This window comes from Elaeis guineensis, chromosome 4 (genome assembly GCF_000442705.2).
Source record: "Elaeis guineensis isolate ETL-2024a chromosome 4, EG11, whole genome shotgun sequence".
Taxonomy (NCBI): Eukaryota; Viridiplantae; Streptophyta; class Magnoliopsida; order Arecales; family Arecaceae; genus Elaeis; species Elaeis guineensis.
In genome coordinates, this window is record NC_025996.2 from 139,668,650 (window position 1) to 139,740,738 (window position 72,089).

The following is a 72,089-nucleotide window of genomic DNA, read 5'->3' on the forward strand; positions in this document are numbered from 1 at the left end:
AGATATATTTATTTTTTTATCAATTCATTTGGGAGTACACACCGGATGTTTTGGCGTGTTTGCCACACATGTGCATTGATGGGCAGGATATTTGGATAACACGGGTGCCTCTTATTTGCTTTGATGTCATAGAGTGGCATTTTTCAGATCATGTATTCAGGTAGTTTGGCCTACGTCAGTCGATACCATAAATGTGCGACACAAGACTTGCTCTTCATGGTATAGACCGATAAGACAGGTCCAACACTGTTTGGGATACTACACATGCTATCTATCTTGATAGATGGCATGATCGCCCGCATTTTATTATTTCTGGTGAGCCAATTCTTGGGGGCATTCCATATGATCAAGAGTTCATAGAGTGATATTGACAGATTACCCATTTAGTGGTGGAAAATTCAAATTATTTAAAGCTCGGATATCAGAGATAGGGAAAGACGATACAGATGATGATAAGTCCATCTTTAATGCAAAATATTTTATGTAGTTCTGTTATATCTTTATTTTATGTTCTATAATATATTGCTAATTTTATTTTTGTTATATAGACTGAATATTTTTTTGATCTTATGTTGGACACTCGTCGTGCTGTATCTGCAACTGATGAAGATGAGCGGATCCAGATACTACGAGAGATGGAGAAATCATGTTTAAGGATATTGATGGCGATTGGCATGAGCATATCACCATACCTTGGCATGGATTATCTGATGTTCCAGATATGAGACATATACCATCACCATATTTCTAGATATGCCACTATCATATATTCCACAGATGTCATTGTTACATGCTCCACATATGCCACCACCTTATGATCCACAGATGCCAGGATCTTCATCTTCCTATGTGCCTCAGATGACATCACTGGATCCTAGTTGGCATCATGAGTCTTCATCTGAGTGGTCAGAGCAGTTGGAGACTATTCCAATCCCTTGTCAATATGACTCTTTTGTTATAGGCCTATCTTTGGATTCAGATGATGGGGTTGAGGGGGTCACTTAGATCGTACATGCTCCGGCAGCATCTATTATTCCTCATATATAAGATCATGAGACGTTTATTGATATAGGGGAGGAGCAATCATTGATAACATAGGAGCAGGAGCGACTGTTGAGGATCTTTCTGAGAAGGTCTAAGCAACCACGGGCACCATGATATCTTTGTGGTACTTAGTATTTTTTAGATTTATCATAATATGGGATTCTTTTTGTAGACTTGATATTTTTATTCTATCTTATATTATTAATTATTATTTCTATCAGAAATTAGTTTAGATATTTTGCTTATTAATTTCTAATGTTAGGATGCTATGAAATTTTTGAATATAGATACAGACAGATTTTCAGATGTGTCTTGAAAGGTTGAGAGAAGAAATGCCACGCTAAAAGGGCCATATAAATCAAATACAAATGATAATAATATGTCGAGTAATTTAATTATATTCCTTGAAATAGTAAGCAACAAGCTTACATAAGTTAGCTCCATTTCTCTAATCCAACAAAAAATATTTATCAAGTTTTTGTAATTATTTTATCCTATATTCACCAAATATCTCCAAATATTTTTAAAACTTGCCATATTTTCTCTATCTCTCATCATCCTGTCCTCAAGAACATTAGAGAGGATTTCAGATCATTTGGAGGAAATTTTAAATTTTTTTGAAATTAAAATTTGATAAAAAATTTAGTTGGGCAAAAAAAGACATGGCACGCTATGTGGGGGGGGGACAGATCTAAATGCGCCATTCAGAGTGGCTTTTTCAAAAGCACCATTCTATATGATGCTTTCAAATTTTTTTTTTTTTGGATTCCACGTGGACTCCGGAGGGATGAGTTGACAAATTTGAAAGAGACATTTAGGACGATATTTTTTTAAATAAAAAATATTATTTTAAATAATATTTTAATTTGTATATTATTCTGATAAATAAATTCAAATCTATATTATTTGAATAAAAAAATTTTATATTTACGTCATTTTGGTAAGGTACCCTGTTAGATTAGATGTTTCATGCGCGGCGTCTTCGGCACGCGTTACGTCGCCGAGGCACCGACTTCGTCGCACCCCATCTAACGCGACGGTGAAAATTGAAAAAAAAAAATGAATCCGGTGTCGGTCACACGGCCACACGTGTGAGGCGTCGTCGCGTTCTCCATGGGACAGCACTCCCACTCCCCCTCTCTCTCTTCCACTGCCCTCCCTTGAGGCCTTGACTCCCTAATCTCGGAAATGTAGGTGCTCGATTGCTTCTCTTCTCTCTTGTCGTCGTCTTCTTGCTTATCTGCTATCAGTTTTTCCGCTCACTGCAAGATCGTGGAACCGTTGAAATAACCTGGTCTTTGGGAGCATTTCATCCTATTGCGTTGATTTCTCGCTCGCATTGTCATTAAAGGTCAGATTCTTTTGCATTTTTTTCTGCTCTTCTCCAGCAATCTCCCAGTCGGGTTACTCCAAGACTATGAAACCGTTGTGAAAATCCAAACAATTTGGTTCTGTCGTTTGCAATTTCCTTCCGTTATGCCTCCAAAAGCTAGGATACTTGCCGCACTCAAGTTCTTTTTATTTGGATTAATTAGTTCTGGAAGCTAGGTTAAATTCCTTCAGAAGCTGTGGATTTTTATAGTGGTAGTTCTTGATTAACGTTATGTTAGGTAGGAAAGAGAATACGGTAGTGGAAGCGGTGTCCGTAGGTTGGGGAAGTGACTAAAATTATCGATAGAAAACCCAAACATTTTAAGCGGATAAGATTTCCAGTGGGGAGGCATCAAGGATCCTCCTATTCTTTCTTTCCATTTGAGTCATGGAAACTCTAATCTCAAATTGGTCCAGCAGGTTTCACAATCAATGACTGCTTGATTGAACTCTTCCCCATTCATATTGGCCGCTTCTGCTTTTCATCTGAGTAGGCTTCTCAAGATAAGCTGAACGATATGTACTAACGGTCTAGCATATTTGCATTCTTGAAATGCATGAGGCATTTATGAAGTAAATTTAGGATGTCATGATCGCGAAGCTTTCCTGAGAACATAAATTGTTTTCCAGTAGATGTTTTCCTCATCTCATTTAAGATTTTTCACTGCTCATTGGTAAATGTTAATTGGTGCGACTATAGTTGTTAAAATACTTAATGCCTTTTTATAGTAGTTGGTTAGAACATTGTAATAATAATACCTCCTTGCCAATTTAAGCCTTTTTCAACATCTAACCTTTATCTGACATTCTTGTGAGTTTTTTAAGCATATTTTCATTTATCATGCATGTGTTTGGCTCGGAAACTTGTAGGCTCTATGGCGACGAAAGTCTGCCTACAGTTGAACTTCATTTTGGACTCCTGAACCAAGCCAATGGATCATGCGACAGATGTCAGATCCTAGTTTTGTTTCTTAGATTAGCAATCAGTACCTACCTTTTTTCTTGTCTGTTGTTCCCAGGAATGTCTAAGTGCCGTATTGATACTCTTGGGAAATATTGCCCCTGTTTGCAGTTAGACCTCTTATATAGGAATAATGTAACTAGCTTAATTAGGTTGGAAAAAGAAGGAACACATGCACCTTTCTTTTCTCCCAGTCCTAGATTAGGAGTCCGCTAGATTCGAACTCATCAGATATTCTAACTTGGTTGCTTTTCCCATCCAGAAGTCTTACTATTAGAGTCTTATGTATGTCATGACTCATCATTGCACCAATGAAGGTTTTGGTGCTGGATTGCTCGATCCTTGCACTCAATGTTGGCTTCACTGTCGGATTATTGGCCCATAACAAAGCCATAGGTAGTCTAGAGATTCATGATGCAGGATGAGAAACAAATGCTATTTTGCTATTCTATTATGAATCACTTGGTCTCCATAATGACCTAACTCGTTCGTAGTAATCAGTTATTGGAGGATCCATTTGTGGATTATTAATTTTTTAATATAAGTATGTATTTGTTTAAAGTGCTTTAGTGCCTGACCTTCCTTATGAAGGTGAAAAAAAGAGTGTGTACCAGCACTTGATCTATCTTAGGTCACATTCAAACTTGTGACAGAGAGAAAGAAAATGTGGAAGATGGAGAGAAAAAGTTGATTTGGCTCTGTCTCTCTCTCCATGGTTGTCTCTATTCCTTTGATATCTGATAAAAAAATAATTAGAAGAAGAATTTTGTTTATTTTTTTTGCTTGTATGGAACTAAGTTAGTGATGCTGAAGAAGATGCAATGTGAAACTCGCTCATTTCTATTTCTCTGCTTTGATTTTTTTTTTTTTTTTTTTAAATATATTGTCTTTCTGTTGGACTTAATTTGATATCCAGATTCAGATTTAATGTCTATATGATGTCTAGTTGCTTTGAAAGTGAACTTTTGATTTCAGTTCTATGTGTACGATGTTTTTCTGAAACCAGTTTTTCAGTTATCCATGCAATTTTTAATCCTTTAGAATGCACTAATAAAACTCCTCATCTGAGATATTCCACAAGAGTAATGCTGTACAGCCATGAATTCACCTCATCTGTTCCTTGTGCTGACATGGCACGAAGAAATTGGTGCACAATTTTTGAGGGATTTGGTCGAACCATGACTAGCCATCCTAGTGGCACATTGGTGGGAGTTATAAGGATACATGAGCAGGTGATCTTGCTTCAGGAGGATCGGCTAGCTATCGTATCAGCATGCAAGCCCAATTCACGGCCGAATTAGAGTAGACTGACTGATTTTCTTCTACTTTGTTGGAGGCACTTGTGCTGCAGAAAGGTGGGTCCTCACAACAGAATTTAAGGGGAGGAGGTAAACTTACCACCCTATATATAGGGTTGCCACCATTAATCAAAAAAATATTTCCTAACTCTATAGTATTAGGAAATAATAAATCATGAGCATGATCAATGCCATTATTGATTAGGCACAATTATTGCCATGATCAGGCTGAATTTTGAATTTGAAATTGTATAATTGTAGATCTGAAATATGGCCTAAAAGGCAGCCTGTAATTATGTAAATTTGCTATATATAATGCAGTTTACAGCCTTTGAAAGGGTACATGATTCTCACACAAACAAATTACCTTTTGTATCATCTTTTTCATGGTATCAGAGCTTTAAAACGCTTATCACCTAGCTTCATCCAAAACCATGGCTGCCTCTTCTTCTTCCTCAAATAAAACTCTTCCTATTACCAATATTGCCAACTTTGCTTCCGTCAAACTTGATGGAAATAACTAGTTGTGGCAAGATCAACTTAAATCCATACTTATCACCACAGATCTGATAGGTTACGTGAATGGATCAATTCCAGCTCCTCCAAAGATGATTTCTTCTACTTCGAATTATGGCATTTCTTCTACTATTCAAGATTTAGCAAATCTTGATTATATTTTATGGAGGAAATATGATCACTTTGTCAAGTCTTGCATAAATGCCGCACTTACAGAATCTATTTCTGCACAAATACTTGGCATGAAGACTTCCAAAGAGGCATGGGATGTGTTGGAAGAGATTTTTCAACAACAATGTACTACAAGAAAAGTCTATTTACGTAGGGAGCTTTAAGAAATTCAAAAAGAAAGCTACACCATCACAAACTATCTTCAGCAAATCAAGATTTTATCAGATTCTTTTACTGCGGTCAAAGAGTATATACTAGATTCGGATGTGGTCCACTTTGCACTCAATGGCCTTGGATCAGAATATGAGCCATACATCACCACCATTGCAAACTGACATCTATCTCTTCACTTCAACGAACTTCGGGGTAGTCTTCTTATTCATGAACAACGTTTATCTCGCAGCTATGGTAATATCACTTTTTTCTCAAACTTGAGTACTCAAATTGCTTTTTACAATAGCCAGCAAGCACACTTCATAAATCACTCAAATCAGCACAATAATAAGCAAGGGCAAAAACAATGCAATGGATCAAAATTCAATCAAGGTTCCCATATGCACAATCATACTCAGTTTTCGAATCAGAATAACAATGGAGCCACTTTTTTTGATTCTTTGCCTCATTCATTTTAAAATCGGCGCAATGTGAAATGCCAAATTTGTCTAAAACAAGGTCATTATGCTGACAAATGCCGATTTTGTTATGCTATAAGGCGTAACGGTGATCCCAAAAGTCTTCATCAATCTTTTGCAGGTCTATAATTAGCACCTCCATCAACTCAAGCACAAGCGAGCATTCCTTCAAATGCACAATGGATTCTAGATTCTGGTGCAACTTCTCACATGACCTTCAACCCGACGATGCTCTACCAATTACTCAATTATTAAGGGTGTTGCGGCCAATCGCCTCGTCGTCCGATCGTCGGGGAGCGTGCACCTGCAAAAACGAGAAGTCTGCACTGACCGGAGGCGGCTCCGGCGGGGACCCTCCGACGGTCAAGTCAGAGAGGTGACTGGGCAACAGTGAAATGAAGACAGAGAGCTCGATCGAGAGAGAGAGGGAGAGGGAGGAGCAAGCCTGTGGTTTCGAAGTCGAGAAGTGGGGAGATCTCCTGCACTGTTGCCTTCCCTGGTTTATATAGTGGAGCACGGTATGGCGCCGTCATTAATGGCACAGACAAGTGAGGAATTGTCAACTCACTGTAGACTGTCAGAGTCGCCGTGAAAACGTCACGTCGCCGTGGGGCTGTCAAATCACCAGGGTTGACAATGCCCTTGGCGGGACAATGCCCCCAGATAGCCGCGCCGCATGTTGCTGTCAGAACTGACAAGGTCTGGCGGCTGTACGGCGATAGGAGGAGTCGACCGACCCTGAGTCGGTGGCCAGCTGAGTGGCGTCGGATCCCTCCGTTAGTCGGGGAGTCTTACGTGAGTCGACCATCAGACCTCTGGGTTCAGTCGGTCGGGGAAGGTGTGCCCGACATATCCTCAGTCGGTCGTGAGCCGATAATTAGCCGGTGATGGCGTCCGTCGGTCAGGGGCTCCGGCCGCCAGTCGGTCGGTCCGGCCGTCGGTCGGTCGGTCGGTCCGCTCGACCGTTGGTCGGTCGGTCGGTCCGCTCGACCGTTGGTCGGTCGGTCGGTCCTTCCGGCAGTCGGTCGGTCGGTTCCTCCGGCCATCGGTCGATCGGTCGGTGGGTATCCCCCAACAGTTGCCCCCCTCCACTCCTGAGTCGGATGGTGAGCTGGCCGATGCTTTCATTCGGGCAGCAATCCTGGGCGACTAGGAGTGGATTTGTCGCATGCACAGATCCGACCGTACCGCCGGTTGATCCGATGTCAGGCGCCTCATAAATGCCAAGCAATTTGGGCGTCTAGTCGGTGTCAGATGTCACGTCGGCGTTAGGTGTCAGATGTCGCGTCTGATGTCAGACGTCGCGTCTTGTCGTCGTCAGACGTTACGTCGGTGTCAGGAGATCGGGCACCGGACGATACGGTGTCAGACGACCGAATATCCGGCGCCGATCGCGGGAGCGTGGGGCGCTGGCAGGCGTCCCATCGGGAACGCGAATCGGCGCGGGCGCATAAATGCGAAACGGCGTCCCCGCATGCCGCGTGTCGAAGGTGGTTGGCCGGCGCCCCCCGCATTTAAATATGGCGGTGCGGCCGTCCCGGGACGGGGCGCGCCGAATCCTCAGCCACCCGGAGGCCGCCGCGTGTCGCGCATCCATGGAGCTTCGGTCGGCGCGGAGTCATCTTGGCCGTCGAACGGGCCTATATATATAGGACGTCTCGGACCCAAGACCCCACCATTGCCATTTTGCTGTCGAAACTCTGTCCGGGCGATTTCTCAGTCGTCGCGGGCAGAGCTTTCTTGCTTCCAGAAGAGCTCCTCCGGTTCGTGGTCTCTCTTCCGTCCTCCTCATCTTCTTCTTCTTCTCTGTTCCTTTCTCATTCGGTTCCGGTACAATGGCCAGGAATCCGACTCAGGGAGCTCGATCGGGGAACCCGACCGACGACTCCCAGTCGACTCCGAAAGATGAGGTTTCCTCGCTTTCGGGGCCGAATGTTGATCGGCTTCGGGAGCAATATTGCATCCCGGAGCAGTTTCAACTGTCCGCCCCAGGGGCCGGCGGTCGGGTTAACAGCCCTCCGCCTGGTCAGCTGGCGCTGTACGTCGAGGACCTTCGCGTGGGTCTTCGGCTCCCGATTCCGGAGTTCGTCCGGAATCTTCTGAACTATTACGGACTTTGTCCGGCACAACTAGCGCCGAACTCTGTCCGTCTCATAATCAGTTTTGCGTTGTTGTGTCAGCTCTTGCCGACCAACCCTCGCATTTCTCTCTTCCGGGCCTTCTTTGTGCTCCGTCCCCACCCTAAAGCCCGAGGGTGGTGGCTCTTCAACCCCCGGAAGGGCCATTCCTTCATCACCGGTCTTCCATCGTCCATTCATGGGTGGAAGAACCAATTCTTCTTTGTTTCTTCTCCATCTTCTTGAGGCTTTCCTTCTCACTGGGGCGTGCCCCGAACCGAAGCCAATGACAACAGTCGGGTGGAAGCGGACGACCGGGAGGACTTCCACCGACTGAAAGATATGTCGGTCCCGAAGCAGAGGGAGCTTGTTACCGAACAAGCTCTCTATGACGCCGGCTTAAGCTTGATCCCCCGACTAGGTATCGTCCGATTTCCCGGTCTCCTTTTCATCCGACCCTTAGTTCGGTTCCTTAGTTAACACCTTTGTCGGTATTGCAGGGACACCTCCAAGAATGCGGCCGACAGACGCGGAGATTCGGCAATTCGCGACAAGGAAGAGGCCAGCATCGGGGGTCGGACCTTCGCGTCCGCCGAAGAAGCCTGCTCCAGCGGCGCCGATCATCGAAGCGTCGGTGACCGATCAATCCGAGCCCGTCATCGCGCTCGCGGCTCCGGCGACGCGTTCGGAGGAGAGGCCGATGGGTGAAGCGGCCGAAGGAACGTCGGCGGCATCACCGGAGGCGGTGGAGCCGGATGTAGTTCGGGAAACCGAACATCATCCGGCGGCGTCTGTGGCCGCAGCGGGGGGTGCTGGTTCTACTTCGAGCATCCCCTCGCTGTCGGTTCCGTCGGTCGGGGCGGCCGATCGAGGGAAAGCCCCGGTGGACCCCGCGGACGAGACAAGGTCGGGGAGCCGCTCTGTGCCACCCAGCGCACAGTTCCCCGAAGGGGCGTCGGCGTTGGCCGACCACAACCTGGCGAGGAGGTTGTGCCAGGGGATCCTTCTTCCGGCCGACGTGGAGTCGCTGAGATCTCGGCAGGTAACCGAGATGCTATCCAAGTTCTACCCGACTATGGTCGAGGTAAGCTTCGCATCACCTTCTCTTTTTCTTAGAAATTTTTCTCGTTATGTGATCCTGACGAAGCATTTGCAATCGGCAGCTGATCTATACAATGTCGGAACTGGAGGCCGGGTACCGGAGGTTCGGTAATGTCCGGGCTGCTTATAAGGAGAGGTCGGCGGCGGCCGAAGCCGAGAAGGCGATGTTGGTCGACCATCTTCAGCAATCGGCCGACCGGGAGGCCAAGTTAGTAGACGAGGTCTCCCGGCTTGGGTCCGAGCTTAGGTCGGCCAAGAAGGAGGCCAGACATAAGGGTCGGGCCGTGCGTCGTCTTCGGCACGAACGGGACGGCGCCACCGCCGAACTCCAAGGCGAGCGCGAGCAGCTTCGGGTGACCCTGGAGAAGCTCGCCAAGGCCGAGGAGGAGCTTTCGATCGCCCAAGCCGACGCCGACATAGCAAAGGCGGAGGCGGAGTCGGCGAAGGAGTCGCTCGGCCGGGCGGAGGAAGAGGCAAGGTCGGCGAGGGAGTCGGCCGACCGGGCGGTTGAAGACTTCCGGGTCTCCGACCAATATCGGGAGGAGATGCTCGAGTCGGGTTTCGCCTCGTACCGGGTGGGGTACGAGGACGGTCGGGAGGCAGTTCGGGCCTTGTATCCGGAGCTTGACCTTAGCAGCATCGTCCCACCGGGGACCGAGGAGGAAGCCACCGAGGAGATGGCCGACCAGCCGTCGGGAGGCGTAGTTGCTGCGGAGGAAGTCATCCCGGAGGAAGCGGCGCCGACTGCCAGTCCCCCGCCGACCGAAGGACCAGCTTCAGCCGTCGACCCGGCTCCACTCGTGGCCGACACTCCAGTCATCCCCGATCTCCCGTCGGTCGAGGAGATCGACTCAGATGGGTGATCGGGCCATGCCGATTTTCCTTTGCTTTTTCTGTTTTTTGAAATACATGTAATCGGGCTTCGACCCGACTTTGTACATTTTGAATGAAAATTTTGAATGAAAATTTCTTCTGCTTTCCCTTTGTCTCCTTCTTCCAAATGTATAGTTGAATGCCTTAGTGAGTCATTAACTTGTGTAAGTTGCTAACTCACATAAGTCGGTAGGACGTTCGGCAACTCGTGCTGCTACGAAGGAGGGGTAAGTCCCGACTTTGGATCGGCTTCTGATAGTCGAGCTCGCCAGTCGGGCGCGTCTTGTTGAGTCGGGAGCCGACCGAACCTGGCAAAGGTTCGGTAGTCGGGCTTCCATGGACGCGTTCAGTCGAATGTCGTCCGGCGCAGTGTCGGGGGAACGACAATAAGTCGGATCCCCATGCTCTTGCGTCGGGTATTCGTTCTGTATCTTTCGATATACGGTAGTAAGCCGAATATCGTCCAGCCGGCCGTAGGTTGGTCGGCAAGTCGTGGATGCGACTAAGGTCGCGTTGTGCGATAGACGGTGGTAAGCCGAATATCCCTCGACCGGTCGTAGCCTGGTCGGAAGTCACGACGTCAGTCGCGTAGGCTTTTCGCCTCTCTTTGGTCGGGGCCCGATCGGCTTGTCAGCCGATGGTTTGGCCCGAAAGTTCGACCGTAGAAGGAGTGTCAACTCCCGACCATGTAGATGAGTCGGTCCTCGCGAGAGTCCGATGGATCACCGGCGATAAGACCGTTGGTTCCAGGAGGACACTAAGTCCACATTGGCATGTCGGGGCTTGACCTTGATGAGCACCGATCATTAGTCGAAGAGTTAAAACTCCGAACTTTCAAACTGAATTTGTATTCCGACTATCGAATTACAAAGTTCATTGGTAATACAGCTTCAAGTTGTCGGCGTTCCAAGTTCGGGGAATGGGTTTCCCCTCAAGGGTCTCCAGTCGGTAGGCTCTCGGACCGTAGGTGTCTGCTACCTTGTAGGGCCCTTCCCATTTTGGAGCCAACTTCCCTTGGTCCAAGGGCTTCGATACTTCTGCCTTCCTTAAGACCAAGTCGCCAGTCCTGAAGAGCTTCGGTCTGACCTTGGCGTTGTAATACCGAGCGACCCTCTGTCGGTACGAAGCCATGCGAATTTGGGCCTCGTCCCGCAGTTCGGGGAGGAGGTCTAGGTCGGCCCTCCGACTCTCGGAGTTGTCCGGCTCTTGATACCGCTCGACCCTTGAAGATGGCAGGCCAATCTCGAGCGGGATCATGGCCTCCGTTCCATAGGCCAAACTGAAAGGCGACTCCCCGGTCGGAACGCGGGGGGTCGTTCGGTAAGCCCACAGAACGGAGCCCAGCTCGTCGACCCAGAGACCTTTGGCTTCGTTTAGTCGGGTCTTGAGTCCGTGGAGCAAGGTTCGGTTGGTCACCTCGACCTCGCCGTTGGACTGGGGGTGCCCGACCGAAGTCAGTCGGTGCCTGATGTGGAACCTGGCGCAGAAGTCTCTGAAGTCCTGGTTGTCGAATTGCCGCCCGTTGTCGGTGATGATGGTGTGCGGCAATCCGAACCTGAAGATGACGGATTTCTGGATAAAGTCCTCCATCTTCCGCTCGGTGATCTGCGCCAATGGTTCGGCCTCCACCCACTTGGTGAAGTAGTCGATGGCGACAACGATGAACTTCCTCTGGCCCGACGCTGGTGGAAAAGGACCGAGAATGTCGACCCCCCACTGGACGAAGGGCCACGAAGCGACAATAGGGGCAATTTGGCTGGCCGGTTGGTGTTGAATATTGACGTACTTTTGACATGGCTCGCACCTCCGGACCAACTCGGTTGCATCCCTCTTCATGGTAGGCCAGTAATAACCTTGTCGCAGGACTTTGTAGGCCAGGGACTTGCCCCCCAAGTGATTCCCGCAAATTCCTTCGTGAACCTCTCGGAGAGCGTAGTCGGCGTCGGTCGGTCCCAAACACCTAAGCAGGGGAAGGGAGAACGACCTCTTGTAGAGTCGGCCGTCCATGATGACATATTGTGAGGCCGACCATCGGAGTCGCTTGGCCTCCGTGGGATCTTCGGGACTGATCCCGTCGGTCAGATATCGGACGATCGGGTCCATCCAACTTGGTTCGGATGTTAGCTGCTGTACTCCTTCGACCCGATCGATGCTCGGCTGCTCGAGGTTCTCCACGAACGTTCGACCCAAGGAGTCGAAGGCCGAAGTCGCCAGTCTGGAGAGTGCGTCGGCACGGGCGTTCTCCGACCTGGGGATGTGGGAAATTTCGAAATACTTGAGGCGTGCCACGAGGTCCTTCACTTTCTGAAGGTACTTGACCATGGTCGGATCTCGCGCCTCGAATTCGCCCTTGACCTGTCCTACGATCAGCTGAGAGTCGGAGAATGCCCGGAGGCTGTCGACGCCCAGCTCCCTTGCCATCCTCAAGCCGGCGAGGAGTGCCTCGTATTCGGCTTGATTGTTGGAGGCCTTGAAGTCGAACCGGAGGGCATACTCGGTGACCACCCCCTCCGAATTCGTGAGCAGGAGCCCGGCCCTGCTTCCCTGAGCGTTTGAGGCTCCGTCGATGTGGAGTACCCAGGTGGAGATCGGGTCTGGCTCAGAGACCGCATCTCGTCCTGGGTCTTCAGCTCCCGACCCTTGGTCGGTTGTCGGACATTCGGCGATGAAGTCGGCCAAGACCTGAGCTTTCAGGGCAGGCCTTGGTCGATACTGAATGTCGAACTCGCTGAGCTTCATCGCCCACTTCGCGAGTCGTCCAGGTGTGTCGGGTCGGCGCAATATCGCCCTCAGGGGCTGGTTGGTGAGCACCACTATGGCGTGGGCCTGGAAGTATGGACGGAGTCGTTGCGCGGAGACGGTCAGGGCGAAAATCATCTTTTCCGTCTCCGAGTATCTGGCCTCTGCGCCGTGGAGCACCTTGCTGGTGTAGTAGATAGGCTGATGGGTTCGGCACTCGTTTTCTCGGACGAGCACCGAACTGATCGCCTCAGAAGATGTGGCCAAGTAGAGATACAGGGTTTCCCCGACCTGCGGCTTTACGAGCAGCGGTGGGGAAGCCAAGTACCTCTTCAGGTCTTCGAAGACCTGTTGGCACTCATCCGACCAAGAAAACCCATTTGCGTGATGCAAAGTTTTGAAAAACGGGAGGCACCTTTCAGCTGATCGAGAAATGAATCGGCTAAGAGCGACAATTTTTCCGTTCAGCTGTTGGACCTCCTTCTTGGTGTTCGGATGACGCATGTCGAGGATTGCCTTTATCTTCTCAGGGTTGGCCTCAATCCCCCTCTGTGAAACGAGGAATCCAAGGAACTTCTCTGAGGTCACCCCAAAAACGCACTTGGTCGGGTTGAGCTTCATTCGGTGTCGTCGAAGGGTGTGGAAGGTCTCCTCGAGATCCTGAACATGGTCCGGGATCTGCGCGCTTTTCACCAGCATGTCGTCCACGTACACCTCCATGTTGCGGCCGATCTGGTCTTTGAAGACCTTATTGACGAGTCGCTGGTAGGTGGCGCCGGCGTTCTTCAGTCCGAAGGGCATCACCCGATAACAGTAGAGGCCCTTGGGAGTCACGAACGCGGTGTGCTCCTCGTCTTCAGGCGCCATCCGGATCTGGTTGTACCCGGCGAAGGCGTCCATGAAGCTGAGCAGTCGAAATCCGGACGTCGCATCCACCAGCTGGTCGATCTTGGGAAGCGGGAAGCTATCTTTTGGGCAAGCTCGGTTGAGGTCGATGTAGTCGATGCAGATCCTCCACTTTTCGTTGGCTTTTTTGACTATGACAACATTGGCGAGCCAATCGGGATACGTGGATTCTCGGATGAAGCCTGCTTCGAGTAGCTTGTCCACTTCTTCGTCGATGGCCCTCTGCCTTTCTGGAGCGAAGGACCTTTTCTTCTGCCTCACCGGCCTCATCGTCGGGTCGATGTTGAGTCGGTGGGTTATGATTTCTGGGGGGATGCCCGACATATCTGCTGCCGACCAAGCAAATATGTCGGCATTGGCCGTCAGCAGCTCCGTCAGTCGGCGTCGTTCGGTGTCGGGCAATTGAGACCCGACCCAAACTTTCCTGTCGGGATTTTCTTCTATCGGGATCGCCTCGAGCTGCTCGGCCGGCGAACCTCGCTCTTCCTCTTCCCGCTGGTCCAGCTTGTCGATTGTCAGGGAGCCCTTCGACTCGTCGTTTTGAGCGGAGATTTGGAAGTATCGTCGGGCCAGCTGTTGATCTCCGCGCATCTCCCCGATTCCGTTTTTGGTCGGGAACCGAACAAGGAGATGGTACGTCGAGACGATCGCCTTGAGGGCGTTCAATCCGGGTCGTCCAAGTATGGCGTTGTAAGCCGAAGGAACTTGGACGACCGCGAAAGTTAGGTGGACCGTGCTTTGCCGTGGTTCGGTGCCAACCGTCACGGGCAGGGTGATTTCTCCCTCTGTCGTGACGGCGTCTCCGGCAAAGCCGATCAAGGGCATGGAGACCCTCTTAAGTCGGTCAGTTGACAGTTGCATTCGGGAGAAGGTCGAGTAAAACAAAACATTTGTCGAACTTCCATTATCAACAAAAATTCGTTTTACATCATAATTTGCTATTGTCGCCGACACAACAACAGCATCGTCGTGGGGAGTTTGGATGCCCCGAACGTCGTCCTCCGTAAAGGTGATTACGTCGTCCGGGCGCGGCTTTTTCGTCGGCTCCCCTCCCGCAGGCGTCCCTGGGCCCAGCCGCTTGGAGATCATGTTGATGACTCCGGCCGTCGGCTGATTGTTCGCCGCTTCTTCAGTCGGCTGGGGTCGTCGATCGGCAACTGATTGGGTCAGCGGACCCTTCCGAAATTTGCCGAGATACCCCCGGCGGATGAGAGCTTCGATCTCATCCTTCAGCTGGATGCACTGCTCGGTGTCGTTGTCGTGACTTCGGTGAAATCGGCAGTACTTCCGACGGTCGAGGCCCTTTGCCTTCAGAGGCGGAGGCCGTCGCAGGTATTCTTCCCCCTCGATCTCCATTAGGATCTGCGCACGAGGAGCAGAGAGAGGAGTGTAGGAGTCATACCTGGGGCGTGCCGGCCTCGGAGTCTGTTGCCGGGGTGACTTTTGGATTCGTCGGGGTGGCGAGACCCGACTATCGGTCGGGAGCCTGCTGGGTTCGGCGGGCTCCCGACCTTTCCTCCGCTTCTCTTTCGGGCCTCTGGGCTCGGTCAAGCATCGGTCGGACGCTCCTTCGTCCGCGCGCATATACTTGTATGCGCGCTCCAGCAGCTCGACGTATGTCCGGGGGAGGGTCTTGTCCAGAGAATAGGTGAATCGGGACGCCCTCAGGCCCCGCTTCATGGCTGAGACAGCCATGTCTTCGTTGAGGTCCCGGACCTCAAGCGTGGCCGTGTTGAATCGCGCCACGAAGTGTCGGAGCGTCTCATTCTCCCCCTGCTTGAGGGAGAAAAGGCTGTCCGACGTTCGCGGCGGCTTTCGGCTGGTGCTGAAATGGGCCACGAACGAGTACTCGAGCTGCCCGAAGGAGTGGATACTTCCCGACCGGAGGTCGGAGTACCAGGCCCTGGCAGCCTTGCGGAGCGTAGCGGGGAAGCCGATGCAAAAAAGAGCGTCGGTTGCCCTTTGAATCGTCATGAGAGCTTTATAGCCCTCGAGGTGGTCGACTGGGTCGGTGGAGCCGTCGTATGGCTCCACGTGCGGCATTTTGAACCGACTGGGAATCGGCTCGTCGAGGACCAGTCGGGAGAGAGGTTGGGCGGTCTGGAAGTCGACGTCGTTCGAAGACTTCTGGCCGTCCATCTGCAACTGGGCGAGTCGGCGGTCGATTTCCTCGAACCGGCGCTCGTAGTCGTCCGCTCGTCGATGCTGGGAGACCCCAGGAGTGGAGTCTCCGGAAGATTTCGAGAGGGAGGCCGACGGCGTGCGCGGTCGTTTCTCCTTCCTTGCCCGTTCCAGCGGGGAAAGGGAGGGCTGCTGGGACCGTCGGTCGTCACGCCAGGGCCGCTCCTCTTCTCCGTGGGAGCGCTGTTGAGGGCGCTCGCGCGGAGGCGACGGAGATCGGCGCGGTCGTCGACGGCTGCTCCTGGAGGGCATCGGACGGGCCGCCGGTTATTGCTGGAGGCTCTTGACTGCGTCCGTCAGTACGGTCATCTGCCGTACGATGGCCGCGATCTGCGCCTCCATGGTCACCGCGGGGTGTGGAGAGCTGGGCTCCGCCGCCGGCGGTGGCGGGGAGGCCTCTTCCCAGCGGGAAGAGCGCCTTGCCGATCCGGTGATTCTCGATCGTTGAGCTCTTGTCTTTGTCATGCTGCCCCCCTACCTGGCGCGCCAATCTGTTGCGGCCAATCGCCTCGTCGTCCGATCGCCGGGGAGCGTGCACCTGCAAAAACGAGAAGTCCGCACTGACCGGAGGCGGCTCCGGCGGGGACTCTCCGACGGTCAAGTCAGAGAGGTGACTGGGCAACAGTGAAATGAAGACAGAGAGCTCGATCGAGAGAGAGAGGGAGAGGGAGGAGCAAGCCTGTGGTTTCGAAGTCGAGAAGTGGGGAGATCCCCTGCACTGTTGCCTTCCCTGGTTTATATAGTGGAGCACGGTATGGCGCCGTCATTAATGGCGCAGACAAGTGAGGAACTGTCAACTCACTGTAGACTGTCAGAGTCGCCGTGAAAACGTCACGTCGCCGTGGGGCTGTCAAATCACCAGGGTTGACAATGCCCTTGGCGGGACAATGCCCCCAGATAGCCGCGCCGTATGTTGCTGTCAGAACTGACAAGGTCTGGCGGCTGTACGGCGATAGGAGGAGTCGACCGACCCTGAGTCGGTGGCCAGCTGAGTGGCGTCGGACCCCTCCGTTAGTCGGGGAGTCTTACGTGAGTCGGCCATCAGACCTCTGGGTTCAGTCGGTCGGGGAAGGTGTGCCCGACATATCCTCAGTCGGTCGTGAGCCGATAATTAGCCGGTGATGGCGTCCGTCGGTCGGGGGCTCCGGCCGCCAGTCGGTCGGTCCGGCCGTCGGTCGGTCGGTCGGTCCGCTCGACCGTTGGTCGGTCGGTCGGTCCTTCCGGCAGTCGGTCGGTCGGTCCCTTCGACCGTAAGTCGGTCGGTCGGTTCCTCCGGCCATCGGTCGATCGGTCGGTGGGTATCCCCCAACAAAGGGTTTGATCAAATATATATTAGAGATGGTAAGGCTCTTTCCATCTCCTATATTGGTTCTTCCTCTATTAGCACACCCATTGAAGATTTACAATTGAAAGATGTATTAGTTGTGCCACATCTCACCCAACATTTACTATCGATCTCTAAGCTTACAAGGGATAATAACTGTTTTGTGGAATTTTTTTCTTGGGGTTTATCTGTGAAGGATCTTAAACCAAGAAGACTTTATTGACAGGGTCACTCAAGGGTGATTTATATTCATTACTGGCATGTTTAAAGTCTCTCGTGAATGCTTAAATTGCTCTTCAAGGAACACAAGTTTCTTCTAAGTTATGACATCGAAGATTGGGTCATCCTTCTCTTCAAGTTCTCAATATCTTCAATAATAGTGAGAACCTTGAATTTTCAGATTTCTTGCAAGTTAATAAACTTTGTGAATCATGTTGCATGGCAAAAAGTCATAAATTGCCTTCTGCAAAGTCTTCATGTTTATCTTCTATGCCTCTAAATAGCATCCATTGTGACATTTGGGGACCTTCTCCTACTAATTTTGTGAATGATTTTTGCTACTATATCATATTTGTGGATGATTTTAGCAGGTTCACTTGGATCTATTGTCTACGACATAAATCTGATGTCTTGCAATACTTCATTCATTTTAAAGCTATAGCTGAGAACTTATTTTCTACTCATATCAAATACTTTCAAAGTGATGGTGCATTAGAGCTAATTCATGGTGTCTTTAAAGACTATCTTGAGAAATGTGGCATACTTTCTTAGATTTCATGTCCTCATACTGTTGAACAAAATGGTATTGCTAAGTGTAAGCATCGACACATAATAGAGATAGGATTAGCTCTTCTATTTGAAGCTAAAATGCCTAAGAAATATTGGCTTGAAGCTTTTGTTACTATAGTATACTTAATCAACAGATTGCTAACTCCACTTCTTCAACAACGTAGTCCTCATGAGACTTTTTTTGGCTCTTCTCCTGATTATAACTTTTTGCAAGTCTTTGGGTGTCGATGCTTTCCTTGCATGCGATCGTACAGTTTTGATAAGCTTAGTCCAAAATCACTTCCATGTGTTTTCATTGGATATGGTAATATGCATAAAGGATATCGTTGCTTGGATCTAAAAACTGGTCGCATGTTTATTTCTCATCATGTGGTCTTCGATGAAGAAAATTTTTCTTTTGCAAATTTATCGGGTTCTACTACTTCACCAACTGCTCAAACTTCAAAAGTCTTGCTTTCTATTCCTACTATACAACATGACAAACATATTTCATCTACAGATACTACTTCAAATGATCATTCTGATGCACCCATTGTCTCTCACTCTATAGGTGTTATAGTATCTACAGAGTCAAATATTTCAAATACTGATCAAGGTACACATATACCTTCAAAATCATCTTCACGACATCCGATGATTACAAGATCTAAAGGTGGAATCATGAAACCAAAAGTTTTCTTCTCCACCAAACATTCAATTCCTCAAGCTTTTTTTGCCACTCTTACTTCTATTGAGCCTACTTCCTACAAGGAGGCTTGTAAGGATCCAAAATGGGTTGCTGCAATGGAGAATGAGTATCAAGCTCTTCTTAATAATAACACTTGGAGTTTGGTGCCGCGTAAACCATCTATGAATATAGTTGGTTGCAAATGGGTTTATCGCATCAAACAACATGGTGATGGCTCTATAGAAAGATACAAAGCTTGCCTAGTTACAAAAGGCTTCAATCAACAATCAGGAATGGACTTTCGTGACACCTACAGTTCGGTTGTCAAGCCTGCTACTGTTCGCACTATTTTATAGTAGCCATTTCTAAAAATTGGCCCATTCGACAACTTGATGTGAAACATGTCTTTCTTTATGGCACATTAGATGAACAGGTATTTATGCAGCAACCTCTAGGCTTTGTAAGCAAAACTCATCCCTCTTTTGTATGTCGTCCACAAAAGGCTATCTATGGGCTTCGTCAAGCTCCAAGAGCTTGGTTTCAACGCTTTAGCTCATTTCTTCTTAAGGTGGGCTTTGTTCGTAATCGTGCTGACACTTCTGTGTTTATTCTATACTCCTCTTATGGCATGCTTATCTTGCTTTTATATGTCGATGACATTATTCTTACGGGAGATAATAAGTATCTTTGGGACTCTTTTGTTGCTTGCCTTGGAAAAGAATTTGTTATGATAGATTTGGGTGACTTGCATTTTTTTCTTGGGATTGAGGCTAAACGCGATGCACATGGGCTTCTTCTCACTCAAAACAAGTATAGCCTTGATATTTTACAACGAAGTGGCATGCTTGGTTGTAAACCATGTAACACTCCAGCTACTTCAGGCTCTAAATTATTAGTAAATAGTGGTACTCCTCTTTCAGATCCTATTGAATATCGTCAGTTGGTGGGTACATTGCAATACTTTGACACGCCCAGATTTGTGTTATTCAATAAATCAAGTTTGCCAATTCATGCGTGCCCCTACTACTGATCATCTTCTTGCTGTCAAATGCATTTTGCGATACCTTAAGGGTTCTCTAGGTGCTGGTCTACATCTTCATCCAGGATCCTTATCGACGATGGCAGCTTTTTCTGATGCTGATTGGGCTGGTTGCCCAGATACACGTCGATCAACCAATGGATTTTGTATTTTTCTTGGGCCAAATCTTTTATCATGGGCATCTAAGAAGCAAGCAACAGTTTTTCGCTCAAGGACAAAGGCTGAATACAAAGCTTTAGCCATTGCCGTTTCTGAAATCTTATGGATATCATACTTGCTACATGACCTTCGTGTCACTATCAACCTCCCTATGATCATTGTTTGTGATAATATGAGTTCAATGCACATGGCTAAAAATCCTATTATGCATGCTCGGACAAAGCATATTGAGTGGACTATCACTTTGTACGTGAATTTGTTACAAATGGTTTGCTTTTGGTTTAGTTCATGTGCTCAAATCATCAACTTGCTGATATCTGCACCAAAGGCTTCCCATTACCAAGCTTTCTTTGTCATTGTTTCAAACTCTTGATAGTTCCTACCAACAGTTTGCTGGAGGATATTAGGAAACAATAAATCATAGGCATGATTGATGCTATTATTGATTAGGCATAATTATTGCCATGATTAGGCTCAATTTTGAATTTGAAATTGTATAGTTGTAGATTGGAAATATGGCCCAAAAGGCAGCCTGTAATTATGTAAATTTGCTATATATAATTCAGTTTACAGCCCTTGAAAGGGTACACGATTCTCACACAAACAAATTACCTTTATCATCTTTTCATATAGTCCCAGCTGCAGACTAGCCCCAGAACCACCCAGAAATAGGGAAAAAGAAAAATAAAGATAGCTTGGTTGTAATACCTGCAGCCGCATCCATCTAGCCAAACAATTCTAGCCACATGCAACTCTAACTGCTGCAGTTCCAGCTAGATGCATTTCTAACTACAATGCATCTTTAGTCATGAGCAAGAAACTAGTCCCTAAGCTGAATTACATATTCAATAGGATTTATTATTTGTAATGAATATGAAAGTATTATTTTAAGCTGGTTATTAGAAAAATTACAAAACACGTCTGGACATAAATGAGATTTAAAGATGACACAGCTGTGGAACTGCAGCAGGTGTTTGATAGGAATTTGCTGATTGAACTCTATGCTTGTTACTAAGCTGGTTGCTCTCTCTGTCTCTCTCACTCACACTCACTCGCTCACTCTCTTTCTCTCCCTCTTGCTCCAGATGTTTTGATCATTTGCAAAATTCAGATGGCAGTTACATCCCTTACAGATAATTTCGTGCTTCATGCAAAACATCGGGAGTCTGTCAGTGATTTGCTGTAATTTTGTTATGCTCAACAAGCATGTCAATGGGCTTTTTTCTGATGAAATTGCAGACGCAACTCTTTTTCTCCATCCTGCTTGTCCTCAGCATGGTGCCCATAAACAGTGCCATAACTTCGGATGGTATGAGATGGTTCTGTAATTTCATCGTATTTGTTTTATTATTTTGTATTGTCGTACTTTTTAATTGAAGAATTGTTCCTCACAGGTGAGGCACTTCTAAGTTTTAAGACAGCAATTGGAGGGTCAGATGGTATCTTTCTCCATTGGAGACAAGAAGATCCTGATCCTTGTAACTGGAAAGGCGTGACCTGTGACAGTCATACAAAGAGAGTAATTTATCTGTAAGTAGCTCTAAGATATGGTGTATTGCTGGGAGTATGGACACAGAACTTCCAGGAAAAAAGCTTCCAAAAAAATTTAGAGGAAAGAGTGCTTGGGAGTGATTGAAGGAATTCATATTAGATTTCTTGACATAACAGGATCTCACATTGGATGTTTTCATTTCTTCTCTCTTTGCAAGTGAATTTGTTGCCTGCCTTTAGAGTACTTGATGCGAGAGTTCTGGAACTAGTCTGAAATGATAAAATGGGGCATTACCACCTCAATATATATGCATCAAAGGAAGTGCTTGACTTCAAATGTAATTGGACTCATAAAGGGGGCTGACATCTGAAGTGAATAAAGCACTCCAAGTCGGCCAGCTGTCTGCTAAGATCAGAAATGATCAATGGTTCTTCATTTTACCTTATATTTTAAATAGAGGTGTATATACATGCTGTCCTTTTCCCCCCCATTTGGAGACTTATCACTTGATATATGTGGCCTAGTACTTTCGACTCTCATATAGGTTTATAAAGGTAAGGCTAATTTTCAGAACAGTTAGTGGAATATCTTGTAGCCCCTGATTGCTTTCCCATATAGATCACTTAGACTATGAGTTTTGAATGACTTAAAAGAATTAGGTCTTGTGATTCTGGCCAGCTTGTGTGCTTTTGGTTATTGAAGCTCTAAGGAATGGAAGGTGCTGATTCCTTAAGCTTGGTGCCATATTGAAAAATAAGATATCAACTGATTATTAAACTTAAATTGATGATGAGGCCTTGAAAATTTCCTCTAGTGGAGGCTAACTAAGGCTGCTTACAAATATAAGGAATACTAATGTGCAATGCATGTGTTCGGCTGAGAGAGACACAGCAATGAATTTAGGGGTGGAGATGGTACAAATGAGTTCTCATTGTATAGAGACCAGGGACCTGTACGTGCATTACGCATGATGTAAGTCTTGAGATCTTGGGTAGAGTCTATGAAATGAAAACACAGAGTTTGCTTTGGCAAGGGAAAAGGAAGAACATAAGCATGGAGTTGCTTGGGAATGGAAAATAGGCATAATTGCTATCCATTCTCCAAAAAGATAAGGTATAAAATCATCAGGGATTGGTTTGCCTAGCCGTTAATATAAACAAGCAGAAGTTAATTTCTTATAAGGGGCAGTTAAGAGAGTATAGAAACAGGAGTCGAACTTAGAGGTGGCGTCACACCACCAAGCATTTATATTTACATGTTGAGATATGGTGTCAAGTAAGGTTTGCAGTTTTGGCTGAAACTGATTTGCTTCTGCTTAGATCAAACTAAAACTGACCCCCACTTTTGGGCATCAGTCAATTTCTTCAGTGTTGGCAAAAACTGACCCGTTTCAGTGGTTTTGGCAGAAATGGCGGCAACCAAATATGGATGCCTTTCTTGAACTCCACTTTTGGTATTTATGTCATATCGGGGTCCTTTTATTAATTACCTACGTACTGGGCAATATGCCATCTACTTTCAATGGCTTTTCTTTTCTTTTGTCTGGAAATAGAATGGATCCTGGACTCTTGATAATATACATTACTCTTGTTGGGTTGAGGTCTTCAAAAACCCTTATTTTAATGATGGATGAGGACTACCATGGACAACTACAATTTATTTGATAGGAAAGACATCCTTTTTTATATAAACTAGAAATCCTCTAACTACAACTATCTACTTTTATAACTGCTTAACCATGAAATAATGAGTCAGAGTGCCTAAATTTTATAAAAATGTAAGTTCTACTCAGAAAATAAAAAATTGTATTAGGCACTAAAATGCTTTACAGTTGCCAACATCATGAATTTTGGACCAATCAAAGCTCAGAAAGTAAATATGATATACGTGTGTATATATATTATATTCACAATAAAAGGTACTGATATGCTTGATAAACTTCTATGCAATATTAAATTCGGCCTCAAATTGTTAAAATTAAACATACAAAGAATCTATATAGTACAAAAAAAACTCTGATGCTTAGAGCGAAACTTTAAATCTCCGAAACGAAACTCCATTGGCCCAACTGAAACTGAGAGGAAACCAAGTTTTTGAGTGTTGGGGCCAAATGATCATGCAATTTATGTTCAAATACAAATATGCTGTTATGATAAGGCCTGACTTGGATTTTTCTTCATTTCCCAGCAGACAAAACATTTTGCACACATTTCATATATAATATTTTCTGTGACCTACAACTGCTAGATGTATGATTACATGAATTTATTTGCTTTTTGTAACTGATGTAATTTCTAGTGCCCTGACTTAAGTTCTCAATTGACCTATCATGCCCACTTTGTTTGACCTTCTTTTGATTAAGAATCTTAGTTTTGACTGATTCCTTCTTTGTTGCTTAAATTTTATCAAAGTTTATTTGTAGCCTCATCCTTCTAACTTTATGTGTGTTTTTTTGACCTGTTTTTTGTCGTCAATATGGCCACATGAAATGGCTATAAACTTCTGGGCATGTTGACGGACAATGAACGGGAAGATTTTTCTTTCCTAGACATGGGTAACCTAATTATTCAAATTTCTGATTTGATCTATGTCTAAATGAAAGAACACGATGGAGAAGGTTATGAGGCTACTGGTGGTAAGGCATATTGAAAAATTCTTTTGCCTTGGTCTTCTTAATTATTAACAAAAAGGGTGTAATCTAGCTGCACAAAAGAGTCACGTGCATACATCATTTTAAGGTTTAACAAAATTCTAATTGTTCATTGGGATGATCTATGCCTGGTTAGGCTGAAGTTGGGAGGGACTCGTATCTATATATATAGTAACATACATACATACAAAATTAGAACCATTTAGCGAATGAGTGATACTGGATTACTTTTAAAGCTGGCAACTGTATAACTACATGCTGTGGTGCAGTTTTATGTCAATGATATTCTTCAAGATCGTTGGCATGATGCTATGGAGGTGCAGCAAAACCGGATCTGATTGCTTATTTTTGTTAAATGAAATGTTGACTGATTCTTAATAGAATGTTGTAAAACTTTTGTAGGGCACCACAAAAAAGATGTTACTGAATAATTCTAACCATCAACCTGGGGTTGAAAACTAGGATTTGGGTTCATCCAGGTGGCAGGAGATGATATGAAGTTGTTAAAGGACAACAGCATTTAAGATTCAAATATGTTTGAACATGAGAGGGAATATTTTTTTTCATCCATGCAAGTTAGAATCAATCATGGAAGTTGTTTGAAGGAGATCTGTTGGAGCTGGCTATGAGCACAAGAACTGAGTTCTCCTCTTCTAACTAGAGCAGATCATGCTACCCTGATCATCAGATTAGATCATAACACAAGGTGTGAGATGATAGATCCACTGTATCTGACTGAAGGAGCAAAAAACCCAATTGAGAATATAATGGTCTGATTTAGTGAATTTTGTACCAGTCCGAACTGGTCGGTATATTTTGTACCAAGCCGGACTGGCGGGGAACCGGGACGATTCGGCCAAAGAGAATGGTACACCGGAGGAGGGAGAGGGAAAGAGAAGAAGAGAGAGAGGAGGAGAGGGAACATGATGCCATCGGAGGCCGACGGTGGTCCGTTGCGGCTGTCGAAGGGCCACAGAAGCCTTCCTGGATTGGTCTTGTCCGTAGGACTTTTAAACAAGCGAGAAAGAGAGAGAGAGGGAGCGACGTATTGGAGAGAGGCACAGCCGCCGGAGGGGTTGCTAGAGTTTGTTGAATGGCCGTCGTGGCCACAGAGTAGCGAAAACCACGTTGGCGGAGTGCAGCCGTAGAACAGAGGCAACTGTCCCTATTCGTTCATCGTATTTTTTCAAAAGCCGATGAATAGTAAAGCCGACAATGGGTTTGCCGGCTTCATTTTTTGAATTTTTTTTAGAAAAAATTAAAAACAGTGAAGCTGGCAATAGGTTTCTGGATTTTTCAAAAAAAAAAAAAACCGGTGAAATAGGGCCATTGCCCTATTTCATGTCTGCGGTGCCGCAGGCGTGGAGTACGCCATCCAGCGGCCATGGCGGACCATCGGAGGCCGTCCGACGGCCTCTCTAACGTCTTTTCTTCCCCCCTTTTCTTTCTCCCCCCTTTCTCTTTTTTCCTCTTCCTGATTTGCTTCCTTTGCCTGTGTTGGTTCGTGCCGGTCTGGTTCGGTATGGATCCCGCTAACTGGCCGGCATGGATTCTGGTATCAAGTCCGCGAACATTGGTCTGATTTGTAAGGAGACCATATTTCGGCCACTTGATTGATGGGAGTGTATTGCTGTTTGCAGATTCTAGCACTTGGTTTTCTAGGATATGTTCTAATATCTTTGTATTTTCATCATTGATTGTGATGTTGTTCCTTAAGTATTTAAATCAGTAAAGGAAATACATCTTTTCAGAGGTTGATTTGTGCAACTCTTATTTTTAAAGTTTCAATCCACATTTAATACTGCATTTAAACTTTATAATGGACTCTTCTTGCTTAAATGGGCAATACTGCATTCCTATCAGTTATGCACTTATCAAATTATATATGATTCTTATGATCTTGTGAGTTCATCAGTAGGTATAACACACATAATTACAAGTATTTTATTTTTAAACTTAGCTTCTTAAATATTTTCTGTGGAAACTGTGATATCATAGAGCTGTATATTTCAGGAGTCTTGCCTACCACAAGTTGATTGGGTCTATATCAGCAGAAATTGGCAAGCTAAATCACTTAAAACGATTGTAAGGCATCTCCTGATTATTATTTTATTAATTGTCATTGCTCTCAAATCGACTTGATTATGTATGGTAGTCCGCTTATGATGATAACATTTGATGATTGCATGTTCTAGAGCTCTAAATGGCAACAGCTTATATGGAACTGTCCCTCCAGAGCTTGGAAACTGCACGGAGTTACAATATTTGTAAGTCCTTATTTATATCTATCAATAGCTACAATAGTTGCAAGTCCTTGTATATATCTATCAATTGCTCTAAAGCTGGGTCAATATTTCAAGTGACATTGTTGAAGACCTAGGTGTATTGCAATTTTTGTCATTTACCTCGATTCATCTATATGGTCCAGCAATGTGCAGCACTTGCTTTTTGTGCCTATGCTGGAAAATCTAAAAGCAGTTGTTGGGATATCCAGACTGCTCCTTTAGATTATGCTTTCTGAGGTACACCAAACATCACACCAAAGAAGTAGGAGGATGGGAAATGCCATGGTGGAGCAGCCAGCAGGAGATTTCTAATAGTAATCAGCAATTTATCTTGTAGTTGTTAGAATTTAGAAATATATTTGTTATGTTGTAAAGTTGTTACTATTGCTGGAGTTATCGGCGGTCAGGAAGAAGAAAAGCATAGGAGAAAGAAGACACTGAAAAGCTACTGTTCCAAGCACAATTACCATCTATGAATTTCTCTAGTCTGTTGACTTAAGTTGACTTAAGACAGCTGGAACCTGAAGCAGTTGAGTAAAGTTACAAGCGGAATCAGAAAACAACTAGCGGATACTATGAACCAGTGACCTATACCTTATGTTGATAGTTACTTTAAAAAACGTTGCATGGCTAAATTTTTGATAACTTTATATTTGGACTTAGGTTTGTGGTATAACAAGCTCAGGAACTTGGTTTCGACTTTGGTTTAGATAAGGCCTGTCAAGTTTCATTGTTGGTAGTTTTGGCTTAAATTTCAGTGTTTGGGCAAGAAAAAGTACAAAAGGATATGAAGCAATCAGGAGAAAATAAAACAAACAAGGATACAAGTAGAATCAGAAAATAATTAGTGGATCATATGAATCACAAACCGACACTTTGATAGTTATAGGGAAAGATGTTGCATGACTAAGTTTATATTAGAACTTAGATTTAGGGTATAAAAAGGAACTCGGTTTCAATTTTGGTTTATATAAGGCCTGTCAAGTTTCAGGTTTGGTAGTTCTGGCTCAGGTTTCATCTTTTGGGTCAGAAAAATTACAAAAGCATATGAAGCAATCAGGAGAAAATAAAACAAGCAAGTACATGCATCCATATAGTGTTAGAGATTCAGAATAGCTCTGTTGTTCTCAATATTTGCAATTTTGCACTATATTTATTTTTTACATGTAGAAAACTGATGGTATGGATAGTAATAAAAATCCCCGAAAGAACTAGTAAATAAGAATTATTGAATTCTGTACCATTCAATTTTTTGATATAAATTTAATTATAGATAACTCATCAAATCAATTTCTATAAAAGTACAAAAGTTACTTGCAATTATACATAGAATTAGAAATGGATATGAACTAAATATTAAAAAATCATATCAATTGCCAAGTAACAATATATGATTTGTACAATATGTAAATAAAACTATCTCATATAAATTCCTTGAAGATATTAAACTAATATTTATCATGTCCAAGCTTTTATCTTGTGAGGCCATTATTTCAGGGGCATAATCTAGTCGTTGATTTCCTTCACCCTTCTTTCTCCTGTAAAAATATCTTAAAAAACGAAAAGATGTTTTACAATTAGAAAAAGCTATCTTTCTCTTGAATTTTCTGGTATCAAACTTCCAAATGCATTAAGTTTTCCAAAAACTAGAAAAATATCATTTTTAATATCATAAAAATATTTGAGGTTGCCAATTGGATGAGTTGGTAAAGTCTCTTGGCCTGGTAAAAGAGACATGGGTTTTATCCCACTTTGCACTCTAGTGTTTGGCCGAGTTTCCATCAAGGTTTTTAATCTTGTGTGATGGGGCTATCTCGATTTTGCTATGAAATAGAATGTGGTATCATCCCATCCTGTCCCGACACTTGAGGCAATGGATGTCCTAAGCCATGCCAATCAACATGTTGGGACAATGGTGGGATGGGCCTGTTCTGACACTTGGGATAGTACCCTATCCTGATGTCCTGCGAAACATCCTGTTGGAACTTGAGTCCTTGGTTTTTACCCCCTCTAGTTATTGAAAAAGAGAAAAAATAATAAAAATACTTAGGATTATGTTTGTTATCCATGAATAAGGAAAAATGACCAGAAGTGAACACTATAACTAAAGGTCTGCTTTATTGACTTGCACCGATTGTACCATACGGTGTTGGTAAGGTACCAGTGTAATATCGAGGTTCGTTATATGAATTGAATTGTTCCTCACTACTTTGAACTGAGCGAAACCATCTTGAATTGCTTGGTACAATTTGAAACTAGGATGCTATATTGTACTGACCCATATTGCTTAGTTTTGGGTTATCAATGTCTGCCGTGCAGGAACCGGATCCTGTGCTGGTCGGCTGACAGTATAGTTTCGTATCGGATCCGAACTGACATGGCATACCAAGGGGGGAGGAGAATCGGGGAGAGGAAAAGAGAGAGGGGGGGAGGAGAGGGAGATGGTAGAGACGCCAATGATGGCCGTTGAGGGCCGTCGAGGCTCGTGGATGATCGGAGGAGCAGGGAATCCAAACAGACCTAACCAAGAGAGGAAAGCGGAGAAAGAGGGGGGAAGGAAGGGAGAGGGAGGAAAGGAGGAGAGGGCGGGGATGTCGGCAAAGGCGGTTGGAGGGCTGCGGAGGCCTGGATCCTCTTTCCTGCCCTCTATCGATCGAAATAGTGGTAGTCACCCCTGTTTCAATTGTGAATTTACAATTTTATTTATTTATTTTTTTGCCGTTGCCAACTTCACCTGGTATCTCCTCCCAAAAAATACAAAATAAGTCATCTGATATCCCTAAAAAAATTATGAAACAGGGGCTTCTGCCCCTGTTTCGATTGGCCGATTCCAGCCTTTGACTTCCTGGGCAAGCCTCCGGCATCCTTCAGAGACTCTTTCTCCCTCTCCCCTCTCCTTCCCTCCTTGCCTCTCCTCGTTGCTGGTCCTCCACTAGGTGCAGAGGCCCTCTAGTGGCCTCGGTTGGCCTTTGGAGGGTCTCTCCCCCCTCTTTCTTCTACTCTCTCTCTCTTCTCTGAATATGATGTTAGAGTCATACTGCAATATTGCCGATATGATTCGGCATGCCCTGAACCATCCAGTTCGGGTCGGTTTGGTAAATCCTATGGGGTATCATGATAAAAAGTGAGAAATAAGGTTGAGAGCTACCTTAATAATGGCTGTGTATCATACCATATGAACCATACTATACCGAACGGAGAATGTGTAGTATGGTACTCGGGTTCCAAGGTTGCAGATCTAACCTATATACTTGGAGAGATGGCCCCAATGCAATAGTAACCAAGATAGTGCTTATAAATGACATTTATGGCTTGTTTCAACTAATCTCATTTAAAATTGGCTGAAACCACCTAAATTGGATGAAAACCGATTAGTTTTGGCCGAGGTTTGAAGGACCGACCATATTGTACTATACAATGCACCTTATCATCCTATGTCACCATGGGCCATCATTTGGGCCTTGATCAATGATTAGATACGAAGGTGTGTTGTCGTACATATCATAGTACCCATGATTGCTACATCCTTGTACTTCAACTTATATCCCCGATCAACTATTTTTGCAAATCAGAACAATCGCCACCATTCTTTTTTTTTTGTCTGCTGGATGCATCGGTAGGAGAGTCATTTTATGTACCGAGCAGTACAACAACCCGGTATGGTCCTGAGACAGGGTAAAATGGCTATGTTGACTCCAACACTTTACCATGTGTTAGAATGGAGTCATACTGCTCTCTTTGGTTGAGGTGCTGGTATGGGGCCTTGAAATGTTGGGTAGGAAACAACCAAAACAATATAAATTTTTAGTTCTAGATATTGTTAGTGCCTTGGTGGTGCATATCATGATCACATAGAACAGGTCTCCAATATGGTTAGCTCATCACTGAAATTGTTAAATCTTTTGTTAGTGATCTAATGGTTAGCTTGAAATATAACTCCATCACATATTAACTTAAGATGTGATAGTTGTCAGCTGTATTATAATCATCTGTGATGTCTTATCTGTAGATACTTTTGGTTATGTGTGGAGTGACACTGCCTGATGCCCATTCTGGTTTTTTATTTTTTATTTTTTTTAAGGGAGGGTGGGGAGGGGGATGCTATTCACCATGCTGATGAGGCCTTGATATGGAATAATATGTTAACATGTTTTATGACATGGATGTCTTTTAATATTGATGCAGTTAGCAATAGCTGCGTCTGCATACAATAACAAATTATGTTCGCATTTGCAATGTAGCTAATTTTATCAACTTCATGACAGATATTTGCAGGGGAATTACTTAAGTGGATCTATCCCTTGGGAGTTTGGTAGCCTTTTGGAACTTGAGACTCTGTGAGTGTTATGTTTTCATTTTGGTTTTTATTCTATCCCTTGGCAGTTTGGTAACCATTTGGGAGTTAAGACTTTGTGAGTGTTATGTTTTCATTTTAGTTTTTGAGATTCATGAATCTATCTCTAATGGGATGGATGCATGCTGAGCTTGGCATTTCCTTACTGGCTTAATTTCTATTTAGAGTGATAAAACTTAGGATCTTCTAGCTTTATGAGCGGTATCATGCACTGATTTTTACTAACATTAATGTCTATTAATTTTGTATGTAAATACCTATTCTAATGTTTTACATGAATAAGATAACAAGATAATACAACTTTGGCATGCCTTTTCTTATGGTTTTCCATTTTAACCACATTCATGCATATATTTTGGTATTTCTTGCTCTGTCTATATTTGATGATTCGTTTATAGTATGATGTCACTATCAAATATATATGTTCTGGGTAATAACAAGTGTCAAGACTTTGGAAGCTAAGTTATTTTGGTGTAAGAAACATTTTGATGTCTTTTGCTTTGTTCAATGTATCTAAAAATTCTGTGCAAAAGAGTCTAGAAATCACTGTTTCGATATTGATTCAGCAATTCTCATTATATACTAATTATTCTTACTTTTCTAGGGATATCTCCAGCAACACTCTGAGTGGATTTATTCCTACATCACTTGATAAGCTGACCAAACTTAAATCATTGTGAGTTTCTTACTTTTGCTCAACTACATGTTATATCTATCAAATAGATGATTGCTCCCATCCAAAGCTAAAAGTTATTTCCTTTACAATCTTGCTGAAGCAATGTATCAATGAACTTTTTGACTGGACCCATACCATCTGTCGGTGTGCTCATCAAGTTTACAGAAACTTCGTAAGTATTGTTTGCTTATGTTAGAATTTGTATTTTAGTCGATATCAGAACATGTTTTTGAAGTGGATTTTCATGTGGCGGACTACTTTGCTGGAATTAATTACATTTTACTGTTGTTTGAATTAACAGTTGCCATGTTGCAGTTTATGGCTTCTTTTTGTGCATTTAGTTGTAACTTGTAGGGCTTGATCAGTGCCCTTTCTTAGGGTTTGACATGAAAGCCCACTAGTTGTCCGTATATGCCATAAATATCATCCCCATAAGTCAAATACCACCCCAACTAGTATATGATTAAGGCTTAGTTGAGTTGTAAGTCCAGTTCCGTGTGAATTGGCAAGATCGGTGCTGCTTTACATCAGTTCTGACTTTTGACTGAAATGAAATATTTTAGTTTAAGTTTTAGAACTGGCCAACCACAGCATATTTCTACAAATATGAAAACTAAATGAATCTTAAGCAGAAGCTTTGGCTGAGCAATGTAATATAACAAGCAATGCATAGATGTTCCTTGAATAATTAGGTGACTTTCTTTTAGAGCAAGGAACACAGGATCCATCTCATATATTATACTTGGAGTCTTTTAATTTTAAATCATGATGATATCCTTAATATTTAAAACTTCTGAATTTCGAGAATTGAGATTTCACAGTAATAGTTGAAAGAAATGTGATGGTATGGGAGGAGAAATATGAATTTTGGTTATTTTACTCATAGTAGAAATTTTTAGTTTTATGCTTGGTTTGCTGAACCATGTTTGGTCAGATTCCAGCATGGTCTGAGGGTCCAATTCGGCATAACAGGCTCAGTCTTGCTCCATTCGCTCTATTGCTGCAATTCAGCACTACTCCTTTGCTTCATCTTTGTGTCATTTGCTCCTCCCCCTTCGAAACCCTTATCCCCCCCCCCATCAGCATCCCAGGTCGGCTAGGTAAGTCTCCCTCTGCATCCCTCTCACTTCCCAATACGATGACAAGAAGGGCTGTTTTAGCCCTCCTTCTAGCCTCTCTCTCCCTCCCTCCCTCTCTCTCGACGATGATGAGGAAGGCTGTTCAAGCCCTCTCTCCCTCTCTCTCCCACCCTTTCTCTTGCTTGCTCTCTTTTCTTCTCTCTCCTTTTCCTTCTCCCCCTCCCTCTCCAGCTCTCCTTGTTTCGGTATGTCCCAGAATGGCATGGTAAGGACCCGTACCATGCCGAACTGGTCACAGGCTGGTATGCCCGCTAGTATTGGTATGCAAACCTTCGTTCTGTGATTTCAGATTCCAGGTAGTTTATGAATTTTCATTGCACAACCAAGCACAAGATTTTACAAGATCACAACTTCAAATTGCAAGAAAAAGTAGTCATGAATTTCTAGTAGATCAGGACATGCTTTAAATATTCTAGAAATTTCTGGAACTGATGTTGGCTGTGTAGATAATTCTGTGGTTGGCAATATCCTCATTTACTTGACTATACTTGATTTTCCTAATGCACTTGAGTGTGATGCATGATCTTTTTTAATGCCATGTTAGCTTTTGATTCCTTCACTCTAAAATATCATCTTTGTGAAATTATCCTTGTGCTCTCCTTTGTCTGAGCTTCTCTGGATAGTCATTTGCTGCCTATGCTGCTTCATGCTTTGCACTACAATATTGATTCACAAATTTACTTTCAATTTTTATTGTTGGAAAGGAGCTGCATTTCATTTCTCAAGTTAACTATTTTGGTTACTGTTTACAAAGCAGATGTCCATGCTAAATAATGAAATAATTTAGAGAATATGAAATCAATGTAACCTAACCCATACTTATGTTTTCTACTTTAATGCACATGTGTACAGCTTTATCGGAAATCATGAGTTATGCGGGGAGCAAATTGATGTGGTGTGCAAAGATGAGGTTTGGTTGCCGTCCGTAGATTCTCAGCCTTCTTTAGGTATTTGGTGTTCTAAGAGTATATATCATCATCTATTAGTGTTCATTCAAAATGAAATGAAATTGAAGGTCTTTTTCATTCAATGCAGGGAGTTTTGTTTGTTAATTTTTAAACTATTGTTGCCTAGTTGGTAAGATAAATAATCAAACACAAAATTAGTGAAATTCTTGAATTAGTATCATACTATGCTGAGAATGAAGCATTCATTAATTAATCTGGTAAAGATCAGTACTAGTGTGGTTGGTCTCTAGTTATTGTTGTATCTATATGCTCTTGTCATCTTTTTTTCCTTAATATTATACTTAGTTTCTGTCTATTGGTGGCGTTAACCCATCTCGCTAGTACTGCATCATTGCATAGAATGGTACGTGGGATGGCTATGGGACATTAATTCCTTCATGAGCCGAAGCATCCTGCTTGTCCTTCTTGAAGCTGGCCAAAATAGTTACTAAATTAGTAGGCTGGTATGGCCATTACCAAGTGCGACCTGAACAATTCCTTCGTTTTTCCTGAAAAAAGAAAGAGAGAGAGTAGCAATGGTGGTGCATGACCCCTTTCTCCTGGGTTCTTTTGTAGATGTGCTTCAGAAATAGAGGGGAGAATAGAGATGCATGGAGAAAGGAAATGGGGGAGGCTCATTAAACTTTATTTAATGAAGCAAATTAAAAAAAATGAAAAAAGGGGAAAAAAGTTGCCCTACTACAATGTTAAGATGTAAGATCATTTCAAGAATTGGACGGTAGTCCGATGTATGATACTGTTATGACTTATGAGACCAAATGCTAGGAGCAATGCTTGCCGAGACAGTATTAGGAACTGTACCGGTTGACCACCCATATGGTACAATATCAAACTGATACAGTACTATGTTCGGTACTGTACCGACACATGGTACAGATTGGTATATCAGTCAGCTATTTTTTTTATTTTTTTTTTGTCTTTGTATTTTTTTTGTATTCTCAAAATTTTGTTTCTAGTTGTCATTTTGATAATTATGGTTGCTTAATTTGTAATTTTGACCTTATTTTGATATCCTTTGTTTTTTTTTTAAAATCATGAAATGTAGTTGAAGTAGATCGGTTAATGTATTTATAAGTAAATATATATATACAATACAACAAATAGAGTCGATTTAATGTATTCAAGATCCAAAATATATACCAATATCTAAAATCTTTTGCGTCGATGTTCTTTGTAGACGTTCGGATCATGATCATAGTCTGGGTTTGACATCGCAGACCAAGGCTCATAGAGCATTGCGTCATAATCCTCCATCTATATTTTCCTATAATTTGTGCTTGCTAGATAGCTACAAACTCGGTCTAATATTGGGTTGGCCAGTGAAGATCCCTGTTGTGAAATATGCTTGAGACTGTAAAGGATATTACACAATTGAATACGAAGCCTTAGACGAACTATATCTATATGGGTCATAGCTTGCTTGTGTGGAGTAGGATCCAGCATATGACTCTGATCTAGATATGTCTAGAGATCCTACATCACGTGTGAGGTAATTTGTAGTAGTAGTGTCATGTTCTGAACGACCTCGAGGGGCCCATCTTATGTATGCAATGATGTCCTTGCGGGCTTTACTAGGTTAGGTATTATGGTCTCTATCTTGTATGGTATGAGTGAACTATGACTTACCGGTGAATCAAAGACCACTCTAGGATTGAGTCATAAACCATTGTGCTATGTCCATCGCCACCTTCTTGGACACCAGATGCATCATTGCTTGAGTTGTCATCATTGCCGCTATCATGGGATGATCTGGTCTCAGAATCTAAGTGAATTGACTTCTCGACTCTCCGATGGATGTTAATGAAAATTACAAATTTTGGGTGTAGATCATTTGTACATCTACAATATATCATGAAATGATATCAAAATTCAAAATTGTAGCATGATCTTTCCTTACTTTTCTCACTTTTTTGCACATTTTTGGCATCAAAAAGAAATAAAATGAGGAAGAAGGATGGGGAGAGGGCCCTTACCTCTTGTAGGTTTGATTTAGGCTGAGATCTGCAAGACATTTGCCCTTTTTTGGTTTTTCTGCAACTTAAAAAAGTGGGAAGGGAAAGGCTGAGAAGGCATGCGAATGGGTCTCCTGCTTGTATTTTTAAAGAGGGGAACAGAAGGAATTGGGCTCAAAATGGCCGAACCGAGATGAACCACTTGTTTCACCTCAGTTTGGTCTATTTTCTTAGCCGATAGGGTGAATCGTCTTAGTTCTCTGTTGGTTCGGTTTGGTGCACTTGAATTGGGCCATTTAGGGTGGTACATCAACCATGGGTGGTCGGTATCTGTATTTATACCCTTGATTTTTATGTTGTCAAACTTTTCGAATCTCTAAAGCTAGGCATTCTAGGTGTGTTGACTAGAGTCATAAAAATTGGTTCAAAGCTAGGCCCACGTCTACTGTTTGAGTCATAAAGAAGGCGATCTATGCAGAGAGTTATTTAGAAAACGAAAGAAGGAAAGGGGCCAGAGTGGAAGTTGCCTGCGGAAAGATCTACGTAGTGAATAGAGCATAGCGGCCTTAGGGATTGCGCTGTGTGAACACTTGTACTTGAAGGGGCCACTTAATACTACATTAAAAGCTGACACAGGCCTTTGAGGATGTTGATGGTGGAGCTTTTTGAATTGTTATCATTCTGGTTAAGACAACTCCATATGTCAAATGCCTAGATGTTTTGCAATTATTGGTTAAACTAGTAGCATATGCAACTTTTTAAGCTATATATTCTGTGGTCAAAGGACTCTGATGTCTTTTCAAGCTTTATTTGCTGGGTTTGATCAATGTGTTTATTACTTGTCGTTTGCACCTTATGTCTTAGTGACCTTGTAAATTATATGTAATTCTGCTAATGAATGTGTTAATTGCTGGATTATATTGACAAACTATAACCATTACCATCTTGCTATAATTTATATATTATTACTTTTTTATACCACACATCTATCTTAATATTCCCATTTCTGGTACATTCAACTTGTTTTCATGTATTTTCTTTATTGCCCAACACTCCGAGCAATGCAACATGAGAAGTACTACTATCCTTTATTGCTCTACCTCTTAAATTCAGGGTATGGGCCTATGACATAGTATTCTGGATGCACCTCTCCACTTCCTCTATAGAACTCTAATTCTATTATGCACATCTAATCTATCTTCCATTATTTTACATAATTAATTCTAAGTAATGAAATCAGTCACTTCGTGGTATCTGTTGGTTATCAATCTTAGTTGATTATCACATCTCCATTTTTGTTCTTATCAAATTTAAATTCCATATACCATGTCTTTGTTGTACTAATTTTCAGGCCCTTGTTTTCTAAAGTTTCCTCCATAAGTCCAATTTAATATTTGATCTAATTCTATTTTCATCAATCAATACTGCATCCTCCACAAACGACATGCACCATAGTACATCTTCTCAAATATTACTAGTAAGTTCATCCATAATAAATGCAAAAAGTTGTGGAGTAAGTGCTTGCCCTTGATGCAAGTCTGTAGTATGGAACTTGTTGTACCATAATTCCTAACACTTATCAATGCCTCATCATACATGTCCCATTTCAACACACCATTTATCTGTAAATTTCTTTCTTAGAACCCACAAAAATTACTTTTCTTGGTACTCCATCATGAGCCCTCCAAGTTAATGAAGACCATAGGTGGAGTTTCTCCTTTTCTATATATTTTTCTATCAATTATATAAATAAAAAGACAGCCTCTATTGTTAATCTTTGAAGCATAAATCAAAATTGGTTATTTGAACAATTATTGTTTTTCTTAATCTTTGTTCCATGACCTTCTTTCATAATTCCATAGTGACTCATAAGCTTAATTCCTGGATTATTAGAGAAGTTTGTACATAACCCTTGTTGTTATAGATAGGTACTACAATACTTTAACAATCATCTTACTTTTTCGTCGTTTTAAAATTTTATTAAATAAATTAGTAACATTTAACTTGATATATGCAATGATGTTTCAAATGACAATAGGTATTTCATTGAGCCCTAATATCTAACCATTTTGCATTTTTTTCATAGCTATCTCCACTTCGCTTTTATGAATTATATGAGTACTTATATAACCTTGACTCCTTAATTTTTCTTCTTCAATTGATATTCTTTTATTAGAATGCTTATTTCACAATTTTTGAAAATAGTATCTCGTTCTTTAGTTTATCTCATTTTTAACTAATATCCTATTATGCACACTTTCAGTGTATCTAACTTGATCAATATCTTTAGACTTTCTCTCTCTAACTTTTTTGCTATTTTATAAATTATATTCTCATATTCTTTCATTCCTAACTGATCATGTTGGTTATCATTATGCTACATATTTAAACTTTAACCTCCTTACATGTTAGAAAATCCTTGACATTTCTTCTACTGTTTAAAGCAAATCCATTTATTTTAATTGCCTCTTGTATCTCATTGTTCCACCACCAAATTTATATCTTTTCCCTGTAACTCTCCCAAATATATTTATTTACCTTCTTATACAATTAGCTATTTAGTTTCACATTTTATTTGGTTCAGTGACTAGGTTCCAATTTCCCTTAAGTAACTTATTTCTAAAAAATGTTTTCCTCTTTTCTTTGGATATTTATTAAATTCTATTCTTTTTTTTTGCACTCTATATAAATCTAAGACTACTAAACTATGTTGTGTGGTTAAACTCTCTCTTGATATCAACTTAAAATCCTTAAATGCTTATATTTCTCTTCTCTTGATGAAAAAGTAATCTATGTTTAACAAATTTGTTCCACTGTTAAAGATTACAAAATGCTTCTCTCTTCTTAAAATTTGTGTTTGCAACTAGATCATAAGTTATTACAAATTCACGTGTTGAATCTCCTATTAATTCTTATCCCCAAAACCAAATCCACCATGTATTTTCTGATATCCAATATTGCTCTTCCTGCTTACCCATTTAGGTCACCACCTGCATGTTTTCTTTTCCCTTAAGGAATATGTTGCATTAGTCCATCCATTCCTTCTAAAATTGTTTCTTAATTATCTTCTTTAAGCCTACTTGTGCATAAGCACTAGCTAAATTAATAATCTTGTCATCTAAAACTAGTTTAATAACTACTAATATATTGTTTGTCCTTTTCACATCTACAAAATTTCCTTTCATTATTCACTACCATTCCTACTCCATTACTATTATCATCCTTAATGGTTTATAACTATCTTCCATATCCTTGGTTTTACTACCCTTCTATTTAGTTTCTTATAAATAAGCAATGTTGATTTTTCTACATGTTAATGTATCCACTAACTATCTATTCTTTTTGGTCAAATTTCTAACATGCCAAGTAGCAAATGTAATTCTTTCATTCTGTATGGTACTATAGTTACCTTCTTAACAGGATGCATTTTCTCATCTCCTCATTGGTCCGACTACCTGCCATTGTACTAAATTTCTACTAAAAGATTAATCCTTAATAGCTCTTGCTCATTCGTTGCTTCAATTGGCTACATTGCATTAGGTCGCTTACGGGCAATGACCTAACCAATGCTTACTCATTTATCAACCCAACTGTATCGCGTTATAATGGGTCAATGATGTAACCAACCCTTGCTCATTTTTCACTATAACCCAGCCATGGTATAGTGGGTTGCATATGGACCTAGCCAACCCTGATCCATTTCTCACCATAGTTGGGTCTGGTTGAGGCAATCACATTGAACGTCAGACACCCTAATATTCACACATTAAAATTTGGACCTGTTTTACAATTATTGCCGTTTTTTGCCTACTGGCTTTCAACCTGACATCAACCCTCCATCTTTCTCATCCATTTTTGAAATCGGCTGCAGTGGTGTTTTGGTGATGACTAAGTCTATTCATTAAGCCCACAGCAGCACCCTTCCTATCAATATCCTTTTCTATAGTTGCTGGGCTCAGGTGCATCAGTTTAACTAGTGATTTTTTAACTGTCAATGTTCTATTGTTTAATTTTCAATACTGCTGGGAAAAACAGAGGAAGCTATACAAAGAGACAAAACAAAAATCTAGTTGTGTAAAGTAGCAACTGAGACTAATATTCTAGTTTATGAAGGCTTATTTCTACTAAGTTTTTGTTGGAGTGGAATTTTGTTGTTATCCTCCATGCTTTGGGGGGCTTCAAACTTCAGGTTTGTTCCAGCTATTTTGTATTCTGCTAAGTAGTAATCTTGTACCCTGATTTCTACTATGTTTATTTACCTTTTGTTTCAATGGAAAATCTGTCTGACAATTATTTGTTCTGGGAGGCCTTTTGACTTGCAGGCCCTAGACTGTAGAAACTCCCCTGAATTTTCAAATAACCAGGTGTCTTTGTTTCTCACAAATAATCTTATTGTAGTTTTGGACCTTACATGTGATAGAAATTGTTGATGCAGGAAACAAAGGGTACAGAAAGAATTCTACTAGGTTTCTTATAAGTGCAGTTGCAACATTATGTGCTTTATTGTTCGTGGCACTGATGTGCTACTGGGGATGCTTTCTTTACAAGAAATTTGGTAAAGGTGACATCAGGGGTCCTGCAATGGATCTCAGTGGAGGTATCTTTTAGATTTTTTTCCCTTAGTGCTATAAACATTATGATATATGTTTGTCTTATTCTGGAGTAGAGGAAATGGGTAGATTTTTCTAATACTAAATACTGTTCCAGGTGCATCCATTGTAATGTTTCATGGGGACTTGCCCTATTCATCTAAAGATATCCTAAGAAAATTAGAGACCTTAAATGATGAAAACATTATTGGTACTGGAGGCTTTGGAACTGTGTATGGGCTTGCAATGGATGATGGAAACGTGTTTGCTTTGAAGCGAATAATGAAGACAAATGAAGGTCTAGAACGTTTCTTTGATCAGGAACTTGAGATTTTGGGGAGCATTAAACATCGTTATTTGGTCAATCTCCGTGGATATTGCAATTCTCCTTCATCTAAGTTGTTAATCTATGATTACTTACCTGGTGGAAGCTTGGATGAAGTTTTACATGGTACAAACTCTACATCTATTTTCATATTTATAATCACTACCTCTCATGATTGGAGTATGCTTTTCCAAGTATCTAGTTTGTTACTGCATTTTCTAGACCGGTTAATGTGTGTGCACTACATGTGGTGAACTTCTGTAATTTGTTGTCAGTTTTTGCAAATCAAAATCCTTTGCATAGTGAGTTTGCATTTTAGCTTTGTCAAGTCTATCACTGTTTGGCATTATAAATGATCAGTGCCTCATTCTGTTGGAAGTTAATGTTTTCTCATGATCTAAAATTCTGTCAAACCTTGATATATCTTTTTGATTGTATCATTTGTTATATGCATCTGACCTTATTGACTTAACATCTCTCAGTCATCACTATGTTGGCAATAAATGGAAAATTTATGCTATTCATCATGCAAGTTTAGCGTGCAAAGTAATTAATAGGTGCTGCAAAATCATCTTACTATAATCTCAATATTGTTGTACTAAAGCTGTTAAATTATGAACCACACAACTTCAAATTTTGCTCTATATATCACAAGTTTATGAAGTGCGAAAACATAATAAAAGACAACAATCAGGTTGAGTTGTTGTAAGATGCTACAAAGTCATCTGATTATGATCTCAACATTCACATTTGAAACTGCTATAGTTGTATATGAAGAGCATTACTTGAGATTTTAGTCCATATACTGTCAGTCATGAGTATAGAGGGTAAAACTATCCTAAAATAATAGAAGGTTAACTATAATAAGTTAATAACAGTTAAAAAATACTGGATTCCTGCTTTGACAAGTACTTTAGAAAAATGACAAGTTGAGGTACTTATTGAATGATGTGATCTATGTTGGTGATCTATTGCTGAATTCCATGGTTATATTACTTGAGCGCACACATTTATCAGCTTCTTTTTTGTTGGACTTGAGTTCATCAGGATTCAAGTCTGTTCCCATCAGAATGTTGGGTGCTACATGTTCTCTAAGAAGTAGGAAATGGATCATGTTCAAGCAAATACAAGGTAACAATAAAATATTTGGATAAAAGTGGCGCAGAAAGCGGTAAATGCTTTTGACATGCATAATTTTATTGTTATGAGGGTTATTTGCATTTCGGTACAAAGTTGTCTGTTATTTACCAGAAATCATACTTACCCAACAGCACTTTTGAGGTTGTTAGTTTGGAAGGCCATCTGGACACCCTCCTTAAATGGGCTGTCTCCTTAAATGTCCTACAAGTAATTGATTAGCTCTCTCTTCTTGATTGGTAGGTCAGGTACATGTCCATTCAAAATAAACTGGTTGCCCATGGGCAAGGTTTACCATACCTGTTAGTTGCATACCATACCGGTATGCTGCCTCGTACCGTACCAATACCTGGTACATCTTACCATTTTGTACCATACCATATACTGACACTATAATAGGATAGTACCAGTATGGGGTTCAGTGCTGAGATGGCGAACCTTGCTTATGGGTTTATTTTTTTTAATCCAATTACAGATGGATTGGGGTCTAGGTTGAGCTTTTATTTTTTTGACCTGACTCGAATATGTGTTGACCAAAATTTTATCCGACCCAACCTAATCTGGTTTGGCCTGAACCTCATTGGACCCAACTGATAGTCACTCTGTTGAATCTTATAGAAAAGCATTTATTAGGGATCCCAAGAGTGTTTTTGTTATGTGTATCTGGGCCTTGGCTGGTTATCTTATAGCCTTTTGCCTGCCATAGTAGCTTGGCCTTAGTGGCTACTAAATCAGTTAGTTAAACTTGCAAAGTGATGAAAAGCAAACAGCCTTATTGGGAAGTTTGTGGCAATGATACCCTTATGGTAAAATTCCTGGTCGTAAATGGCTTGGGAGAAGGCATAGATGATATATGGTGGTATATGGGAGGCTAGGAAGATACCTGCCTCCCTTTGCAAACTATGATTCCATTTGTTGTTATTTTCTCTTTCTTTATAGATTCAGTGCCCCCTTACTGTCCTGAACTGGTCCTATTAATATCGCGACTGTAATAATTTTCTAAGGAAACCTTTTTTAACCAGATATAAAAGCATCCTCTCCTTAATTAATTTAACTGTATGCTCTACATATCCTTTTTCCTTGTTGAATCAATACTTCTTTTGAACCATTTGATACTTTAACATCTGATGAAGATAGATCCTTCTTAAAGTCGAAGGCATCTTATATCTATTTTGTTAACATTGATTCTGAAATAGATTAATCTGAATAAGTATTGTTGCCTTCTAAGCTCCAATACCATGTCTCCACAAGGACACCCTTCTCAGCTTGGGAGAGCACAACCTGCAATATTGTCTCCCTCACAACATTTACCCTTGTCACTGAGGTGCTTCTATGTTCCAATGGCATCAATGGTGGCGAGAGGGAGGGGTAGCAAGGGTTGATCCAAGAAAGAGAGCAAGAATGTATTTGTTAGGGGAGTCTAATTGTATAGGTAGAACCTTGTACACAAAGAAGTCATATGACCCCCATATGAACTGATGAGAATTTTTATCTCCTATGTGGTTCTTTTACGCCAGATATTTTAGAAAAAAATGGTATCTTTTCCTTATCTTGACAGCAAATTGGGGCTTTTTCTCAAAAGAAAAATCCTTATAATGTATGGTGGCATAGGCATGCAATTTCAAAATTTTCAGCACTTTAATTCCTTTGACAGTCACTGAAACTTTTCTGTCAATTGTCTTTTTTATTTATTGATATAACTGGTAAACCTTGCCAGACTCTTCTGTGTCCTCTGTTGTTTATACTGTGTTTATCATGTATTATTTTGTCAGTTGATTATACATAGCAACTAGCAAGCTCGGCTAGAAGTTCTGTCATTGTGGTACTATATTCTTGGATGTGTTTATGTGCTATATTAGATATATTAATGGTGTGGAATCTACTTTGCTGTGCGCAGAAAGATCTGAGCAATTGGACTGGAATGCACGTCTTAATATTATCATGGGAGCTGCAAAAGGCCTTGCATACTTGCATCATGATTGTTCACCTAGAATCATACATCGTGACATTAAGTCAAGCAACATATTACTAGATGGAAACTTGGAGGCTCGTGTCTCTGATTTTGGACTTGCAAAACTGTTAGAGGATGAAGAATCTCATATCACGACAATAGTTGCTGGAACATTTGGTTATCTTGCTCCAGGTATGGGAAAAACTGTGTATCCAATAAAATTGAATTGACTTCAGAAAATATAGATGCAACTTGCATCCAATGTTCATGGTACTGCCTCATACCAGCACGCTGAACCATCTTGTATCGCTATAGCCATATTGTACCATACCACATACTGACACTATACTAAGATTTCATCAGTATAGGGTCCGGTACCGAGATGGCCAACCTTGCTTTCATCTATTATCTTTGAAACTCTAGAACCTAAATACTGAAATACTTGCTTTAATGTCTTGGAAGCTTTAGAATGTAAATGCTCAACCACTTGTTTTACTCTGTTTGTCAGCTAATATGATTACATGCATGCAATTAACTTTTTTGCACAAGGCATCATAGCAACGATGATTTTCTATACTAGTTAAGCAGTTTTTCATGCAGCACTCTCTTGCCTTGATCTTCCTCCAACACAACTAAAATGCACCTATTTGATGTTCGGATTTATTAAATTGCTAGTTGGAACATGAAAACAGAGGGAAATCGATAAAATGTTGTACATCTTTGACTGCTCAAGCCTTCATATGCTTTCGGATATAACTCATCTATCAATAAGACCCATAAAAGCCAAGAAAAGCCATCAAGAGGGGCCTTTCAGTTAAAATGCTTCAATAACTAATGTGGGTTGTGGCCTTCACTTCCTTTTGTGCTCTTCTTGCATCAATCAATATCGTATATAGGAATATTTGAGTTAACAGGTGGAAAACCTAGGTACTCTTGACTGATAAAAAGTGAATGACTAAAGAACTCTACTCAAAGCACACTATTTTTGAAAATCATCATGTAACACTCATTTATTTAATGGTATGGTGTTCTCCTGCTTAACAAAATATATTTTCCTTGTTATTTAAATTTGTATTGAGGGTCAGCCTTAGTGCAACTGTGAGAACCCGTGTGGGCGCTTATTTAGTCCTACATCGTTTATTTGTTGGAAAGATCTTGAGTACTTATATAGGGCCATGGAATCCAAATAATATCTTTCGGTTAGTCTTTTTGGGGTGAGGTATTAGGTTGTTACAAATGATATCAGGGCCAACCTAGTCCTTAGCCCATGTTAATTGAAGGATACTATAGCACGGGTTTATTGGGGTTGACCATGAGCCAATTATAGTATTTATGAATGCATTTGGACTCTTAGCTTGGTGAGGACGTCAAGGCTTAAACAAGGGGAGTATATGAGAACTGATGCGGGTGTTTATTTAGTCTCACATCAGTTATTTGCTGGAAAGATTTTGGATATTTATATTGGGCTAATGAACCCAAATGATACTTTTTGGCTAGTTTTTGTGGTTGAGGTCTTGGGTTGTTACAGTAATGGTAAGGTTGCTTCAGTGAAAAATTTTTGTTGACTTTTTCATTATATGTGTGTTGAATATGCATATTTATACTTAAATCATTATATTTGAAATCATGGGTAATGTTATCAAAATTATGTAATAAATAATTTCATATCTTTGAACTTGATAATATTGTTGTACTTTTATGGATACTGTATTTTCAAAATAATGTTAAGATATCTTATTATCAGAGAGTGGGTTTTGGCACAGTGGTAAGGTTGCTCTATCGTGACTTGGTGTCACGGGTACGGAACACTTAACTAGAAGGCTGTGTGCATTTGTTCTACTTCAGATCTTGCAATAGTGGGAGCCTCATACAATAGACACCCTTTTTTTACATTTATATTTGTATGGCTTTCTCTTGTTCATCTGCATATGTCATGCAAAATTTGGTTCCATGCACTGGAATTTTGATTTATTTTGCAAGGATTCATCAAAAAATTTTACTTGAAGCAAATTTTATTTATAATGATTCCCTAGCTCACTACTATGTAACCTTCGGGACTGGCACTGCAGAAACGTGTGCTTGACACATGCCCTCCTGATTCAACAAAATATGGCCTCTCATATTTCACATCAAACTATCCTAGTAAATTTTTTAGTCTACCTGTGGTTAAGTTTCAGCCAAATCAATCAAAAGCAACATGAATGTTATGCATACCCATTGGATTAGTATTTACTTCCTAGGATTTGAACATGGAGCTCTCTCTGCCTGGATCAGTAATTTTTAACAAAGATTTGAAATAAAATAATTGTCTAATATTTTATTGGTTTTTTTTTAAACATTTTATAATACTTGACAGTTTCAGGCCACCATATAGCAAACACCATGACAACAAATCCAAATATTTCAAACGATATAATATCTTCTAAATTGTGTTATATATAATCCCTTTTATTTTTCTTAATTCGGCATTTAACCTTTTTTTTGGGGCCAAATCTCTGAAGCTCAAGTGGGAAGGCATTGAAATTGCTCTAATTGAAACTTCACTGGCTCTGGCACAACCAAAATTAAAACCAAGTTTTCAAACCTTGTTTCATGCTCGGTACCCATTTTCGTATATGTATGCTCCTTTTTTTCTGTAATTATTAAGCAATTACTTAGTCTTATCTTGATGTATTTTGTACTATGTTACTCATAATTGCATTCACATGTTATATCAGATGGTATTTCTTGATAGTTGATTTTAATTTCCTTCATTTCCGTATTAGGTCTTCTAACTAAATTACAAAATTTATCTTTCATTGTAATGTTCTATATCTCTCTTATTCTAAATATTGTGGTGCGAGTGCTGTTAAATTGTTTTCTTGTGCTTCACCTTTCAAATGGCACTAGTTCCCAAGTATTGCAACGCATGACATCACTTATGCTTCTCCACCCTCCTCTCTTAGCACAAGAGCTTTTCAATACTTACATTTCTTGCACCACTGATTCTTAGTCTCCACATGTGTCCTGGTAAGTAGCCTAACAAATTTGGTTTGTAGGTATGCAATTCTTCTGGAATGCCGCTTCTTATAATGCTTTTCATAATTCAAATTGTGGATTTTAAAATCATGTTGTTCCCCACAGGCATATCCCTATCCAGTAGAGTAGATGAGTTCTCTTTGAAATGGGCTTTTTGCTTTCTATGACGTCATGGACAAAATGCATTTAGTAGACCCAAGATGTATGTACCAGGTTCTCAGGCATAGACCAAATATATATGTACCAGGGTTCTTAGGCATAAATCACAACTATGCTTGTATATAGACATGGAAAGTTGTGTTTCCAGTAATCATCTTTGCTCGAAGTGGTATGACCATTCAAAAAATGCAGTATTCTTTATCTTATGCATTGTCTGGTTGTGGTCAAATCGACAGAGTACATGCAAAGTGGTAGGGCAACAGAAAAAACAGATGTATACAGCTTTGGAGTCTTGGTGCTGGAAGTTTTGAGTGGAAAACGACCGACTGATTCATCATTCATCGAGAAAGGCTTGAATATTGTAGGATGGGTAATTCTTTGATTACTAATTCTCTCTACATGGAATTTAAAAGGGAGATACTTTCTTAAAAGTCTGATTTGATTTTCTCATATTGTCATCTTTTTTTATTTTATTTTTAATCAGGTGTCTTTAGTTGTTTCTGTTTCTGCTGCAGTTGAATTTCTTGGTCCTTGAGGACCGTCAAAGAGAAATAATTGATTCACACTGTGAGGGCGTGCAGATTGAAAGCCTGGATGCTTTGCTCTCTGTTGCCATTCAGTGTGTTTCCTCAGCTGCAGAGGAGAGGCCCACAATGCACAGAGTGGTTCAATTATTGGAGTCAGAGGTTATGGCACCATGTCCGAGTGACTTTTACGACTCAAACTCAGATTAATTGCATTTCATTTAGTTGTTAGCTGCTGGTTCATATGATGTAGATACATTTGAAGGGATGCATAAAATGTTCTGGACACATTTTTTTTCATTCATTTATTCTTTTCTGCACTGCACATGTTATAAATGTGTTTCCATCTGCGAACTGTATAGCCTCGTCTCTTCTTTTCAATGGTAGATGTGAGGAGTTTCATCTTTACATCTTGGTATATTTCTGATTCAGTAACTGGGAATGTTATTTAATCTATTGGTCATTAGCAGTTAAAATTTTCCTTGGGAATGTTATTCAAATTTTCTCTAAGAAGTTAAATTTTTAGGTGAGCCTTGGAAAAATAAATAAAAGGTCTTTGATCAAAAGGAGCTGCGTCGGTGACGGTAATGATTAAAGTTGTTCCACCTTTTTGAATTCCCTCATCTCCAATCATTTTTGCAAAGCCCACAAATTAAAAAGGACTACATTGTACAACTTTTTTATTTTAATAAATGAGATCGTTTATAAGCCGTTCTTCCTTTTATAAAAGGCAGCATTGCATATCCTTATCAAGCTAAGAAGAGTAAATGATATTTTCCTCAGATGGCTGCAATCTGTGCATGGTTATTGATGGTATTACCAGCATGCATTTGCTTGGCAAAAGAAAATAATATAGGAGGCATAGATTGCGGCACTGTCAGGAGAGGTGATGGTGTTCCCTGTGGAATTGGACATCAACATAAGTATCATCCTCAACCAGAGAGCCTTACGAAAGACCCTGCAACCAAAAAGAAGAGTGTAGAGGAGGTCCACCGGACACGGGCGAGAGTTTGATATGATGGAAATTTGTATAAGGCATAGGCGGGGTAGAGAATTAAAGATGCTGAAAATTTGTTGCTTTATCCACAAGTGCCAATTTTTATGGGAGTTGTTAAATCTGTTGTTGCAAGACTCCAGAGGTAAGATCGGCAGTAAACTAAGTTGAAGAGCTAAGAGTTGCATAGTTGTATTTTGAGATTGGGGCAGATTGGATGAAATCGAGTTGGAAATCGGTGGACGTTCGATCTGATCAGAGCTTCAAAAAAATTTGCAAAACAAGTCAAAAATCGTGAGGTGTCCTTTGATTTTTGACCCTTCAATATTTAAGTTAGTCGGAACCTTGAAAACAGGTAGTGAAAATGGAGTAATAGAAAAAAAAATGAGAGTTTGAGTGGAGAAAAATGGAGAGCACTCTGATTTCTTTTAGTGAGAAATTTAATAGAGTTTTGTCCCTGTTTATTTAGGCTTGACTTAGACTTCTAGAGGGCACCATATCTTTTTTTTTATAGAGGGAGCAAGGTTGTTAGGCTATTAGAGACGTTAGAGATTTGTTAGGCTGTTAGGTCATTAGAGATCTGTTAGGTCCTTAGAAATCTGTTAGGTCGTTGAGTTGTTGTAACAGAATGATCAGTTGTGCAGAGATCGTGGGATGGTTATCCACGTGGCAAATGAGTTGGAATACAACTGAAAGACGGTTACAGCCGAGCTAGATGATAACTGTTAGATAATCATACAGTGGCACGTCAGAATAAGATTGATGTGGGATAGTTGGTATCAGTACATTTGAACTAGGTGCAATGTTAAGTGTCAGTAATCAGATCGGTCAAAAACCGACGTAAATTTTGATTTGATTGAGGAAGATCAGCATATAATCGAGGTGAGTGTCCTGCTTACTAGTAGTTCTGGACTAAGTCAACTTAGCGGATAATACTGAAGAGTTAGGTCGGTCATGAACTGATGTGACCTGAGAATATTTAACTCAGATAACAATCTGCTGCCATGTGTTCAGATGATGATGAGGTCAGCTTTAAGATTATCTCAGCCTTCCAGTAAGGTCAGCTTTCTTGTCATTAGAAGTTTCATTTTGAGATATTTCATTTTCTTTTATTTCAAGGGTATTTTGAAATTCCAAGCCAAAATTTATTTTTTCGAGACTTGCGAAGTCCAATCCGGAGATCAGTTTTTCTCAATTCAGAGATCGATATTTTGATCCTTAGGGAGATTTGTCTCGATCCGAAGATTGATATTTGATAGAACTTTAAGATAACATCAATCCGGAGATCGATATTTGATAGAACTTCAAGATAACCTTGATCCGTAATTCGATATTTGATAGAACTTTAAGATAGCCTCGATCTGAAGATCGATATTTGATAGAACTTCAACATAGCCTCGATCCATAGATCGATATTTGATAGAACTTCAAGATAACCTCGATTCGAAGATCGGTATTTGATAAAACTTCAAGATAATCTCGATCTGTAGATCGGTATTTGATAGAACTTCAAGATAGCCTCGATTTTAAGATCGATATTTGATAGAAGTTCAAGATAGCCTTGATCCGGATATCGATATTTGATAAACTTCAAGATAACCTCGATCCGTAGATTGATATTTGATAGAACTTCAAGATAACCTCAATCCGGAGATCGAATTTTTGAAGATTTTATTTTCATCTTGGCCCTTTGGGGCTTATAGATTTAAAGATTAGATTTTTGAAAATCTTATCTCCATCTTGGCCCTTTGGGACTTACTGATCCGAAGATCAAATTTTTAATGAGCTCGACCTTCTGGTGAGGTCAAATTTTTGATGAAGTTGAGCTTTTAATGAGCTTGGCCTCCTGATGAGGTCAAATTTTTGATGAGATCGGTCTTTTGATGAGCTCGGCCTCCTCATAATCTTGGCCTCCTGATGAGCTTGATTTTTTGATGATTTCGGTCTCCTGATGCGGACAACTTTCTGATGAGCTTGATTTTCTTATGAATCTTTCTGATGAGCTCTACTTTTTGATGAGGTTGGCCTTCTGATGAGGTCGGCCATTTATTCTGCTTGGTTCTTCAGGTGAATTGCTGTATCTCTTCGGATAAGTTTTTAATATAGATTGCTAATGTGTATTTACCGATGACTTCTACCTCAAATCCTATCGAAGATTTGTAGGTGACCATGGATAGTATCAAGCTCGGCTTCCTCCACTTTGAATCCTGTCAGGGATGGCTTTAGATCTTGTAGATGATTTTTGGACGATCTCAGATTATGTCAAGATCAGTTTCTTCCACCTCGAATCTTATCAAGATGACCTCAGATTTTGTTGAGGATTTTTTTTTTAAATTTATTTATGCACAAACACATATATATAAATATATATCGATCTATCTGATGTCATATAGCTCGATCTAGATTTAACTATCTTATATAGGACTTAGATAATTATATTTATAATGAATAGTATCTGACCTCGATTGGGTCAACCATGAAACCGATGTGGCTTAATATAAAAAGTAAACTTTAGAACATTAAAAATTATATGACTTTAAGAATTAGATTGATTAATTAAGAACAAATCAATCTTAATAAATTGAATGTAATAGTGGTTTAAGAAATACCTCTGGCCGATGTCGTTATAAGGAGATTGAGCCTCTCAAATATCAGATGAGTTTCATCTTGAGATGTTTCATCTCATTCTCTTTCAAGGGTATGTTATTTTAAAATCTCAAGTCGAAACTTGAGTTTCCTCAAATAGATATCTCATTTGAACAGACTTTCTTGTCTTTGTTTGATCGATTTTCATCAATTTGATTTGGATGAAGAAGGATTTTTCAATAAAAATTTTGGCCAAAATTTTGTCTTTATTAGGACAAAAATTGAATGCTTTATTGAAAAGATTTCATTGACAGTACTGTTGCTATTACTTTCTGCTGTCTTCTTCCCAAGGCCGCTTTTTCTCATCTTTTTTTCTTGCCTATCGGAGTATACTTTTTTCTTCTTCAACCTGAGCATACTTTTTTACCCAGACGAGCATTTGCTCATAGTTATCTAGATAATTTTTGTTAAGGGAGAAGATCAGACGGTTGCTCTTGAGTCTTTGCTTCAAAGCTGCCATAGCAACGGACTTGCTGAGGTTTTTGACTTCTAAAATAGCTGCATTGAAGCATGCAGCATAATCCCATAGAGATTCACCTTGTTGTTGCTTCACAGTAAAAAGACTGTTAGTACTTTTCAGGTGAATCCTGTTGTTGTTGAAACAGATAATGAATAGTTTAATTAACTATTCAAAAGAGGAGATAGATCCTGACTGAAGACCAGAGAATCAGATTTTTATAGATTTTTTGAGGGTGGTGGGGAAGGTGATACAGAGTAGGGCATCAAACAACCCTTGCAGCCTCATGATGGCTCTAAAACCTTCCAAATGATCTAAAAGGTTAGTGGAGCCATCAAATAACTCCATAGTAGGCATTTTGAACCGAATAGAAATCGATTCATCAAGAATTTGCCGAGAGAAGGAAGATTGCAAGCGAAATTTTTTTTCACTTTGTGAATTGCCAATTTGAATCTCCATTAGCTTCTTTTCAAGATCTTGGATCTTTTGTCCAAGACCTTCCTCTAAATTCATTTTTCTATTTGGAGCAAAGGATTTTGCCTCCTAGGATTGATCAGTGAGATCCAGAGCATGATTGTGAGAAGGATTTTGAGGGGTTGGTTGCTGGGAGTGGTGAGATTGAACCACTTGAGGAGTTGCTTCTCGCTTCTGCTACTCGTGGTACACTGGAGCTATTGTACCACAGTAGTGAGGGCTTGAACTTGCTGAACTAGGAGATTGAATGGTTGAGGATCAACAGTAACTAGCAGTGGAGTAACCTCCTGAGCATCTCTAGGATGAGCTGAGGCAGGTAAAGGATGAATTGGTACTTTCTTGTTTATCATTTTTTACTAAAAAATTATCAGATCCCCTTCCTCTAGCATCAATCTATTATTACAAGGCTCCAAAGGTGAGGTCGATAATGAACCAAGCTGGAGAACTGAGAGTTGCACCATCGTATTTTGAGATTGGGGCAGATCGGATGAAGTCGAGCTGGAAGTCAATGACGTTTGATCTGGCCAGAGCTTTAAGAAAATCTGCAAAACAAGTCAAAAACTATAGGGTGCTCTTTGATTTTTGACCATTCGATATTTAAGTCAGCCTGAATCTTAAGAATAGGTAATGGAAGTGAAGAAGTAAAAAGCAAAAAATGAGAGTTTGAATGAAAAAAGAATGGAGAGCACTCTGATTTTCTTCAGTGAGAAATTTGGTAGAGTTTTGTCTCTGTTCACTTAGGCTTGATTTAGACTTCTGGAGGGCATCGTGTCCCCTTTATATAGAGGGAGAAATATTGTTACACCATTAGAGATCTGTTAGGCCATTAGAGATCTGTTAGGCTATTTGGTCGTTAGAGATCTGTTAGACCGTTGGATTGTTGTAACAGAATGACTAGCTATGCAGAGATCATGGGACGGCTGCCCACATGGCAAATAAGTTGGAATATAACTGAAAGACAGTTACGGCTGAGCTGGATGATAGCTGTCAGATAACCATATAGTAGCACATCAGTATAAAATCGATGTGGGATTGCTGGTATCAGTATATTTGAACTGGACGCCATGCTGAGTGTCAGTAATCAGGTCGGTCAGAAACCGACGTAAGTTTTAATTCAATTGAGGGAGATCGACGTATAACCGAGATGAGTATCGTACTTACTAGCAGTTCTGGATTAAGCCAACTTAACGGATAATACTGAAGAGTTAGGTCGGTCATGAACCGATAATGAGGTCATGATCTGAGAACATTTAACTCAGATAACAATTTGCTGCCACATGTCCAGACGATGATGAGGTCAGTTTTCAGATTATCTTAGCCTTCTAATGAGGTCAGCTTTCTGATGAGGTCGGCCTTCGGATGGGATTGGGAGTCAAAGCTCATATCGATATTCTTGTCAACTTGAGAGCTCTTGAGCATGAGTCTCGAGGATATTGGTTGAGGTGGTATGACACGTACAACAAAACTAGTTAAGGGAAGGAGGTGAAATCTCTTTTCTTGTGAAAACAAGGGAAGAGATTGAAACCTCTTTTTTTTTTGTGTTCATCCTACAGCAATAAGTACATCAATATCAATCATATCTGATTGATATTTTGTATTTTGCAATAAGTTCCTCACATTATGGAGGAAATTGTGCCATCTTATTGGAAGCAATTGGGAGCACATTAGCATAAGGCTATCAGATAGTTGATTAATGCTTTAGTTCCTTGTGTTAGGATGGCTGTAAAAGAAACCGTACTAATTGTTGGTCGCCCACTTCCATGAATTTGAATTTCCAACTGTAACATTGTTGAGAAAATCTGTTGCTACATTTTGTGCATCATTGATGGGATGAGGCTTGTGTAAATACACCATCGACCCTCGTAAACTGTATTCAGCTACTCTTACATCATCTCTCATTATAATAACATTTTTGGCAAATTTAGCACCGTTTAAAAGAGTTTAAAGGAAAACTCAAATGTTTACCAGTCACAACTAAGGTGTCATGCATTTAAAACACAGAGAGAAGCTTGATGAGCATGCTTTACTGAAGGATGATATTTCATTGCATATGGTGCACATGCCGCATGTTCATGCACGCATCCAGCAGCAACCTCCATTTTGGACCAGTGTTTGCAGCCACTACACAGATCATAAAGAGACATATAAATTGAGTAAATAATGAAGTGATAAAATTCTTTTCCTTCTATTTTATATCATATTGGTACTATAGCTTGCTGAGCATTCATAGATACTGCAGTCTGGGAGGCTGTAACATTAGAGCAGGACATACACACATATGGGCTATGGCTATTGTTATCTTTTCTTTATTCTATCAATTCCCTTCCATTTTCTTTTCACTTTTCTAAAGAGAGATGCTATATCGATTTTTGTAATACTCACAAGTCACCTGCATTATTATCCTCCTATTCTTTGAGCAAATATTAATTTTTTGAAAGAAAATAATTATACCAAAGAAAGACTTAAAATTCTTAGTCGCTTTCGTCTTGGTCTTAGTAGATGCATATACTTTTAATAGTAATTACTTCTATATTAAATTTGAATCTTGAAAATATAAAGGGCAAAGATGATATTTTATAAGGTTATCGACTTAGTGCCTGCTTGGAGATTTTTGAAATAGATATTTTGCTAAATTTTATGTTGTCTTTCATATCTACTATTTTTGAGAACAACCATGTGCCATTGATAAGATGGACAATTTCTGATAAGCAAGTGGAACCATTTTAAAATGTCTCTCTCACTCAATACTTCGAGGAGCCTTAATATTTATATAATTTCAAAAAAAAGGTGACAAAAATAATTTGAACCATTTTATCCTTTAAATAATTATAAAATTTTAATTACTTTTGAATAAAACTTAATGAAGCTTTATGCAAATTATGTAACAACTATGTTACCATAATGACCCACCTCTAAAAAAAGAAAACTCAAAAAGTTCATTTGCTATCTTTTGCTTCTAGCAAACTATTATATTTTGTAAATATATTATATAGATAGATTTCCCACTGTATACAAAAAATAAAAGTTGCTCTCTCAATATTTAAAAAAAAAAAAAATAAAACTTGCCCACTCTATCCCATGTTACCTTTTGTTTACATCCGAATTTTAACCCTATTAGTTAATAATCAATCATAACAATATTTACTAACTATTAAACGTAGAGGGATTTGTTAATAGATTTTAGAGTTGTCATGGTATTCTTAATTATTTTCTTTGATGCTTTTGATTAATCACCCTATACCTTTCAATTGTGCTGTATGTTTTGATATTTTCTATCTATACAACGGATCAATGTACCATATATCCTCTCATAATATATTGATGGTGAATATTATTCTAATTTATATGTTGAATATTTTTATGCTAATCATGATCGTGGGTATGCAAATGATGATCATTGCAAAATATTAGACAATATTCAAAGTTCTTGGATGTATTATCTCGATGCATCTTTGTGCTATACAGTAAATTCAGCTTCGAGTTCATGAAACAAATCATAAGTTCTAATGGAGGTATGAAAAAATTCATAGCTAACTTCATTGATCTTAGTATGCCAGCAGTGACCATCAAGAAAGACATCTCTAAAAAAATAATTTCAACTCCTCTAACCTCTTGTATTAATAATTTGGCTATATATCTTAGATAGATATTTTTTTAATTTTTCACCTTTTTTAACTCCGAAGGCAATGTGATTGTGAAAATATATGATGCATGTCATGTATGCCCACCATTAATCAGTTGGATTTGCTATCATGAATGATGAGACTATGTGCTTTATATGGGGTGACTTCTTGTGTTGGTTGAGCATGAGCTTATTTATTTTATGTGTGATTTAGAATATTTAATACTACAAGAATAACTGCTGAAAGGATATTATTATAATATTATAATAAGATAACTTTTTTATCTGTATCCAAATTTTTTTTCATGAGTGCATTTCTTAAAAAATTTAGTTTAAAAAATTCTTTTGTTAAGAATAGCAGTGGAACTAATAACTACATGGCTAGCATGTATATGATAAGTTGAAAACCATAAGAAAACACCATTCTTTGGTCGGGGGTTTAAGTGTGATTTTTTTGGAGATAAATTATAGAAATATCTCCTCAATTTTAGTTCGATTTCACTTACACCTTCTGTACTTTAAAAAGTGTCAATTGATCCTTCTAGTTATCGATATGTTTCAATGCGATCCAGCAGTCTATTTTGATTAATAAAATTTTTTAAAATTATAAAAATATTCATCTCTTTCCTTCTCTCTCCTCCTTTCTCTTCAATTGATCCTCTCCTCTATGACCGGCATCCCTTTTTATCCCTTTTCTTTATCCTCCTCTTCTTTCTTATCTATTTCTCCTCCTCCCCTTTCTCCTCTTTCTCCCTCCTCTTTTCTTTTCCTCCCTTTTCTTCACCCGTTCTCCTCCTTCCCTTTCTTCTCCACTTTTTTCATCCATTCTCCTCCTCCTTTTTTTCCTCTCCTTCCTTCTCATGCACTTCTTCTTCTCATCCTTTTTTTCCAAACGACTCACAAACTATCCCTCTTTATGGTGGCCTCCTCCATCTTTGTCCATTTTTGCCTTTTACATCTTCCTCCCTATCCTTTTCTCCTTCCCTTCCTCTTTCTTCATCCTATTCCTTGCCGGTGGCCTCTCTACCTTCCTTCTTTTCCTTCTCGTTCTCTTTCTCTTTTAAACCAACTCATGAGTCCTATCCCTTAAGATGGCCCCCTTTAAATCTACCCCTTATCACTGGCAAAAAAATCCTTCTCATCCCTTTCTTTCTCACTCATTTCTTTTTCTTCATGATGGCTCCCTCCACCTTCTTTTCTTCATCATCTATTTCACCTCCTCATCCTCTTTTTTCTTCAAACCGTCTATAAGCCATCCTCTTCACGACAGCCTTTTCCACTTCTTTCTGTCAATAATCTATTTTTTTCTTCTTCTTCCTTTCTATCCTCTTATCCTTCTTATCCTTCTTCTTTTCCTCTAACCCATTCCTTACCCGTGACCATTCTCCCCTCTTCCATTTCCTCCTCATCCACTATTTTTTCTTATCTTCTTCCTTCTCCAAGTCTATCTATGAATAAAGGATATTTTCATCATTCGACAGAGAAATCTAATACCGTTTGTTGATAAAATGAACGGATAGACCACATTGAAATATATCGATAATTAGAAGGATCAGTTTGATATTTTTTAAAGTACAGAGGTATAAGTAAAATTGAGCTAAAGTTGAGGGGATGTTCCTGTAATTAATCTTTTTTTTTTGCAATTGGATGGGGCTAGTAAGTTACTTTCCCTATGGTATGATATAATAATAATAATAAATAAGATATTTACAGTGGTGTGAGTAAAAATGATGGGACAAACTGAGATAACAAGGATAGCTGAAGAGAAGATAGTTGGTGCCTTCAGAGGAACAAAACTTTCAAGCCCATTTTAAAATCTGTGCGGTGGTAGTTTTCCATGTAGCGAACCTAGGAATGAACGAGTTTGAGAAATCTACTAAGTTTCTCATGCAGTGACTTTGAAGGAGAGATATAGCTCATTCGGAGCTCGGATGGTAGACCCCGGCTGCTGGGGGTTCACACCTATTTGATCTGTCGGTTCTAGGAGCAAAGCTCCAGGCAGTATGAAAAGGCATCTCCTGCGCATGACAGCAGTTGCATGTGGAAAGCATATTTATGGAGGGTGACTCTATCACAATCATTGGCTGGATCTGGAATGAGACGAAGCGGATGGGAGCTCACTCACTGCTCTATGATATTTGGGAGTCCCTTAGCCACTTTTCTACGATACTTGTTCGACATGTCTACCACAAAGCGAACAATGCTACGAATTGGATAGCATCGTTTGTTGCTGATCATTTCAAAAATTGGTCATGGTGTCACGAAAGTGTGTGCCTATGGGTACTTCGCGATATTTTATATTCTGACTTTCTAGACTGTACTCATACCAGACTGATATGATCGCCCATTTGTATCAAAAAAAAAAAGAAGAGATATAGGAGGGAGAGAAGAGGAAGAGGAAGAGGAAAGGGTGAGGGAGTGATCTGAAGGCAAACATGACAATAGGGAAGAGGCATAGTGGAGGAATGCTGAGAGGAATCAGATAGCCAAGGGCTCCCAGCTCGAGGCCACTGCTGTTGGCCTCAAATTAAGTTGGCTGCCCCATCTACAAGATATCTACATCTATATCACTGCAGACTTTAGCTCTAAATTCACCTCCATGAAAATTAATCCTCATTTGAAAACTAAAATGGTGATTAACCATTATATTAGATCAATGATTTAGTGAAAATAAAACATCAAAATCGAATCTTGATGTGTTTTATGTAATGTGTCAGTTCTAACTTTTTTTTGGTCTATCAAGCTAAATTTTTTCATCTATTTGTAGTTTAGTTTCAGCCAAATCGATCAGAAGTAGAATGAATGTTATGCAATCCTATTAGATTGGTATTTTCTTCCCCAAGATTTGAACATGCGGCTCTCTCCATCAGAATCAGTAATTGTTAACAATGAGTTGAACTGAAATAATTATCTAATATTTTTATTGATTTTTTAATTAAGTATTTTATAATACTCAAAATTTTTAGACCATATAGTACCCCATAACAATAAACCCAAATATTTCAAAAAATAAAATATCCTTTAAATTATGTTATATATAATTTCTTTTATTTTTTTATTTTGGCATTGTACTTATTTTCTGGCCAAAATCTTCGAATCTCAAGCCTAGACTCGGTGAAATCGCTCTAACCAAAACTTCACAAGTTGTGCCACAACTAAAATTAAATTCAAGTTTTCAGACCTTTTTTTACTCCTGGTACCTATTTTACTACATATATATATAGACACACACTCTTTTTGAGGATTCAAATTCTATTTTACTTTTGATCATGAACCAAATACATTGGGAGATATAGACATTATGATTCCTATTCCATCACTACTAGAAATAAGGGCTTCATTGATGGATGATGCCATCCAAAAAATCCATCAGAAAATATGTTTCTGATAGATTCTTTGCTGTCAGAAAAAATCATGTTAGTAATTTTTTTCTAATAGATCGTATCCATTAGAAATATTGCTGACAGATTTGTGATAGATAATCCATCAGAAATATGCTTTCTATATTATCCTATGAACATTATTTTTCATCAAAAAATATAATTATGACAAAATTTTCTAACAGATAGTCGTCAGAATTTTTTTTGATAAAACTATTTGTTAGAAAATTTTTTATGACTTTGCACCCACACTGACAGATTTTGCATTAAAAAATTTTTGACAGAATATCTATCAGAAATCTATCATTATTGTATTTGAATTTCTTTCTATTCATTGTCAAATAATCCGTCATAAAATTTACAACTCAAAAATCTATCAAAAATCCATAAGAAATTTACAAATATGAAATGAATATCAAATTTAACAAAATAAAATATTGAGATTCATCAATTAATATTCAATCAATTACATATTCAAGATCTAAAGCTTACTATTAAGTGCATTAAAATATGTCAAATACTATATAATAAAAATTTTTTAGATACTTATAAAAATATATTACATATATAAATATTCAATCTAAAATATCAAATATCTAGTCAATCAATAGTTGGAGGATCGTTCCCATTAGAAGGAGGAGGTGAAAATTGGCCTAAAGGTGGCACCTTCATACCTCTTGAACGTTTTCAAGCTTCAAATAAACGAGGAATCTAGACTATCATTTAAATTGCAACTTATGCCTCTATCTCGATAGTCTCTGTCTACAAGCAGTCCATCTATTTGTTGAGCATCTTCTTAAATTTCTCCTGTATTTAATTGGCTGGAATGAGGAGTTGTCTGGCTATGTACAAGAGTAGGAGGCGAAAGAATCTCCAAATATAAATGTTGCTTTCATCATGGACCCAAAACCATTTAATTAACCTTTATTGGGTCTTTCAATTGCTTTCACCCATGCATTAGCATCAAAAGGTTGTGATGAGGTATCATCACTATACTTGGCCGAAATGATTGATGCATAAGATTTCTGCAAGTACAATAAATATAAAAATTTTTAAGCAATAAGTAATATGTTGAAATAAAATAAATTCATGAGTCATAGCAATTTTGTTGGACTTGGCAACTTCACCTTCAGCATATGAGTGTGGCCAAATAACTTTATGTGATTCGACTCTCTATCGTGCTCTAGTATCTACACTTAACAATACATGATATTATGGTAGATAAAGTAAAATATTGAGATTCATGAATTAATATTCAACCAATTACATATTCAAGATCTAAAGCTTACCATCAAATGTATTGAAATATGTCAAATACCATATAATAAAAATTTTTCAGATACTTACAAAAATGTATTACATATAGAAACATTCAATCCAAAATATCAAATATCTAGTCAATCAATAATTAGAGGATCATTCCCATTAGAAGGGGGAGGTGAAAATTGGCTTGAAGGTGGCACCTTCATACCCCTTGAACATTTTCAAGCTTCAAACAAATGAAAAATCTAGACTATCATCTAACCTATAACTTATGCATCAAGTTGTGCCATTATCTCGATGGTCTTTGCCTGCAAGCAATCCATTTGTTTGTTGAGCATCTTCTTAAATTTCTCCTATATCCAATTAGGTTGGAATGAGGAGTTGTTTCACTATGTACAAGAGTATGATGTGGAAGAACCTCCAAATATAGATGTTACTTTCACTGTGGACCCAAAACCATATAATTGACCCTTATTAGGCCTTTCAATTGCTTTCACTTATGCATCAGCATCAAAAGAAGGCTGTAATGAGGTATCATCACCATACTTGGCTGAAATGGTTGATGTATAAAACTCTTGCAAGTATAATAAATATAAAAAATTTTAAGCAATAAGTAATATGTTGAAATTAAACAAATTCATGAGTCACAACAACTTTATTTGACTGGGCAACTTCATCTTCAGCATATGAGTACGGCCAAATAACTCCATGTGATTCGATTCTCTATCGTACTCTTGTATCGACACTTAACACTACATGATATTATTGTGTCTACCAATGAAGATGCATCAGTTAGCTATTCAGAAAATGATCCATCATCATTAAAGCATGCGTAGAAAGTGGCCATTTACTATTGCATACTTTCTTTGATCTCTTTTTGCATTTCCACACATTGTGCCTCAATAGTCTTATATTGAACCTCAAGTTTTGTATGTTGGATTTTTTTCTTTTTTTTTTTTTTCTTTTTTATTTTTTTACAGGCATGCAAATAAAAAGTATCACTGTCAACAAAAGTAGGTACATGCCTTAACCTTAGAAAATTTGTTACCTTCTATCTTAGCTCTCCCCATCAAGTTTAGCTCTCTTATTTGATTGCTTTTTGAGGTACAAACTTGATCATAATCCCTCTAGAGCAATCAAAAACAGTTTGGTTGGATCACCACCCTCACAAATGCTTATATATCTAGTCTAAGATATCAGCCGAACCTAATTTTGGCTCTTGCGTGAAAATAGAAAAACATGATGATTAACATCAAATTTGGATATGTAGTTTTTAAGGTGATCAAAAAGAAAATAGGAGAATTCCTTAATCCATCACCTTTGGCTTTGCTAGGGGTCTTGATCAACTCTCTTTTGTAGCACATTTAAAATTGAATGGTTTCTTCAGAATCAAGCAATTCCTTGCACTACAAACCATTCATGATGAGCTTTCTTTCACCTTAGGGAGCCATGGAGAGGGCTGAAGCCAAACTGAATCTCTTGTGTATGTTAAGAAAATCATGAGAAAGAGTGGAAACAAAGGACTTTTTGTTGCTCTATAGTATGGCTGGAGTTCACTGCAGGATTTGCTTTGGATATGTCAAAACAAGTGCATTGCTTAAAGATGGCATGTTATTGGTTTTTCCTAAATAATCTCTAATTTTCGATTTCAATTTCCGCCACCAAACCAAGCTTATACATTGCTTGCTAGAATCCCCATAGAGGGACATGATCTAGAGGTTCTACAACCCTCAAGATGGAAGCATCTAGAATTTAAATTGTTACCTACATTAAAATAATAGTGAGCTGATGCGTAGTCGTTGATAGCACCAAAAATAACTCTACTCACTACGTAGGTAGGATGAGTCGAGATCGTATCCTCAGGGACCTTGGGCTAAGTTGAGATTGCAAGGTAAAAGAACGAAGCGTTGTTTTTGATTTAGAAAATAAATTATCTTAAAATTGAGGTAATTAAAAAATAAAGAGCTCGGGAGTTTTGAATTAATTTGCACTAGCAGAGTTGTATCTCTTTTTTAACTAAATAGATGTGATTAATCTTAGAAAAAATACCTATCTTTCCTCGGCACGCTCCGTACCCGTAGATCACGGCGCGTCTCCAGAAAGTACTAGGTAAACAACTCTTTTTTCCTCGGCACGCCCCGTATCCGTAGATCACGACGCGTCTCCGAAAAGTAAAAGTTGTTCCTAATGTTAATCTAACAAGAAAGCATAAATAAAAGCATATGATAGGGAGTAAATAAAGAACTCATGACAATTTAAATAAAAAGCATAATCTTTATTGCATATAAAGAAATACAGAAAAGTTTAGAACAATAAACCATCTCTGTGTCGTTACAAAATTTCTTCTCCACTCCCGAGACTGTTAGCCTAGCTGCTCATGAAGTAGTCCCTTTCTATTCCTCTATGCAAGGCTCTAGAAGAATTTCTGGGCTCCCCCTCCAATGAGAGTACAAAAATCTTTTTATAGGTGTTAGGAGGGAGGAGTTTTACATGATTTTTCGATGTGGGACTAAAAAAAAAATACAAATCTTTCAAAATATTTTTAAATATTATTTTTTTCTTTATTTTGAACTTGTCTGCCGTGCGCCCACACCTGCGTCAGCGCCCGTCCCGCGTCCACGCCGCGTCCCGTGTCTGCGCCCCATGTCCACGCGCCAGCTTCCTTTTGTTTTGAATTTCACATCAAACCGCCCAGAGCCTTTGAAAAACTGCCCAGAGCCTTATTCACGCGCCCAAAGCTTTTGAATCCACGTGAAACCGCCCAAAGCCAAAAAAATTCACGTGAATCTTTTTTTTTATATTCCAAAAAAAAATAAAAGTTCCTTCATAATAACATCTATATCCTTTTTGGATTCCTTGCATAGTATCTTCATTTTTTATAATACCGGATGCGTCTTTCTTTTATTTTAATTTTATTTTAAGTCCAATTTTCTTCAAACTTGAGTCTTTTTGATCTATGAATTGGACTCTTTGTATCGGCGATCACCTTTCCTGTAAAACATAGAAAGAAACATCAAATTTTTAATAAATAAGATAAATTAAATATAATTTTTTAATTTAAAATACTTAACTTAAGTATTTATCATACCCCCAACTTGAATTTTGCTCGTCCTCGAGTAAAATAGATATATTAGCATTGTGTACCGACTTGATTTTGAATAAAAAGTAGGTTAGGCATCCCAAAAGGTAGATGTTACTTGGTCAGACCATTAAAGAGATATTTCATTGGATTATCAATTTGACCCAATTAGTGGCTGAGTATTAACTAAAGAAATTTCAGAGCTTTTCTTTCACCAACTCTCCACTTTACTCTTTAAATCCTCTAACTTAATGGAAAAGAGGTTTATTATCTTCTTGCAATTTAGTCTCCTTAATATATATATATATATTATTATTATTATTATTATTATTTTTTTTAACATTGCCTACCTTTTTATGCGAACCACAACGCTTACTTAGGTGAAAGGGCCCGGTTACTCAGTAGGAGACCAATATATATATATTTTTTTTAAGGAAAATTTTTGCATACCTCGATCTTTCCACCCAATTTTTCATGAAGCAGATTCTTTATTGAGATCAGTAAGAAGAGGGTTGTAGAATCACTCCTAAAATTTGGTCTAGTTCAAACCCTACCATTCATTGGGTTTTCTTAATAATTTATTCCTCGGTATCTCTAAAATTATCTTGACCATTAATCATTCATTTATTAGGATGCCTAATTGACTCTTAATCAAAATAAAATTTGAATACACAAAACTAATTATTTCTGACCATACTCGAGGATTTGATTAATTTTCCCCCCCAACTTAATCTACATTATCCTCAATGGAGTAAGAAAGCAAAGAAAATAAAAGGAGAGAGTGCACCTGGGATAATTTTACTTCGGAAGTTGAAGATAGCTTCATTGATTAATAGGCTCTTGTTCTAAATTCCTGCAGCTGCGGTAAAGTAAAAAAATATGAAATCATTGGGTTGCCTCCCAACAAGCGCTAAGTTTTATGTCTTCAGCCAGACGTCAAGTTTATTAACAGACTCTTCCATACAGAGTGGTCCTTTATTCTTTAAAAAAAATGATAATTAGTTAACACAAGATAGAAGAAATTTGGGTTGCCTCCCAAAAAGTGCTAAGTTTTACGTCTTCAGCCAGACGTCATATGCAATAAAACCAACAAAAGATGGGCAATGGCTCATACTTGATTGTCCATGGAGGAGTGGTTTTATCATGTGGTGTATCCAACAATATGTTAACTTCTTTCATATATCCCTTAAAGTCATACACTCCAAAGTGAGCCAAGCAAGTATCTAAGGGATCAGGTGCTAGAATTGTGGGTGTTGCATCTTCTATAATATCTTCTAGTGTATCTACTTTGAAGCAACTATCCATTGATGGTCCTTGGGAAGCACCAAACACATTCAGTCTCAATTTTTTATTCTCAAACGATACGTCCATGACTCCTGTCCTACAATTGATGCATGTATTCGCCGTAGCTAGGAAAGGTCGTCCTAAGATAATGAGAATTTGTCTGGGGTTGCCACTTAATTCCATATCGAGAACCAGAAAATCAACTGGAAAGTAAAACTCATCTACCTTGACCAAGACATCCTCAAGCATTCCACGTGGTTCCTTAATTGATCTGTCGGCTAACTGTAATGTGACTGATGTGGGTTTCAGTTCTCCGAATTCAAAAAGTTCATACACCGAACTAGGTAAAAGATTCACACTTGCCCCGAAATCTAGAAGAGCTTTTTCAATGTGATAATCTCCTATAACACAGGAAATGATGGGGGCTCCTGGGTCTTTAAGCTTTGGAGGAGTGGCATGCTGGACGACAGAACTAGCCTGTTCAGTGAGACGTACTTTCTTTGAGATTTGTGATCTAGATTTACGTTTTTGGGTGCACAAATCCTTCAAAAATTTGGCATAAGCAGGGACCTGTTTGATTGCGTCTAGAAGGGGAAGATTAATTTGGACTTGCTTAAACAATTCCAACATCTCATCGAGTTTTCCTCCCTTCTTATCTGCAGGAATAGGGACTTTCAGGGCATTCGGAAATGGGGCTTTAGGCAAGTAAGATGATTTCGGTGCAGTTGGTTCCTTCTCTATTTTCAGGTCCTCCTTGTTCTTGGGTGATTTGGATTCGGTTAGAGGTTTAGGGTCGGTCTCATTGGTTTTACTAGTGTGTTCAATGATCTTCCCACTTCTCAGAGTCATGATTGATTTGGCATGTTCAGAAAAAGCTTTTGGGGTATTAGAACTCTCAATCACAAATTACCCTCTTGGGTTGCTCTCTGGTTGGCTAGGTAATTTTTCTCCTTCCCTCCTACTGAATGCAGTTGCTAGTTGACCTATTTGGGTCTCTAGCTTAGCAATGGATTGTGTGTGGGAGTTAAGGATCTGAGTGTTGACTTCTAATCGTTCTAGTGCTTTCAGAACTTTTTCCTCAAAAGCTAAGCTGTGACCAGTAGTAGATGGTTGAGGATCATTTTGAAATTGATGGTATGATCCATGCCTATATGTTGGATCCTGATATTGAGGTCGAGGTGTGGCAGGACCAACCACTGGTTGTGGTCTCCAGAAAAAATTTGGATGATTTCTCCAGCCGGGGTTATAAGTGTTCGAATATGGATCGTTTCCTGGTCTGCGAGCTTGTTGGACCTGAGCTTGCTGAACCTGCTCGTGCACAAACTCAGAAAATTGAGGTGCGGCTGGGCATTCATTAACAAAATGGTTCGGACTTGCACATAATGCACAAACTTCTTGGATTGGATTATGTGGAATCGGGGATTGTCCAGTGTTTAGAAGATGATCTAATTTTTGGGATAGTTCATCTACCTTTTGATGGATATCTATGGCATTTCCTACTTCATATATTCCACCTCTTTTTGAGTTTAACATGGGTTTATCTCTAATAGAGGCAGACATATGATGTAATGAATTTTCACTTAAAATTTTAAATAGTTGCCATACCTCATCCTCACTTTTTAGCATAAATATCCCACCGCATGATGCATCGACCATTTGTCGATGTCTTTCAGAGAGCCCATCATAAAAATATTGGATTAACTGCCACTTGGGTATAGCATGGTGGGGACATTTTCTAATAAGGTCTTTTAATCTCTCCCATGTTTCATGAAACATTTCTCCATCTAATTGAGAAAAACTAGTTATGGCTTTCCTTATTTGATTAGTTTTTCCTGTGGAAAAATATTTCTTGAGAAACTCTCCTTGCAGCTGGTCCCAGGTTGATATAGTCATGGAATCCAAAGTATGTAGCCAGTATTTGGCTTTGTCCTTAAGTGAAAAAGGAAATAATTTCAACCTAAGAGCATCATCGGAGAAGTTGTAAATTTTGACAGTTGAGCATATCTCAAGAAATTCTTCAAGATGTTTATAAGGGTCTTCATTACTAAGTCCATAAAATGAAGGTAACATTTGGATTATACTGGACTTAATTTCATATTGAGTGGCCTCCACAGGGGGTACTTGAATACAAGGAGAGTAGGTATATGTGGAAGGAGTAAAGTACTCCTTCAATTGCTTGGGTGGATCATTCTTCTGATTTCGGTCCATCTTTTTATGTCTGTTGGCTCTAAAGGTTCTTTCTATTTCTGGATCAAAAAGTTGGATTTCTGGTCGTAACGATCTACGGCCAAGCATACACCTTACAATTATACTGTAGAGCACACACAGAATTTTTTTTTTTTTATAATATATATTTTTATAATAAAGTGAGAAAAGAATGAAGAAAATCTAAAGAGAAGAACTTAAGAATCTTAAATCTATGAAAAGGGAGAAATTGATTAATGTTTATTATGTTAATTGCAATCAACTTAAACAATCATAGACTCTCTATCCTAAGGTTAACTTAGATCTAGACAGCTCCTAACTTTCAAGATCGCTTTTGAGCACTCCAAGCTCAAGACTGACTAACTAACTCAGCCAGGTCAGTCAACGGAACCAATTAAAAACCACTTTCTTTAACCACTTGCCTTAGACACCGAGCAATTAACCAATCCGCACTCGGTTCAACTCTAGAGCTTTCTTATTCTATTGAGCTCGAAATTCCTAGGGCTGACGTCTAGTTGATTTTAAATTAAGGTTTAGGTTATGCAAATGCAAGGGAGTGATTTGTGGGCCAAGGAAGGGTGATCAAATCTCCACCTTATCTGGTTAATGGGTTATTGCCCTTAAGATTAATTATGGAGATGCAATGCAAATAAACAAGGTGTCCAATCAAGTTAGAAATTTTTATATTTGAGATTACGCTATTTTAGTTAAGTGTTATGAAATGTCAGTGGCTCATTTTTTTTTATATATATAATTTTATCTTTTATATATATATATTTTTATTTTTTTATTTTTTTTTAGTTTTGCAAGAAAATAAATTTAAGTGATTAAGTGTAAAAAGCAATAAATCACTGGGCTATGAAAAGTAGCAAATTATTCTAAGCAGCAAAATTCCTAAGTAGTAAATTAGTTATGCAAGGTAATTCTGTAATTATGCAAATAAGATTATCTAGCTAGAAAGCACTGAAAAAAAAAATTTTAAAACGAGAAATAAAAATTGAAATTTTTTTTTTAAATTTTTTTTTTTTTAATTTTTTAATTCAACCGTACCAAGATCTCCGGCAACGGCACCAAAATTTGATGCGTAGTCGTTGATAGCATCAAAAATAACTCTACTCACTACGTAGGTAGGATGAGTCGAGATCGTATCCTCAGGGACCTTGGGCTAAGTTGAGATTGCAAGGTAAAAGAACGAAGCGTTGTTTTTGATTTAGAAAATAAATTATCTTAAAATTGAGGTAATTAAAAAATAAAGAGCTCGGGAGTTTTGAATTAATTTGCACTAGCAGAGTTGTATCTCTTTTTTAACTAAATAGATGTGATTAATCTTAGAAAAAATACCTGTCTTTCCTCGACACGCTCCATACCCGTAGATCACGGCGCGTCTCCGAAAAGTACTAGGTAAACAACTCTTCTTTCCTCGGCACGTCCCGTATCCGTAGATCACGACGCATCTCCGGAAAGTAAAAGTTGTTCCTAATATTAATCTAACAAGAAAGCATAAATAAAAGCATATGATAGGGAGCAAATAAAGAACTCATGACAATTTAAATAAAAAGCATAATCTTTATTGCATATAAAGAAATACAGGAAAGTTTAGAACAATAAACCATCTCTGTGTCGTTACAAAATTTCTTCTCCACTCCCAAGACTGCTAGCCTAGCTGCTCATGAAGTAGTCCCTTTCTATTCCTCTATGCAAGGCTCTAGAAGAATTTCTGGGCTCCCCCTCCAATGAGAGTACAAAAATCTTTTTATAGGTGTTAGGAGGGAGGAGTTTTACATGATTTTCCGATGTGGGACTAAAAAAAAAAATACAAATCTTTCAAAATATTTCTAAATATTATTTTTTTTCTTATTTTGAACTTGTCTGCCGTGCGCCCACACCTGCGTCAGCGCCCGTCCCGCATCCACGCCGCGTCCCGTGTCCGCGCCCCGCATCCACGCGCCAGCTTCCTTTTGTTTTGAATTTCACATCAAACCGCCTAGAGCCTTTGAAAAACCGCCCAGAGCCTTATTCACGCGCCCAAAGCTTTTGAATCCACGTGAAACCGCCCAAAGCCAAAAAAATTCACGTGAATCTTTTTTTTTTATATTCCAAAAAGAAACAAAAGTTCCTTCATAATGACATCTATATCCTTTTTAGATTCCTTGCATAGTATCTTCATTTTCTATAATACCGGATGCGTCTTTCTTTTATTTTAATTTTATTTTAAGTCCAATTTTCTTCAAACTTGAGTCTTTTTGATCTATGAATTGGACTCTTTGTATCGGCGATCACCTTTTCTGTAAAACATAGAAAGAAACATCAAATTCTTAATAAATAAGATAAATTAAATATAATTTTTTAATTTAAAATACTTAACTTAAGTGTTTATCATGAGCATTAGAGGTTTTTGATAACAATCTATCAGTGATATGTTAGAAATTTTTGACGGATCATGTCTGTCAGAAAATTTCATTAGTGAAACCCTTATTTTCAATAGTGTAATATGTTCCAATTCAATTTCAATTTCAATTTCAATCATGAACTAAATATTGGAATTCTGGGTTTGGTGCATGTATATGTGTTTCAAAACTTTTATTTTCTAAACACTGCAGTGGAGAATAAGATTAAAATATTTTTAATCTAAATTTTGCATGCATAAAAATATAAAACTATATGGATTTATTTCATATGCTGAAATTGATATATACTGAAATTCAGATTGTGATCAAATCACATACCTGTTTCATAATCTCTTTCTTCAAAACTAGATCTGAAAAAGATGAGGCTCTCTGCTAGCCGCACAAGTGTCCGACTTCTATGAGTATCTACTTGGGATCAGCCTAAAACAGCCTTCTATAATCTGAATTTTGATTTTTCAAAATTCAGCCTGCTGAATTTGAATGAAGCCTGATCGCGATCAACACTTGATCTTTCTCTTTGATCTTTTTTTTCTCCTCTTCTCTAGAGCTTCTCCTTGCTATGTGCTGCTGCCAGATGCTAGAAACTAATAAGAAAGAAGCATCCAAACTCCTTTGGACATGAAACTCCTTGGGATGCATGCCCAAAGAAGAGGTGCATAGAACACCTAAGAGAAGCGAAAGAGAGAGGAAGAGAGGGCATGGGGAGAGCCTTTGGGTGTGAGGCATTGCTGGTTTTGATGCTCTAGAGATCTTAGGAGAGATCCTTTTAAATAGACATAAAGATTGAATCCTATTTAATCTCATAATACAAGTCCTACTTGCATTAGGATTCTTATTAACTTAAGTTATCCAACTTACATTAGGAAGCCCATTAGGCGCCAACTATTGGAGCCCTTGCACCCATAACTAGACATCCTCTTTTGCACCCAAGAGACATCCCATATGAAAATCAAAGGCCCTCTAATTAATGGACATGCCCAAATTGATCAAATCAAAGTGGCGCTCTATAATAACTATCAAAGAGATTCATAAGGGACTTGCACCCTTAATTTATATGATCCATAACCTTAGACACCCAACAATTGATTTCTCATGAATCTTATTTATTGAAGTTATTAATAGGTAATTAAGTTAGAATTATCTTATCAAATAAGTAATCCTAACGGAAAGAAGAATTGGATTCAACCATGTGCTAGCAAGGTCACCATAGACCCAATGGATTTTTCTAAATCCAATTGACACTTCATAAGCTCAATTTCTTATTTCAGGCCTAATCCTTTTATTGTGTGACCTCAGAAGTTCAATTATATTTAGTAGTGAGATATACAATAATTTCTATCATCATATCATTGAAACTCTTTTCAATAGGTCAGAATAATTTTACTCTACCTCAATCAAAGATTGTCGATCCAGAACAATCCTAGTGAGCTTTCACAATCCACCAGTGACACCTAGCAGTATGTAGTGGCAACTCAGTAGAACTGAAATGAACCTCTAGGTGTAGTTAACGTATGATTTAGTCCCTCTATCATGAGTTCTGACTAGATGACAGGTTATGGATAAATCATCAAACCTCAACGTTAGTCATATGATAGATTGATTAGCTCAAGTCCAGTTGTGACTTTTATGGAAACTCTTTTTCATTAATCACACTGCTGTGGCCACAGACTCTTAGACTTAACCTCTCAAATTTTATAGGACTACTCCTCTCTATCAAGGTCGATAGATCTTATCTTGATGCGTACCCCACTCCTACAGTGGACCAACTATCATCAACATCCACTACAAGGGCTCATTATGACCCATGTTTATGTGTCAATCAAACTCCAACAGTCTCACTGCGAGTAGCAGTACCATCTCAAATCAAAAGATCAGTCACACAACTACAGCATCGAGACAATCACTGATAATTGAATAGAAATTCAAGTGATCTCTCGTATGGTCACGCTCAGTGCCAGTTGTTCTCTAACAACCATTCGTACTTGTCGTCCTGTGTCTCTATACAGTAGATTAGAGATCCATCTATCCCGAAGAAAGTGATTTGTGCACCATTCTATCTGAATCTATCATCGCCGTCATGATGATCCTATGATCGGGAGCTTTTAGAAATTAAATACATGTCTCTAATTCTCAACACTTTGAGAATATATATCGAAATTAATTCCATGGATGATTCAAGGATATATTATACTGGAATGAAAAAGAACATGCCCCTTTTATTGATCATATCAATATATTAAGTATAAAATTATGTCCTAGATATATTATAATATGTCTGCCATATTGGCTTCTAGGATATACATCTAACAATCTCCCACTTGGACCAAAGCCTGTTGGCCACAAATCTAAGTCCCATCTTTTCAAGGTGGACTTCCATTTTTGGGTTGGCTCAACTGCTTAGTCAGCGGGTCTGCCATATTTTTCGTAGAGTCTACTCTTCGCACCTCGACATGAGGTTGTCGCATATATCGATGCTCTATGTGTTTGGACTTCTGGTGAGATCTTGGCACTTTAACAAGGGCTATGGTATCATTGTCTTTACAGTACTGTGTCATGACATGACATCCAGTTCTACAACTAATATTAAAATTAGAATTCATCCTACACATCTATAGCACACTCAGCCTCCATTGATCGATTACTCAGAACCCTTCTAGTAAAACGAACAAGAATACACCCACGAATCGTAACTCAAAATCATCTCCAAAGATCAATAACAGATCCTTAGTCCTTCTTAAGTACTTAAGGATATTCTTCACAGCTATCTAGTACTTTTCGTCTGGATTCGATTGATACCTGCTCGTGACACTCACAGCAAGGGCAATATCAGGTCAAGTACATAGTATGGCATACATGAGGCTTCCTATTGTTGAAACATAAAGAATCCTACTCATGTGCTGAATCTCCTCAGATGTGGTCGGACACATCGTCTTGGAGAGACGAATACCATGCCTAAGAGGTAAAAGATCTCTTTTGAAGTTTTTCATGCTGAACCTCTTCAACACCTTCTCTATGTACAACTTTTGTGATAGGCCAAGCATCTATCCCTATAGACCTTTATTCCAAAAATATAGAATGCTTCTCCTAGATCTTTCATGGAGAATTTTTTGGACAACCATCTTTTGACCGTGGTTAGCATGGGAATATCATTTCCTATAAGGAGAATGTCA

At 39.7% G+C, this 72,089-nt stretch overlaps 1 protein-coding gene and 1 non-coding gene across 3 annotated transcripts; both read left to right on the top strand.

Annotated features, from left to right (window-relative positions):
* The first annotated feature begins 2,102 nt into the window (after window positions 1-2,102).
* LOC105060820 (LRR receptor-like serine/threonine-protein kinase FEI 1) lies at window positions 2,103-47,527 on the top strand. 2 transcript variants are annotated; one of them, XM_010944660.4, is made up of 14 exons: window positions 2,103-2,395; window positions 20,974-21,197; window positions 21,283-21,418; window positions 26,044-26,115; window positions 26,226-26,297; window positions 30,581-30,652; window positions 31,274-31,345; window positions 31,446-31,517; window positions 33,337-33,431; window positions 39,840-40,001; window positions 40,112-40,444; window positions 43,353-43,598; window positions 46,820-46,953; window positions 47,068-47,256. In XM_010944660.4, exons 2-14 carry the CDS (start codon window positions 21,095-21,097, stop codon window positions 47,116-47,118), a joined length of 1,620 nt encoding a protein of 539 aa, XP_010942962.1. In that variant the 5' UTR covers window positions 2,103-2,395; window positions 20,974-21,094; the 3' UTR covers window positions 47,119-47,256. The 2 variants fall into 2 exon arrangements, with proteins under 2 accessions (XP_010942962.1, XP_010942956.1); XM_010944654.4 differs by having other exon boundaries at window positions 2,106-2,395; window positions 47,099-47,527.
* Window positions 47,528-66,020: 18,493 nt separating this feature from the next.
* On the top strand, window positions 66,021-66,126 carry LOC140857697 (small nucleolar RNA R71). The gene has a single exon (XR_012141189.1). It is a non-coding gene; the product is annotated as a small nucleolar RNA R71 (small nucleolar RNA).
* The last annotated feature ends 5,963 nt before the right edge of the window (window positions 66,127-72,089 follow it).

Bases quoted from the DNA above. Each gene is read 5' to 3' on its own strand.
- LOC105060820 (XM_010944654.4), top strand. From the start codon at position 21,095: ATGTCAATGGGCTTTTTTCTGATGAAATTGCAGACGCAACTCTTTTTC. The intron at 31,518-33,336 runs GTAAGTATTGTT...ACATGTGTACAG, and splicing joins ATCAAGTTTACAGAAACTTC to CTTTATCGGAAATCATGAGT. The intron at 40,445-43,352 runs GTACAAACTCTA...TGCTGTGCGCAG, and splicing joins CTTGGATGAAGTTTTACATG to AAAGATCTGAGCAATTGGAC.